This window comes from Monodon monoceros, unplaced genomic scaffold (genome assembly GCF_005190385.1).
Source record: "Monodon monoceros isolate NGI ecotype Baffin Bay Population unplaced genomic scaffold, NGI_Narwhal_1 Super_Scaffold_3, whole genome shotgun sequence".
NCBI classification, from domain to species: Eukaryota; Metazoa; Chordata; class Mammalia; order Artiodactyla; family Monodontidae; genus Monodon; species Monodon monoceros.
Genome location: NW_021703780.1, coordinates 31145479 through 31215908, shown reverse-complemented (window position 1 = coordinate 31215908; position 70430 = coordinate 31145479). Strand labels below are relative to the sequence as shown.

Sequence of the window (70430 nt, the reverse complement as noted above, 5' to 3'; positions counted from 1 at the left end):
TACATTCGCATTTGGGAATTCACAGTTTGCAGAATCACAAATGAGGGGCACAAAAGTTTCTCTGACAGCTCTCTGGCCCACCACCCTTGGTCTCTGGCTGGTGAAACAGTCTTATCACACCCTTGGGCCAGGCCCACTTATGTCTGTTGTCTTGAGGGACTTCAGGCAGCAGGAGCTGGGAATAGGGGTCGGCCTTTATGGGAAGACTGGGGCCCGGGGGCTTGGGACTGCTTTCCCCCACGACCTATTCTTGCTCCACTTTCCCCTTTCTCCATCTCACGGACTCCCTCCCCTGACTCGCAGACCCTGGGCTTCAAATGGGGGTGGGTTGGGGGCCTCTCGTAGGTACAGACCCGTCCTTCCTCCCCACGCGAAATGTGGAGCCAAGGCTGCGGCAGCCTGCAGACTTCCGGGTGGGAAGGGTGGGAGGACGCTGGAGGGGTTCCCGCGCCCCGTGGGTGGGAGTCGGCGCAGGGAGAGCTCAGCCCGCTAGGGGAGACCGGGGTCGAGGTCGCCTCACCGCTTCCGAGGCCTGAGCGCTCACCTTCCCGCAGGGCCCTCGCGGCGCAGGTCGTTAGGGACGCCCTGCGTCGCTAGGGGCCGGGTCCTAGACGACGGGTGCGCGTGCGCACTTGTGCAAGCCGGTCTCTGCTCTCGGAAGGCTGTTGTAGCGCGCCTTGGCCCAGGGTCGACGCAAAGAAGTGTCCGTCTGAGGCGCTGTGTGGGGCCGTCAAGCGGGCAGTGGGAACCCTGGTGGTGCGGCACGCTTTGTGCGTCTTGGGGACATGTTTAGGAACGGGTGGGCTTTTGAGGGGGATGGTGGCGAGTGGGGGATGGTGGCAGGGCTCCTGGACTGCTACAGTGCTCTTCCTTCTGGGAGCCTTTTGTGTGGAAATGGAGGTGGGCACGACGAATGCAAAGAGGGTCTCGGAAAAGCATCAGCAGCCAGTCTTTTCTGGAAGCGGAGAAGGGTGGAAGGGCACCTGTAGGCGTTCCTGAACTCCCCTGAGGCCCCCGGTTGACTCCAGGCCCTGCAGGGCAGCAGTGGGCTACGGCATCCCTGCAGAGGTACCCTTGGCCTTTCTTCAGGGTGTCAGCAAGACTGAAGAGTGGCACCAGGCAGGAAGGCCCAGGCCTCCACGGTGCTCCCTCCCACAGCCCCAAGCCTGACATCAGGAATGACCAACTTCATGGGGGCTGGCTAGTTAGAAAAGGAAATTGTCCTTCAAGAGGGGAAGAGCAACCGAGAGTGGTGGGAAGTTTCACTGGAGACAGAGCTTAGCTTTCATTTCAGCTCTGCTGATTACTAGTTGGTTACCCTGGACAGGTTAGCACCTTAGAAGTTAACTCATTAATAAAATGCATACCCCCAACTCCTCACCTTGGTGTCCACATGTAAAGAGACAGGTCTTTGCTGACCACCACTGAACAGTGGCCACTGCTGCAGTTGCCACAATCCCAAGGGAAAGCTTTGCAACTCCTCAGGGCTGCAAGCAGCCAGGGTCCAAGAATTCAGGTTCCTTTCAAGCCCTCATCAGTGATTTACCAACGAATCACTGGTGCCTCACTTAGAATAAGAAATCATGCAGGAAGTGTTGTCAGGAGGGCCTGCTCTGCTCTAATAATTTTGACTAAATGGCCACAGAACTTCGCAGCCAGGGAGCCTCTGACTTGGAGATGGGTCCCCTGAGGTCCCTTCTTTCATCCAGCGACAGAGGTCTGCGAACAGACGTGGAGCCCCCGTGTCTGGCTTGGTCCTGGGTGGATTCATTTTGGTAGGGGGGGAGGGCTGCGCTCCATCCCGGCTTCCTCCTGCTCTGAGCTGCCATTTCAGCTTCAGCTTTAGCTCAGGCTCGGGGCAGGTGCTGTGCAACCTGTTCTAAGAGTAGGCTTGCTCTGGTTGCGCTCCCTTCTGGCCCCAAGGCCTGCCACCTGCCTGTTCACTACCCACTCAGGTGCCTGCGCTGGCTCTTCCCCTGGAGGTCCACGTGGCTCACACCCTCCCCCGGATGCCACCCCCACCCTTCCACTCCCTGGTTCCGCTCTCTCTGCAGACCTCACCCCGTCTGACACCCTCTTCTTTCTCTTTGTTGCTGTTTCCCCACTGGAAGCAAACTCCACACGGGCAGGAAGTCTGGTTGGTTCTTGCCACATTCTCAGCAACTGACCAGTACCTGTTAGCTCATTTTATCAACAAATCACCAGAGACTTCATTAAAATGAGAAGTTGTTGTTAATGGAATAAGTGACATCAGAGAGGATGTACCTGGCTCTCATGACTTTTATGTGACAGTGAATGGATCCTGGTGGCCAGGGAGGCCTTGGTGGGCGCCCAGAACAGGCTGGCACACAGGGCCTGTCCAAGCACTCGTGGCGACGAGGAGAGCTCTGATCTGGAGGCGGGGTGGCCTTTCTGCCCAGCGTGAGGGGTCAGACTAGTCATGGGGCACCCATTCCAGGCTGCTGGGAGGAGAAAGCCTGCTCTTTTTTAGGCAAAAGAACCTTCTGGAGCTTCCTATCCGCTGTGAAATACTTTTTAATGAACAATCACAGACGGGACAGCCATGTCTTCACATTCAACTAGCAGGGGCCTTTTGCCAGGCCCACTTCTGCCTCCCCCAGCCCACATCTTCTTGTGTCCACTCAGAGCCTAGCCCAGGGCGGTCCTCTTCGGCTCAGCTGCTTGGCTTACAGGCTCTAGTCCTCTGTTTACCTTCCGGGGAGGTTCTGCTCGCTCCTTCAGGGCTCCAGGCACTGGCCTGTCTGTTGTCTCTTTAGTCTCTGTGAGTCCCTGAGTGAGCCTGGATCAGAGCTTGTTGAGGGCATAGGCTCGGGCTGTACTGAGGGCAGCGTCCAGGTCAGCAGTGCTTCCGGTGCCCTGGGCCACCACTCGAGAGCCCCAGGCCTTGCCCCCCATGTGGCTGCACACAGCCAGCGCCCAGGCCTCTGCGGTGAAGGCTGGCGTGGCACTCTGGGGACAGAAACAGAAGGGGCAGTGATGCAGAGCAGCCCTCCCTGCCACCATCCACTCAATGTACCTTTGAGAGTGGAGTCATGGCGATGAGAACCCTCTCCCGAGCCGGACACATGGTGGGGGTAATCAGGCGAGGAGACAGGAGAGGGACAGGCTGGGAATGAGTGGAGGTTGATGAACGGCTGCTACCTGTTCGCAAGAAATGTGCAGCCTGGAGGTGGCGTGGTGGGAATTAAGGAGTCTTTTGGTGCCTTCGCGGGTGGGGTGGGGGAGGGGGTGGGTTAGGGAGAAGGAGGTGGTCCTATCCCCACCCTGGGGTATCTGCAGAGATGGCCTCTACCCAGCTGTGGCTCCCTCGTGTGGGAGGAATAAAAGGTGTGGAATCAGAGAGCTGGACCAGGAGACGGGTGGGGTGGGAGCTGCCCTCCCCCTTTCCTTACCTGGGCTACCTGACAGGCACACAGCACCTGCCCCAGAGGCTGGGGGCTGAGTAGCAGCACAGATGTGCTGGGCGCCTGCTTACACAGCTGCCGGACCACCTTCACCAGCACCTGCACAAGGGAGGGGAGATGGCGACCTCACAGCTCCCCGCACTCCCAGCTTCCTCCCTGCCAGGACTTCCCCCTCCCCAGACCCGAGGGCCGTCCCCAATCGCAACACTTACTGAGAGGGACTCAGCATGAACTGTGTCCACAATCAGGGGCCCCTCCGAGTGCTGCTGTAGCAGCTCCTGGGTTTTCTGTGCAGCCTGTGAGGCAGGAAGGACAGCACGGGGGTCGGGCTGGGAGGCAATCAGCCCCCAGTTCTGAACTGAGCCCCAGTCCAGAAATCCCCTCCCACGGCCCCCTTCCCCCAGCAAAGGTGCCAGGGGTTCTGCCTAGAATGGCCTCCTTCTTTTGGGTCCCCCCTGTGTCCTTCCTCTCCCCCCTCACCTCCTCCCTTTCATCATAGCTCCAGGCCCCTACAAATAGGCCGCTGAAGGTGAAAGGACTAAGGCTGGAGCACAGATGGGTGGGAGGGGGCGGAGGGGGGAGGATCCACAGTCAAAGAGCAATTAGGGCTGAATGGCACCATCAAGTCAGCTTCCTGGAGGGAGAGTCTGAGCCAGACTTGGGAGTTGGGGGAGATACCCAGTTTGGCAGAGAGCGAAGTGGGGAAATGGCCTGATGATGGCACTCAGCTGGCAGGAGAGGGGGGAGCTGCCACCCACCCCCACCCCCCTGCCAGGCTTTGAGGCTTCTCAGCGTGCGTGCTAGAGCATCTCTGACCCTTGCTGGGTGTGCCTGGCATCTGCCCCCCTGGGTGCAGATGGACCTCCTCTTACCTGCACCATTTCCAGTTTCCGGACAGCAGTGTTGGCACGCCGCCGTAGCGCCTTCAGTGTGGCCTGAAGCTCCCGCCGCTGCCACTGGGGCATCACGGCAGTGTCCACGGCCTATGGTCAGAAGCAGTACAACAATGTCTGCCCTCCCTGAGCCACGGTCTCTGAGGCAGGGACCACCAGCAAGGCCAGGGAAGAGACCACACCCACCACATCCCACCCTGCAGACAACCGACAAATATCTGGGCCAGCTGAAGTCTAACAGGAATGCTGGGGAGAGACGGGCAGGGTCCAGGAATGCACAGGGAAGGGAACATGGCCAGGAGAGGGAGGGGACAGCTCCATGCTGGGGGTGGCCCTCACATCAGTGAGTCGTCCCATCTCCTTGGACAGCCGCTGAGCCTCCATCACATCCCAGCTGCCCTGACTCATCCGCACCGCGGCTGCTTCTACCTCCTGGGCCAGGCTCTGGCCCACCTCTCGGGCCTGCAGGGAGGGAACCAGATGGTCAGGACTGCTTGGCTTACCTTCCCTCTCCAAGACAGGCACTCTCAACCCGTTCCTGGGCAGGACCAAGTTAGAAACACTGAACAATCAGGACCCATCAAGGTACCAAATAATCACAACAGGTGCCAGCTACCAGCAGCTGGTAGGGCCGTCCTGGTGCTCAGGTATGAACACTGGTTCTGCTGCTGGGCATCCCCCGGCCTGAGAGCATCTGCTGTGTGCTCTCTGACCCCCATCCACACCCAGAAGCCTCCCAGGCCCTGCTGGCGTGCTGACCTGCTGGGCCTGCTCCCCAGTGATGGCCAGCAGGCGGGTGGTGCCCTTGGCGAGCTGGCGCTCCCCGATGATGACCAGGTCCCCTATAGCCCCTGTGCGTAGCAGGTGTCTGTGGGCAGAGGGAGGGAGGAGGAAGCCGGGGTGACAACGGGAGAGAAAAGAGCAGCCTGAGCTCCAAACCAGGGGCTGGTGGCTCCAAAGACCAGGGAAGGGAGGAGGTCCAGGGCCCCAGGCCAGAGCAGGCAGAGAGGAGTGACTCACGTCCCACAGCACAGCTCCACAGAAGTCTGCAGTGCGGCCTGGGAGGCTGGGTTCAGCGCCTGGGCCACAGGCACACCCACAGACACCACCCGCACAGGGTCTGGGTATACCTGACAGTGAGAGGGCACAGGTCTGTTAAGGGACCTGAGGGGAGGGGAGGGTGGGGGGGCGGGCAGGCAACCTCCACCCCGTGGGCTCCCCCAGCACACCTCATCCAGAGAGCGCAGGCCAGGGACATGGGCAGTGCGTGCCAGGGCCACCTCCTCCATGTACACGGCCTCATCCTGCCCCACGGCCTTCTGCACAGTGCCCTCCACTGCCCGGAGCTGCTCTGGGGTCAATGGGGCCTGGGGGCGTTGGGGGGAAACAGACAGACCAACAGGCAGTCAGCCCCATGCCTGGGAGTGATGCATGAAGCAGCGGTCAGCGTTCACTGAACTACCCCCAGGTTCTAGAACAGGGGTTAGTGCATAACATGTGCTCAATACACATTTGTAGAGATGACAATTCTTTTCTTTAGAAAGCTACCTGGGGGTTGGGCCTATCGGAAGCTGCAGGCCTTTCACTAGGCACTGAAAGTTGATGAAGAGACAGAAAATGGAGGCTCTGGACTCAGGGAGCTTACAACAAGGGTCAGCCAGTGGAAGAGAAATACAGGATGGGGGAGACGCAGGAGCAAGGAGTAATCAGGTGGAACGAGATTTAGTCAGTGAGCACTTCCCAGAGGATTTGAGCCAGAGGTACAAGGAGACAGGATGGCAGTAAAGGGAGAGGGCAACTCAGCCTGAGCAAGAATGGCCTGGGTGACAGCAGGGACAAGGAAGCTGGGTGGCTGGAGGTGAAGGGATGGCTCCACACACTGGCTAGCCTAACCCTCACTGGTGCAGGAGGAGCCTGATGGGAAGCCCCCCGCCCAACGACCTCCAGTGACTGAACGAGAGGCAGCCCAGGCCCCCTTACTGGCCAAACTCCCACACTACCAGACTCCCTCTAAGCCCGTCGCCTCACTTGAAGGCTGCCCCTCTGTGCCCTGCTCACCTGCGTGGCCACGTCGAAGCGCAGCCACTCAGGATTGAGATGGGACCCTCGCTGCTCTGTGCCAGGGCCCAGGGCCTGCCGCAGCGCCCAGTTTAGTAGGTGGACGGCTGTGTGCTTCTCCATGCAGCTCAGACGCCAGGCCTGAAACACTTTTGTCACCCGGGGTCCTGGGTGTAGGTGGGGATGGGGAGAGAAAAGGGGCTGCAGGACATCACGAACAGCAGGGGTGGGGTCCTCACCTCATTCACGTGCAGCTGTACCTGGTCCCCCACCTTTAGGCACTCAGGGGCTGCCACCTCATGCAGGATGAAGCCTCCGCAGACCTGCGCCCGAGCCACTGGGAACAGCACGTCCTGGGGGAGGGCAGGGCCAAGGCACTGAGTGCTTGCAGCCTCTCCCTCCCCTTGGTTCCCTTCTGGCTTAGGTCTGCCTCCTGCAGGAGGCTTTGTGTGTGAGGGGGGGCTGGGGGGGCTCACCTGCAGTCCCACCCGCACCAGGTAGCCTCGGTCGGAAGCCTGACCTCCCTGTTCGGCGTAGAAGTTGGTTTTGTCCAGGAGGAGGCCACAGCGCTGGCCATCCCCCACGGAGGCCACGGCTGTTCCGTCCTCTGTATACAGCTGGAGCACCTGGGCCTCACAGGTGCCGAACTCTGCCAGGGCCAAGAATGGTTATCAGTGCTAGGCAGGGGCTTGGGATGCAGGATGTGGGTCTGTGCCTTCCCTGAAGTCAACAGGCACAGGGCTGGGGGGGCACTTCCAGCTGGGGCCCCCAGAGAACCCCAGTGGCTACCCCGGGGAAGGCACAGGCCTGGTAGCTGGTCTCTGATGTCCTTCCCAATCACGGTCAGGCAAGCCCGTGGCCACCCACCTCAGTCTAGGCTCTCACCATAACCGCCACTGGGTCGCAGGGAGTAGTTGTACTTGGGGCTGTCATCGGTTGGGGGCACCCCTTGGCGCTGTAGCTCCCCCAGCGCGTGGACGTCCAGCCGCAGTCCCTGCTCCTGGACTGGCTCAGCCTGCTGTGCCCGGTGCTGCGGGACAGGCGTGTGTGCACGGAAGGGGTGCACGGAGAGTGCAATGGGACTGGAGTCTCTGGAGAGCCCTGTCCCTGCCACACAGTTGTGTGAAAACTGCACCCCTCTGGAATAAGCCCTCAGGCTGGGCTGGCTGCTAGAGACCCTGGGCTGGCTCGTGAACCACCCTCGTGTGGGGGTCTCAGGACCAGGCCTCCCTCACCCACTGCTGCCCCTGACGCCCCTCTCTAGGACCTTGTGCTGACCTCTCCCCTTCTGCTACTCTGTGTGGCCCACTGAACTAGCGTTCCCCTCCATGGACTGTGGGCGGGGCCTGAGTGAGGGGACAGACCCTACCTCAGACTCCTGTTTCCCTCAATAGCTACAGCTCCTCCCACAAGAACTCAGGGCTGGGGAAGGGGCCAACCTGTCCCAGCAGAGCCCTGTGCGGAAGTGCCCCAGCCTGTACCTGGGCCTCCTCCTGAGCCAGCCGCTCCAGTCCAGCAGAGTCCAGCTGCACCCCTTTCTCCTCCAGCATCAGTTTCACCAGGTCCAGGGGGAGCCCCAGGTTCCCAGACAGTGACAAGGACCAGGCCACTTCGGCTATGAGAAAGGAAGACGAGGGACAGAATGGGTGTTGAGGGAGGAGGGGCAGGATGGAGGGAGGGAGAAGAAGTGAGGGAGTAGTAAGGGCCAGGGCTTTTCTGACCACACAGAAGCCACTGGGTGCCAAGCACAAGTGCCCCCTCCCCACACCGGGCAGGCCCGGGAGAGGGGTCACCTTCAGGCCCCAAAGCCAGAGCTGGGGGTAGCCCAGGTCCTCCCTTGGCATATGGGATTTCAAAGGAGGTGAGAAGCTCATTCTCGGCATGAAGCCAGCCTTGGAAAGCAGAGACCAGAAGCAGGGCCAGCTGGGCAGCACGTAATGGAGGAGAAGCAGGGGGGTGCTGGAGAGAGAGTACGGGGAGAGGGACGTGGGGGAGGAGGCGGGATGTGAGGCCTGGGCCTGGCTCGCCTAAGTGGGTCCCTCACACCTCGGCCAGGTGCCCTGCTCACCAGGGAACACATCGGAAGGCCCCAGGCGCCTCAGGGTCCGCTCGATGACCCGCCGACCCTGCTGCAGGGAGGCCAGGAAGGCCGCCTCATCCGCTGACACCAGGCTGGCTATCTGAATGGGGGCAGGGCAGGGCTGGAGCCGGGTCTCCTGAGGGGGAGCCCCTCCGTCCCCCATCCAAGTCTAGTACCTGGGCTGAGTTCCTCTGCAGTTCCGGATAAGCACCTCCCTGGGGGCGGCAGACAGGGCTGAGGAGGTGTCAAAAGCAACCAGCCCACTCTGCACCTCCACCCTGGGCCTCCCTGGGGACACCTGCCGTGGAGACTCAGAGAGGCTGATGGACGGGGGAGGGATCCAAATGGGGAACCAGTTTCTCTGGGGGGAGGGGCACTGATACGGGCAGAAGGGGGTCCCGAGGTCAAAGGCTCAGCAGCCCGGGCCGGAAGGCCTCCTGTAAGGCCCCCTGCTGTTTGTAAGCCCACTGACAGGACGCTGGGCTGGACATTTAGGGTGGGGAACCCAGGCCGGGGCACTGTATGGGCTCAGCGACAGGCTCCCTGAGACCCCAGGGAGGCCCAGGGAAGTGAGGAAGCTCTGCCCTTACCAGTGTCTCCACCACTACAGGCACCAGGCTGCCCAGGAAGCCAGGTGGTGCCCGCAACAACTCTGTAGAGAACCGCACGGCTCGACGGAGGATCCGACGAAGTACCAGCCTAGAAGGATTCAGAGCCCAGATGAGCGCCCAGCAGCCCCTGGTCAGCAGGGAGCGGAGAGGGGAGGGCAAGGTCCAGAGTGTGTGCTTGCTTCCCCCTCCTCCTGCCATCTCAACCCGACCCACCTCTCCGTCTCCTCCCTCCTCTCCCCTGCAACCCCCAGCAGCCCCTGCCCCTGCTGTAGCCCTTCCAGACTCACGGTGCACCAGACATCCCAGGAGAGACGCCATCGGCGATGCAGACGCTGAGCGTGCGGATGTGGTCAGCCACCACACGGTACGCTGTGTCTGTGTGCCCCTCGTCTGCTGCCCCGACCCGGCCCGAGTAAGGGGGTGCCCCGCAACCCTGGGAAGCAGGAGAGGAGACATGGCTGCCGGCCCTGCCTGCCCTGGCCCAGGAGGGACACTCTCCATCACTCCTGGAGCATCTGCCCTCACCCCTAAAGCTGACCGCATCTGGAATGGCCTGGGCCAGAGAAGCTTCAAAGGTGAAAGAGAGCCAGTCCCTGCCTCCTGGGGCCCACATTCAGCACAGGCAAGGAGCACAGCTGTGATCATTTACCGAATTTCTATTATCAGAACCGGGTGGGTACTTGAATGATACGGTGTCTAATCCCTAAAACTTCCTGTTCTGGAAGGTGTTAAAGTGGAAAGTGGAGAAGAAAAACAAAACAAAACAAAGACTAGACCAAAAAACAGTGGAAAAAAATAAAAACAAACAAAAAAAGAGGAAAGTGAGACTCAGAGAAGCTAAGTTCTACAAGGGCACACAATTCAAGAGCAGATCCGAGACTTGAACCAGGACCGTCCCACCCAGGTGCTCTTCATTCCCCACACCTGCCTCTACAGCCTCTATGGGCGCAGGGAAGGAGTGTGTGAGCTGTGAATACATTAAGCCGTGCCCCAAAGCAGAGTGCTTGACTCATCCAGCTCCAAACCTGTCTCTTCCCCAAGCTTCCCCCTCTCAATAAACAGTCCTGCCATTCACCACATTACTCAAGTCAAAAACTTGGGAGCCAGACTTGACTTTCTTTCCTCTCCCCATCCAATCCATCAGTGGGGCCTTTTGTGTCTACCTCCATGAGACCTCTCAAATCAATCTACTTTTCTCCACTTCCACTGCTACCAACCTAAGCCACACCCTATTATCTTTCCTCAACTATGAAATAGGCTCCCAATTGGCTTCTCAGCTTCTGCTCTGGTCTCCTTCCAGCCTATCCTTCACACGGCAACAGGAGTGGCCTTTTAAAAGTGTCAGTCAGATCGTGCCCCTCCTACCTTGGAGCCCATCTCACCACATTTAGAATAAAAGACTCACTTTGGACTTCAAGGCCCCACAAGATCTGACTCCTGCCTTCCTTTCTGTGGTAGACTGTTTGTAAAATTGGCCACAGTCCTTCCCTTTCCTGTGTGCATGCCACTTTGCAGCGTGACTTTACAGGTGCTTCCTATCAAGGAATAGAATTTATTTCTCCATCCCTTGGATCTGGGCTAGACTTGTGACTTGCTTTGGCCAACAGAATGTGGTGGAAATGACACTGATCTGAGCCCAGGCCTCAAAAGGCCTCATGTGCTTCCACTCTCCTTCTTGGAACCTTGCCAAGCTGTCATGTGAACAGGCCCGAGCTACCCTGCTGGATGACAGATATACAACCCGGTCATCGCCACAGCCCTAAACTGACAGCCAGCCAAGTCCCAGAAGTAGAGCTGCTTAGCAGCTGACCACAGATATATGAGTGAGCTCATACAGGACCAAGAGTGACCCAGCTGAGCCCAGCCTACATTGCTTGTCCACAGTCTCGTACGCTATATAAATGGTTGTTGCTTTCAGTCACAAAATGTTAGGTCGTTTATTATACAGCAAGAGCGAACCCACACACACTCCAACTGTATCCCACGTGATTCTACTTTAGCTGGCTGGCCACTTTTTGTTCCTTTCCTGCACCAGGGCCTTGGTATTTGCTGTTGCCTCTGCCTGGAATGAGTTTCCTGTGGCTGATTCTTCTTTCAGGTTTCAGCTCAGAGATATCTCCTTGGTGAGCCTTCCCCAAACATGTCATCTAAGATTCTTCTCTACCCCTTGTCCCCCGCCAATTACTATCACCCAGGTTTACTGCCTATTCACAATCTGTAAACTGCTATCTTGTTCTTTAATACATTTATTTATTACCTATTTCTTAGGCTAGAATGTAATCTCCATGATCTCTTTTCTCTTTACTGCTGTATCTCCTGAACCAAGCACAAAGATTTAACACAAAGTAGGCACTCAACACATATTTTTTGAACAAATGAAGGAAGGAAGGAGTTAGGAGGAACATCAGGTAGTAAATATGAATCGGAGCCTCACATCTGACACCTTTGTATCCTTGGCTGGTCACTGTCCCCACAGGCAAGAAAATATTCTGAGTTCTCAACAAAGATGGAAAGCAATGGCAGTGAGCACTGGTGAGAGCAGGTCAGAGGGGCTTCTGGAAGGGAAGAGGTGGGCTCACCTGGTGTATGGCATTGAGCAGTGGGGAAAAGAGGTCGGTGTCGTAGGTGGAGCGTCTGCCTTGCAACACGGCCAGCAGCCTTTCCAGGCCCATTCCCGTGTCCACGTGCCGCTGGGGCAGGGGCTGAAGGCTTCCATCTGCCTCTCTGGCCAGGAAGGGTATGCAAGGTGAGGCCCCCCACAGGATTACAGGTATGAGGCAGACGCTCAAGTGGCAGAAAGGGATGGGGGAGGGTCCTGGGGGGCTGGGAGGAACCAGAGGGCAGTATCATCCCCCCACCCCCACCCCCAAAAGCAGATGACAATGGCCTTGGGTCCTGTCCTTTCTCATAAAGAGTGATCTCCACCTTCACCCTCTGCTTGGGCCCTTGGCTGGACCCAGGCCTCCCCTTTCTGGGACACAATTTGCTTTAGAAAGAGACATGTCAAGGCTGGTAGAAAATCTTAAGAGGTCATCAAGTCCAACTCCATCATATAAGAGAGCAGAGTCTGGAGAGCAGCAGTGACTAGCTTCAGCTGTTATGGGCAGAGACGAGGATCTGAAAAGTGTTTAGAAATACGCCTGGCACATTGTAAATGCCGTTTAAGTGTTTGTTTTTATAAAAAATGGATGAAAGTTCCTGACTGCCGACTTTTTCACTTCCAGTCAGGGAATTCCCTCCTGCTCTCGCACCCCATTACCTGTTGTGCTGCATGAAGACCAGATTCCAAAGCTCCACCAGCTGGGGGGCTCCCACCCCACCAGCCAGGTCATAGTGGATCTCAGTACAGGGCCCACAAGGGCCAGTATCCCCCATCTCCCAGAAGTTCTCCTGTGGTCCAAAGGAGAGCATGCGGCTGGCAGGCACCCTGGGAAGGAAGCCAGACGGGTGGTGGGGAGACAAAGGCAGAACCTGGGACCCCCTCTGCCAGGAGAACCCTTCCATTAAGCTCAGCAGGAGGAGGAACAGGGCTGACCCTACACCATCCCGGGATATGCCTAGACTCTCTGGTAGTCTCTATTTTCCAGTCCTCTTGTGCTCCAGGAGTGGACATAAGTGGGGGTGGACTCACCCTAACTTGAGCCAGATGTCCCTGCTCTCCAGGTCTGGGCCCAGCCCAGCCTTGGGGTCACCACCAAAGTAGGAGACCCAGAGCCTGTCCTCAGGGATCCCATAGACCTGAGTCAGCAGTTCCCAGGCCATGCTGCAAGCCTCCTCCTGCAGTGCAAACCCATTGGGAAGAGGAAAATGAGTGAGAAGAAGGCCCCACTGAAGTTCCAATCAAGCCACGTGAGTACAGCCCTCAGCTTAAGACAAAACCATTTCCACTGCCCACGTTGTTTCCAGAACAAGCCATGACTATTTCTCATTCTGAGTTTTTCCTGCATAGAAAGCTTCCTCCCTCTTCTGAATCCTACATTCTTTCAAGTCCCACCTTCTCCATGAAATCCTCTATCCACCCTAGCCTGGGATGATTTTCAACTCCTGCACTTTAGTATTGCTGTCTCACCATTTATTCATACAATAATTACTGACCAGCCATTAGGCAGGAGGCATAGTCCTGGCCCTCAAGGAGTTTACAACCCAATCAGGGAAACGAGACACATTCCTATTATAAGTGTTCATCTAGCACTTTGCCTCTGTGTCTGGTCTGAAGCCCTCCCTAAGCAGACTCTAAGAGTGGAGACAGGACTAACCTTGACCCCTTTCTTGGCTGACCACTGACCCTTTCCTAACTCCAGGGCTTCCTGGAGACTCACCTTAAAATATACCCCCCGAAAGGCCCAATTGCCAAGCATCTCAAAGAAGGTATGATGGGAAAGGTCTCGGCCCACATCCTCCAGGTCGCTGTGGCGTCCTCCAGCCCTCACACATTTCTGGCTGTTGGCCACACGTCGGAAGCCTGCCATCTCGCTTCGTGGATCCACAGTGCCCAGGAAGATTGGCTTGAACTGGAAACAGATGAAGGGCGAGAGAGATAGCCCAGACCCTCAGCAGAAGGGAAACGTGGAGGGCGTGGAGAGAGATGGTAGTTCAGAGTGAAGGCTCACCGTGCCCCTGAGAGGCCAGGGGGGCACATTGGGAGCGTGGGGGCACCCATCTCTGGTGTGTCTGGGCAGACAAGGGGTAAATAAATCATGAAACAGAGACTCTGCTAGTAAAATAAGCAAGGTAAAAGAAGGAGGAATGTGTTGGTGGCTGGAAATAGAGCAAGTCTAGAGAGGGTTAGTGGTGCTCAAAGTCAAAAGCTTAGAGAACCCAGTCTAGCACATAGCATGTGCTCAACATCTATTTTAATGAATGACTTATCTTTATTTAAAGAACTAATAAATGAAGCCAGACTTCCCCCACGGGACTCCACACCCGCCATTCCTGGACCTAAAACTCAACCTCAACTCAGAAGTTGCCCGGTGGAGCCCTCTCCAAGCCCTAATTTGCGCCCCAATCTCGAAGCCTAACCACACACAGCCCTCTTTCCCCCGAAAGCTAGGAGCTCCGCCCTTCGCTTCTTTTGTCCAATCCCGCAACGCCTTTCTCTTAGGAACAAGTCACAAACTCCGCCCGGATCAGCGTGGCTCAGTCCCTACCTGGTTCATGCCCGCGTTGACGAAAAGCAAGCTGGGGTCGCCGCGGGGCCTCACGGAAGCGGACGGCACCAGTCGGTGGCCATGGCGGTCCCGAAAGAAGCTCAGGAAGGCGTCCCGCACGGCCGCGGCCTGCGTTGGAGGGGCCTCGGATGAGAGCGCCCGACGGCTGGGGCCCCGCCATTGCGGCGTCCTTCGAATGGCCCGCCGAAGTCGCCCAGCTGCAACCGACGCCGCCATCTTAACTCGGGGCAATGACTTCACGGGGTCAAAGGGCAGTGCGGGATAGAAGGTAACTTGAGAAGGAGACCAGGCGTTTCCTACAGCGACCCCTGGCTACAGAAAGAGTCAAAGCAGCTTCTGCCTCCGGGTGGAGGTGATTGGGAAGGAGGCGCCTGCCAGAGTCCATCTAACACAAGCGGCCTGGAACACAGTAGGCCCTTAATTCATTTGGCATTCAACAAATATTCATTGAGAGGTAACTGTGTGCCAGGCATTATTTTAGGCGCTTAAGGTACATTAGTAACAAAACTGACAGGGAATTCCCTGATAGTCCAGTGGTTAGGATTCTGGAGCTTTCACTGCTGGGGCGGGGTTGGATCCCTGGTGGGGAAACTAAGATCCCGCAAGCCACAAGGCACAGACCAAAAAAAAAAAAATATATATATATATATTATAGCAACGATAATTATGTTTAATTTTTTCATTTCCATGTTACTTTTATTTTTCTTTATTTTTTATTGAAGTATAGTTGATTTACAGTGTTGTGTTAATTACTGCTGTACAGCAAAGTGACTCAGTTATACATATATACATTCTTTTTCATATTCTTTTCCATTATGGTTTATCACAGGATACTGAATATAGTTCCCTGTGCTATACAGTAGGACCTTGTTGTTTATACAGTTATGTTTATTAATTTTGCAAGGTTACAAATACAGTTGCAGTGAAAAGGTGTGGATTCAACTCTGTGTGGTGTATGTATACGTGTGTGTGTGTGTGTGTGTGTGTGTGTGTGTGTGTTTCCAGGCTGAGGGAAGAAGGCAGAGATGGCCAAGGGAGGTGATATCAGCATTCATTCAAGAGTCATTCAACTAATATTTATTGATAACTACTATGTGTCAGACAGTGTGCTGTGTACTTCCTGGTTATTTTTGCCCTTGGCATTGGAAATGGCCATTTTGTTCTTACGGAGTGAAGCAGGCCCTTTGGAGCAGGAGTTTAGCGAAGACAGAAGCCAAGCAGCATCTGTTCCATTATTAATTGCTTAATAACATTTGGTCTTTTAATGTGCCTGGGGATTAGAGAGACTCCAGGCCATCAGGGCAGGTCAAAGCTGTTGGATGACTGCTGAAGAGATTTCTCTCTCTCTCTCTCTCTCTCTCTCTCTCTCTCTCTCTCTCTCTCTCACTCACTCTCTCCCTCCCTCCCGCTGCCCTAGGGTTTTGTGTGTTTTGCTTTAGGGTAAGAGAGACACCTTTTCCACCTCCTTTTCTGTCCTACTCTCCATGGTAACAGCTGTGACCATGAGGCCAACACAAGCATTTGTGGGTGGAGCCAGATTCTTCACGGGCTTCTCTTGATACCCTCTGCTCTTGGTGTGGGAAATTAAGCAGGTAGAGAAGAGAATTTGATAAAGTTAAAGCCCAATAGGGGCAGCAGAGCTGAGGTCAGTGTGATCACCTCTAAGGCTTCAGCCATCCAGCTGAGCTCTTTTGGCCACCATTCTTTGTGAGTTATGTTTTTCAGGGACTTTGAAGACAGTTTCCTTGGGAAATGTGTACTCTTTTTTTGGACTTGAGTTTCTATAGTGATAATGAATTCTCGACTTTGTATTCTGACAGAACCCATGGCATCTATCCTGTGATCCTCTGTTTCTTCCCTTGCCCACGTAGATTAAAGGTGTTGTTTTGAAAGTGTTTTGCCTGTTGGTTTTTCCAGTATTTTTGGAACAGGAACCTAAAGCCAGATGGGGATTTCTGTGAGATTCATGATCTCGAGACAAGACTGTGGAATTCTTCCCCAAATTGAGATGGGAGCGTTTTGCTAGAGAAATCTAGTAAGGTCCTCTACCCAGTACTGACGTCACCTTTTTTTCTCCTTCAGATTTTGCCCAGAAAGTCTTTGCATTATAGTAGGAACTCCATGTTTTTAGACTATTGTGGATCTAGAGTGGAGCCATGGATTTTTTTTTTTCCAAACAGCTTTAATGAAATATGATTCACATACCATACAATTCACCCACTTAAAGTGCACAATTCAAATGGCTTTTAGTACATTCACAGAGTTGTTATCTAACTTTTAGAATATTGAGATCATTTTCATCACCTCCAAAAGAAACCCCATACCCTTTAGCTATTAACCCCCAATTCCTGCATCCCTCCCAGCCCTAGGCAATCACTAATTACTTTCTATCTCTAAAGATTTACCTATTCTGAACATTTCATATAAATTGAATCATACAATATATGGTCCTATGTGACTGGCTCCTTTCACTTAGCATAATGTTTTCAAGGCTTATCCATGTTGTAGTTTGTATCATGGATTTTTAGAAATGGGTATTTTGGGTTGTTTTCTGTTTGAAGAACGTTTCCCCCCCCCCATCTTGTTATTTTGTCCTTGCCACTAAAAATGATTTTTTTTTTTTTGGAATGTGGTGTCCTCTGGTGAGTCAGTCTCTTCTTTTTGATATTCCCCAGTGAAGCAAAGTGGTTCTTCTAGGATTGGGATGTGCTTATTCTGATTTGCCACTGTCATCTGATGAGGAAGTTAAATTTAAGTTCTGCAGTTTCCCAAGATAGATGAATATGGAGACAACTCACCAGAGTGGGAAGTTACTGACCTCAGAACTTCTCTTAGGAGTTCTCGTATGTCTTAATAATAATAGAAATTTCGTTTGGGGGTTTAAAATGGAAATGGGGTCTGTCTCCTGGGAGCTGCTGTACAGCAAGGTTTGGGTACTGCCTTCCCTGGGGCTGGAATTGCCCTTATGTTGTTGTCTGACTTACTTATGTTGGCAAGCCCAAGGAGCCCATTCTTTGAGCCTTCTCTTTCCACATTATTCATAAGAAGTAATGCCTTTACACTGGGAATGGAAATTGGCCTTCCTGATTTCCCCATTGACTTTGAGAGCAGGAACCTGAGGTCAGTGATGCATTCCGTCCTGGACGGATGGTCAGAGGAGACACGAGGGGATTTTCACCCTTGCTAAGCATAAGGAACTCGGCTGTGGGAACTTCTGCTTGTAAATCATAAAGGCTGTTTTTTAGGGTCTAGGTTAAAAGTTCAACCTACAAGAAGTGTTCCTATTTTTATGTATTATTAATTTTTTTTTTTGCGGTATGCGGGCCTCTCACTGTTGTGGCCTCTCCCGTTGCGGAGCACAGGCTCCGGACACACAGGCTCAGCGGCCATGGCTCACGGCCCCAGCTGCTCTGCAGCATGTGGGATCTTCCCGAACAGGGCCACAAACCCGCGTCTCCTGCATCGGCAGGCAGACTCTCAACCACTGTGCCACCAGGGAAACCCCTATTATTAATTTTTTAATAAATTTATTTTTGGCTACTTTGGGTCTTCATTGCTGTGTGTGGGCTTCTCCCTAGTTGTGGGGAGCGGGGGGTACTCTTTGTTGTGGTGCACGGGCTCTAGGCGCGCAGGTTTCGGTAGTTGTGGCACACGGGCTCAGTAGTTGTGGCACACGGGCTTAGTTGCCCCACGGCGTGTGGGATCTTCTCAGACCAGGGATCGGCTTCAGGGATGTCCCCTGAATTGGCAGGCAGGTTCTTAACCACTGTGCCACCAGGGAAGCCCCCCGATGTATTTATTTATGACTTTGCCTTAAATAAAGCAACGCTTTATTGTGAAAGCAACGCTTGTCAAACGTTAATATGCATAGGAATCTCCCGGGATCTTGTTAAAAATGCAGACACTGATTCAGTAGGTCTGGGGTGAGGTTGAAATTCTGTATTTCTACCAGGCTCCATGGTGGTGCTGTTGCTGCCTCTCCTCTACCAGGCCAAGGGTGTGGTAGAGGACTTGTGGGAAGAGTGTGGACACAGACTTTGGCTTGGGACCAGGCCCTTGGGCTTGGGTGCTCCAGTGATCTCCTCCTTCTCCCGGAGAGGGTGGGTGGAGCCGGGAGCTCCTTGGGCGCATGCGTGCTCGCTCCCCTCCTCCCCACCCGGAGTCTAGGGAGGGTGGAGGTTGCGTCGGCCTGTTGCTAAGAGACGCGAAGGTGGTAAGCACCAGCGGCGGGGGAGGGTAGCGGCGCCCGGCGCTCTCGGGAACCCAGCTAGAGCTGGGAGAGCAGATGGCGGGGTGGAAGGGTCGGAGCCTCCTGGGATCGGAAATTCAAGGATTAGTGGACCTTCGAGGGTCGCAATGCTCGGGTTTGTCCTTATGCATTTTTAAATGGTTACATTTAAATGGTTATATAAGGACCTACATAATATCCTTGATTTTGCTTCTTGGCCTGCAAAATCTAAAATACTGTCTGGCCCTTTGAAAAAAGTTTGCCAACCCCAGACATTTCTTACCCCAGACTTGGAATCAGCCATTTCCAAAAATCCTGGTTACTTTTAGTGGCAAACCATAGTTCAGAACTACAAACTGGGTGCTGGGGATGCTCATTGCTACTGGTTTAATCATTGTTTCTAGGTTTTTATAGAGGACACAGACAGGGATGTTCCATTAGAGGGTTTTAAGTAAGGGAGCAACATGATCTGATTTACGCTTTTGAAAGATCTTTCCCCTGGGAGAGAATGAACTATGGGGACAAGAGGGGAAGCAGGAACGCATATTAGGATGTTGTTTTCCAAGAAAGAAGTGATAGGACTGCAGCAGTGGAGACAAGAAGTGGTTGGATTCAGGCTATATGTGGAGATAGAGCTACCATATATATATATATATATACATACATACACACATATATGCATATATATATGTATGTAGCTGATGGATAGGATGCAGGGAAAGAGAAAAGACCAATTTCTAAGTTCTGACCTGAAACTAGGTAGGTGGTGTTTCCATTCACTGACCTCAGAAAGCCTGGGAAAGCAGGTCCATGGAAGGGAAATCTAGAGTTTGTTTTGGACACATTAAGTTTAGACATCCAAGTGGAGATGTCACTCAATGTTGGATATAAAAGTCAGGCGTGCAGAAGCAAGATCAGGGTTATAGCTATAGATTTGGGAGTCACTGGTACATTGGTGGTCCTGGATGAGAGCACCTAGTGGAAGAGCAGGATGGAGGAGAAGAGAGGAGAGTCATGTCCTGGCCTGTATTCTGGGGAGCTGGAAGAGGAGACCCCTGCAGGGAAGCCTGAGAAAGCCATGGGGGTCAGGAGGAAAACTGGAAGAGAAGATGATGTTCAGGTAGAAGGGAGTAGCTGTATCAAGTGCTGCTGAGGGCTGAACAAGATAAGAGCAGAGACCTAATGAATGGATTGGGCAAAGTGGGAGAAGTTTCAGTGAGATGGTTGGATGGAAAGCCCAACTGGAGTGAGAAGCGGGGGTGAGAAGGTGGAGACAGGAAATAGAAACAACTTTGGAGGGATTTTGCAGAAAAAGAGAAGCAGAAAAAAGAAAAGTAGAGTCTGGAAGAGGCTATGGGCTCTAGGGAGCATGTTTATTTTTTTAGGCTGTGCCGGGTCTTAGTTGCAGCATGCAAGCTTCTTAGTTGCGGCATGAGGACTTCTTAGTTGCGGCATGCGGGCTCTTAGCTGTGAACTCTTAGTTGCAGCATGCATGTGAGATCTAGTTTCCCAACGAGGGAACGAACCCGGGCCCCCTGCATTGGCAGCACAGAGTCTTACCCACTGGACCACCAGGGAAGTCCCCAGCATATTTATTTTTAAGAACTGCAACATTAAGTCTTGTTTGTATGCAGATGGGTATGTTCCAGTATGGAGAAGAAACTGACAAAGCAAGAGAATGAGAGGATCATTTCAGTAGCCAAGTTTTTAAGTACTTGAAGGGATTGAAAAATTCAGTACAAAGTGGAGGGATAGTCTGCAGCCACAAGCAAGGACACTCCTTCCATTACAATAAGAGGAGGAGATCTGGATACAAATGCAATAGGTCAGTGGATCTAGGGCTGGGAAGGCAAGGGAGGACTCACCTTCAAGCATCTGTTTCCTTAATGAATATGCAGTGAGGTGAAGAGGTGAAATTGCTGTCTTGAAAGAGAGAAGATTTACTAGGGAAGTGCGGTAGGATTACCTGGTAGCATTGGCTGCTCATTTAAGATTTGAGGTTTCGATTTACACTGAGACTGATCAGCACAATGGGATTTTCTCCATCCATGCTTAGCTGCTCAGGTGCAGGCACAGAGCAGATGGATTATTGGGTGTAATTAGGGCTGCAGTTCTGCCATCTGAGTGTGATGGAGGGAGGGGGGCAGGCATGAGTAAGGGTGTTTGCAGGGAAATGTTTGAAGTCCTGAATCTTGGCCCGTATTTGAGTGCTAAACACTATCCATACAGGCCCTCATCTCATCTAACAGCCTTAGTTAGTATCATGGCTCAAATCTTAAAACTCAAACCTTAAACAAAAGCATAATGAAAAAAATATGTATGTATATATGGCTCCTCCCACCCTCCCTCCTTCAGAAGCTTTGTTGTTTAAGGTGGAGAAAGAGATAAGAGAGTGTTAGCCTGTAACATTTTAAAATTATGTTAAAGAGATAGTCACGATAGAGGCCGGAAGACATTGGAAAGTCATCTTTAAAGTGCTGAAAGAAAAAAACTATCAACCCAGAATGCCATATGCAGCATAAATATCTTTTTGTTTTTCCTGTTGTGTTTACTTTTTAAAAAAAATTTATTTTATTTTTGACTGTGTTGGGTCTTTGTTGCTGCGCGCGGGCTTTCTCTAGTTGCAGCGAGCGGGGGATACTCTTCATTGTGATGTGCAGGCATCTCATTGCGGTGGCTTCTCTTGTTGTGGAGCACGGGCTCTAGGCACGCAGGCTTCAGTAGTTGTGGCATGCAGGCTCAGTAGTTGTGGCTCACGGGCTGTAGAGCACAGGCTCAGTAGTTGTGGTACACGGGCTTAGTTGCTCTGCGGCATGTGGGATCTTCCCGGACCAGGGCCCGAACCTGTGTCCCCTGCATTGGCAGGTGGATTATTAACCACTGTGCCACCAGGGAGGCCCTTTTGTTTTTGTTTTTTGGGGTTTTTTTGATGGAACAATGCTTTACTTCAGATGAATATCTTTTAAGGCTAAAGACAAAAATGAGAGTGTGGGAATTCCCTGGATGTCCAGTTGTTAGGACTTGACGATTTCACTGCTGGGCTTGGGTTTGATCCTTGGTCGGAGAACTAAGATCCTGCAAGCTGTGCGTCGGGGCCAAAAAAAACCCCAAACCAAACAAAAACAAAAACAAAAACAAAAAACTAAGAGAGTTTATTGTCAGCCAACTGCACCACAAGGAAATTCTTCAGGCTGAAGGGCAGTACTACCAGACAGAAAGTCGAGTCTTTAGGTGAATGGAGAACACTGGGGATGGTGACTGTGAATAAATATAAAAGGCTATCTTTTTCCCTCAGTTTATTTAAAACACATTTAACTGTTAAAAGCAAAGGAATTTTGCAATTGTATAGTTTTTTTTAATTGCTCCTGTCCTTTATGTTATGTAATATATATGACTAAGAATTATACAGTTGCAAAGTTCTTATATTTTACATGAGGTGGTATAATATTTACTCTAGGTAGACTCTGGAAAGTTAAGGATATATGTCATAATGCCTAGAGTAGTGGTTCTTAAAGTGTGGTACAAAGACTTTGGGGGTCCCCAAACACATTCAGGAGATCTTCAAGGTCCTCCTTTTCCCAACTACGTATGTTTGTAAGGTGTATTTTCTTCATATATGCCAACCCAAACAACATATCCCAGCAGATTGAATACAGAAGTAGATTTGAGCATCCATATGTCTTTTATTAAGCCAGCCGTTAAAGAGTTGCAAAAATGTAAAACATTGCCTCTCTTCTCAATATATTTTTGAAAATAAATTTTTCATAAAAACATGTTGTTTATGCAAACATGTAATGGTTTTCATGTTTATTTTAATTAAAAATAAATAAAAGTTTTAGTTTAATTTTATCTATCTATATCTCCCACATAAAAGACCCCTCTCTGGGGGGGTCTTCAATACTTTTTAGGAGTGTAAAGGGGGCCTGAAACGAAAATACTTGAAAATAGCTGCTGTAGAACAAACACTCAAAAATAATGCAATGAGAAGCACTATTCACAATAGCCAAAAAGTGAAAACAACGCAAATGTCCATCAACAGAAGAATGGATAAACAAAATGTGGTATATACATCCAGTGGAATATTACTCAGGCTTAAAAATGAATGAAGTACTGATACATGCTACAATGTGGATGAACCTCTAAAACATTCTGTTAACTGAAAGAAGCTAAACCAAAAGGCCACATGTTGTGTGATTCCATTTATATACAATGTCCAGAATAGGTACATCCATAGAGGTAGTATAGATTGGCAGTAGCCAGGCACTGAGGGAGGGGGGAATAGGTAGTGACTGCTTAATGAGTATGGAGTTTTATTTTGGGATGATGGAAAAGTTTTAGAAGTAGACAGAGTTGATGGTTGCACACCATTGTGAATGTACTAAATGCCACCAAATTGAACATTTTATTTTATTTTATTTTTTTGCGGTACGCGGGCCTCTCACTGTTGTGGCCTATCCCGTTGCGGAGCACAGGCTCCGGACGCGCAGGCTCAGCGGCCATGGCTCACGAGCCCAACCGCTTCGCGGCATGTGGGATCTTCCCGGACCGGGGCACGAACCCGTGTCCCCTGCATCGGCAGGCGGACTCTCAACCACTGAGCCACCAGGGAAGCCCCAAATTGAACATTTTAAAACAGTTAATTTTGTTATGTAAATTTTACCTAAAAAAAAAAGGACAAAGTGTAGTTAAAAAGCCAATAGAGAAGTTAAAATGGAAAAAGAAGATAGGAAAGGAGGAATAGAGGAACAAATAGAGGAATAGAGACAGAGAGAAAACAAATAGAATGGTAGACCTAAATCCAACCTTATCAAGCGTTATATCATCGAGACTTCTCTGGTGGCACAGTGGTTAAGACTCTGCGCTCCCAATGCAGGGGGCCCAGTTTTGATCCCTGGTCAGGGAACTAGATCCCACATGCGTGCTGCAACTAAGAGTTTGCATGCCACAACTAACGAGGCTGCCTGCCACAACTAAGACCCAGTGCAACCAAAAAAAAAAAAAAAAATCACATCATCCCATGACCTAGCAATTCCTCTTCTAGATATTTAACCGAAAGAAATGAAAACATGCATTTTCAAAAAGACTCGTACATGGATGTTCATAACAACTTTACTTGGATTAGCCAAGAACTTGAAACCGTCCAGGTGTCCATCAACAGGAGAATTGTGGTATGGTCACGTGATGAAATACAACTTAGCACAGTAAAAGAACAAACTACTGATATATGCAACATGGATAAATCTCAAAAACATGCTGAAGGAAAGAAGCCTTCCACAGGGCTTCCCTGGTGGAGCGGTGGTTAAGAATCCGCCTGCTTGGGCTTTCCTGGTGGCGCAGTAGTTGAGAGTCTGCCTGCCGATGCAGGGGACATGGGTTCGTGCCCTGGTCCGGGAAGATCCCACATGCCGCGGAGCGGCTGGGTCCGTGAGCCATGGCCACTGAGCCTGTGCGTCCGGAGCCTGTGCTCCGCAGCGGGAGAGGCCACAATGGTGAGAGGCCCGCATACCGCAAAAATAAATAAATAAATAAGAATCCGCCTGCTAAGGCGGGGGACACGGGTTCGAGCCCTGGTCCGGGAAGATCCCACATGCTGCGGAGCAACTAAGCCCGTGCGCCATAACTCCTGAGCCTGTGCTCTAGAGCCCGTGAGCCACAAGTACTGAGCCCTTGTGCCACAACTACTGAACCCTGCGTGCCTAGAGCCCATGCTCCGCAACAAGAGAAGCCACCGCAATGAGAAGCCCGTGCACCACAACGAAGAGTAGCCCCTGCTCGCTGCAACTAGAGAAAGCCTGCGTGCAGCAATGAAGACCCAAAGCAGCCAAAAATAAATAAAATAAATAAAAATAAAATAAATTAGATCAAGATATTTAAAAAAGAGGAAAAAAAAAGACGACTTCCACAGAATATGTACTTCATGATTCCATTTCTACAAAGTTTTAGAACAGGGAAAATAATTTTTTAACCTGATTTTTTTTTTTTTTTTTGGTGGTGCTATGAGGCTTGTGGGATCTTAGTTCCCTGACCAGGGATGGAACCCGGCCCCTGGCAGTGAACGCGCGGAGTCCTGACCACTGGGCCGCCAGGGAATTCCCTAATCTGATTTTTAAAAAAGTGGTTGCCTCTGAGGGTAGGGCAGACATAGACTTAGGAAGGACTTGAGGGAACTTTCTGGCATGATGGAAATGTTCTTTCCTCATAGGAGTTGGTTTACGCTATTGTACACATTTGTCAAAATTCATGTCAAAACATTTCCCAGTATGTAATTTTTCCAGTTTTTTTTAATGTGGTTAAAAAACACATAAAAATTACCATCTTAACCATTTTTACATGTATGGTTCAGTGGTATTAAGTACATTCATGTTGTGCAACCATCACCACCATCCATATTCAAAACTCCTCCTCTTACAAAACTGAAACTCTGTACCTGTTAAACAATAATTCCCTGTTCCCCCATTTTCTCCAGCCCCTGGCAACCACCATTCTATTTTCCATCTCTATGATTTTGGCTACTCTAAGTAGCACACATAAGTAGAATCATACAGTATTTGTCTTTTTGTGATTGGTTGATTTCACTTAACATAACGTCCTCAAGATTCATCCATACTGTAGCATAATGTCCTCAAGGTTCACCCACGTTGTAGCATATGTCAGAATTTCCTTCCTTTTAAGGGCTGAGTAATATTACGTTGTACGTATAGACCATATTTTGCTTCTCCATTCATCTGTTGATGGATGCTTGGGTTGCTTCCACATTTTAATTATTGTGAATAATGCTGCTATGAACACGGGCATACAAATATCTCTTTGTGACCCTGTTTTCACTTCTTTTGGGTATATACCCAGAAGTGGAATTGCTGGATCATAAGGTAGTTCTATTTTTAATTTTTTGAGGAATGACCATACTGTTCTCCACAGTATGGCTGTACCATTTTACATTCCCACCAAGGGTCCCCATATCCTTGTCAATACTTGTTATTTTCTGTTTTTCTGATAGTAGCCATCCTAGTGGGTGTGAGGTGTTATCACAGTATTTTTTTTAACATGGAGCATTTCACAGAATTTGCATGTTGTCCTTGTGCAGTGGCTGTGCTAATTTTCTCTGTTTCATCCCAGTTTTAGTATATGTGCCGCCAAAGATATATTTTACAAACAACAACAACTTCTAAACATGCAAGAAGAGTTGAACTATTTTTGTTAACAAGAGTAAGGGTGGAAAATGCTAGGAAAAAAAAACAAACCCTAAACAAATAGAGTCTAGTTGATGATATGCATACTGAAATATTTAGGAGTGAAATGTCCTGATATTTGTACCTTACTTAGAAATGCACCAAAAATTGGATGGATTGGATTGATGGATGGGATAGATGTGTGATAAGGTGATAAGGCAAATATAGGAAAATGTTAACAATTGTAGAATCTAAGTGGTGTGTATATGAGTGCTTACTGTAAAATTCTTTCAACTTTTATGTTTGAAATTTTTGTAATAAATCTTTTTTGGGGGATGAAATTTTCTTTGTCTTGGAGAAGTTTTGCTCTGAAGGACTGAGATTCCTTTAGTGAATGTGGGACGCGAAGGGCTGAAAGGACCCCCTTCAGTAATGCCGAGCCCTCAAGGGGAAACTGTGTATAACCAACTGGCCTGGAATTTGGACCCTTCAGGTATATATGTGTTTTGGGGTGGGAGGGGGAGAGAGTAAAAGGATCAAGGGGACCAGGTATGAAGAGTGGGAAAGAGGGAAGGTAATTAGAATCCACCTTTGAATTTCCATATGGACAAGGAGATTACAAATATTACTGGTTTTCCTATTGTTTTAGGCACTTAAAGGTATAGAGAGTCAAGATAGCAATGTGAGCTAGCGGAAGTCCGCTGGCCGATTGGGCAGGATTTCCAAATGACATGATAGCACCAGGGCTTACAGTTTGGTTCTCAGGATTGCAAATCCAGAAACTAAAATATCTGGGTAGTTCCCTGGTGGCCTAGTGGTTAGGATTCCAGGCTTTCACTGTGGAGGCCCGGGTTCAATCCCTGGTTGGGGAACTGAGATTCTGCAAGGCATGTGGCACGGCCAAAAAAAAAAAAAACAACTGAGTGTGCCCGGATCATGCTGGCCCACTTCACAGGCGATTACTACACAAGCCAGAAGGAGGAGACATGGAACTGCCAAGTGGATCAGACAATTGAGGCAGATGGCCATTGCATTCTGTCTCCTGTGGGAATGAGAGCAAATGTCTTAGAAGCGTCCTTGGTGAGCAGAACAAGGTAGCAAGGGGAGTAAGTAGGATGATGGCTTAGTGGCTGACATCACTGACCTCGGGTGGCCAGATGCATGCCTGCAAATCCAACTGGAATGTTCACCTGGGCCAAACTTAGCATATACTATCCCCTGGACAGAGCTGGAGACATGCTCTTGCATTCTTTTTTTCATTAGTTTTTTTTTTTTTTTTAATGTGGACCATATTTAAAGTCTTTATTGAATTTGTTACAATACTGCATCTTTTTTATGTTTTTGGTTTTTTGGCTGCGAGGCATGTGGGATCTTAGCTCCCTGACCAGAGGTCAAGCCCACACTCCCTGCATTGGAAGGTGAAGTCTTAACCACTGGACCACCAGGGAGGTCCCAACTCTTGTGTTCTTGACCCTTGGTCTTCTCCTTTCTAGACCTTATGCTTCTAGACGTCATGCATCTTCTATTAACAGATCTTTTCTTCATATGACACAATGGATTAGGTTGTGACATCTCAAGTCAATTATCCCATGACTATTTTCCATGACTTTTTAAAAAATTTATATTTATTTATTTATTTATTTTTGGCTGCGTTGGGTCTTTGTTGCTGCGTGCAGGCTTTCTCTAGTTGCAGCGAGCTGGGACTACTTTTCGTTGCGGTGCGCAGGCTTCTCATTGTGATGGCTTTTCTTGTTGCGGAGCACAGGCTCTAGGCATGCAGGCTTCAGTAGTTGTGGCACACGGGCTCAGTAGTTGTGGTGCACAGGCTTAGTTGCTCCGTGGCATGTGGGATCTTCCCGGACCAGGGCTCGAACCCGTGTCCCCTGCATTGGCAGGCGGATTCTTAACCACTGCGCCACCAGGGAAGTCCTTCCATGACTTCTTAACCACACCTTTGCATGCCACCTGTAGCAATAGTCAGATGTACATAAAATAACCTGTGGTTGGGGGGCAGGAGGTGCTAAGAAAGTAGAAAAGGTGATGGTAGAGATAAATAACCTGTTAAGTACCCCAGACTATTTAAGTCATACCCTTTTCAGGGTTTCTGATCTCTATGGGTTCTGTTTGGATTTTAATCCTATGAGTTTTTCATGCCTCTCACTTACCCTTCCCAGCTGATACATGGAACCGTTTTTTTTTTAAAGAATGATTCCTCCTCCTTCCCCTTCATTTTATTTTTTAATTTTTAAAATAAATTTATTTATTGATTTGGCTGCATTGGGTCTTTGTTGCTGCGCGCAGGCTTTTCTCTAGTTGCGTCAAGCGGGGGCTCCTCTTTGTTGCAGTGCGCGTGCTTCTCATTGCGGTGGCTTCTCTTCTTGCAGGCATATGGGCTTCAGGAGTTGTGGCACGTGGGCTCAACAGTTGTGACTCACGGGCTCTAGAGCGCAGGCTCAGTAGTTGTGGTGCACGGGCTTAGTTGCTCTGCGGCATGTGGGATCTTCCCGGACCAGGGCTCGAACCCGTGTCTCCTGCATTGGCAGGCAGATTCTTAACCACTGTGCCACCAGCGAAGTCCTGGAACCATTTTTGATACCTTGGAGAGTGGCATTTTTCTGTGCACTCTGTTCCTACAAATGCATTTTTGGTTTCAGCTAAAGCAAGACTCTACTTACCACTAATGTTGAATCTGATGGGATCTTCTCTCATGATCTCAGCTGCAGCCCCTAGCAGAGCATCCTTTACCTGATTGGCAGATAGAAAAGTGTACAACATCCCTACCTTGGCTAACCGAAGTATTGTAGGTGTTTGTCAAAACTCATGTCAAAACATTTCATGGTGAACAGAAACAGACTCACAGACGTAGAAAACAGACTTGTGGTTGCCAAGGGGGAGAGGAGTGGGGGAGGGATAGATTGGGAGTTTGGGATTAGCAGATGCAAACTAGTATACGTAGAATGGATAAACAACAAGGTCCTATTGTATAGCACAGGGAACTATATTCAGTATCCTGTAATAAACCATAATGGAAAAGAATATGAAAAAGCGTATATATATGTATAATTGAATCACCTTGCTGTATAGCAGAAATTAACACAACATTGTAAATCAACTATACTTCAATTAAAAACATTTTATGGTGTATAATTTAAAAAAAAACTAAAGCAATATTGAATCTAGTTGATGATACGCATGCTGAACTGGTTAGGGCTAAAGCGTTCTGATATTTGCAACTGGCTGTGAAATGCATCAGAAATAGGATGAATTTAGAGGTATTCATTTTAGACAGTGGGGAAAAGGACTCAAAACTTGCAGGCCATGTATAACAGAGCACCATCATTTAGATACTGATTTTTTTAAAAAAGTAGTATTTATTAACATTTTTCTAATTTCAGAAGAAGAGCATGTGTATTGTAAAAAGGCTGAAGATTAAGTAGTTTCATTTAAGCGTGGTTGTGAGTGATGGGGTTGTGTCATGGGCCTGAGATGATTTGGTGCTGTGAGGGGAGGGAAGGGCAGGTAAGGCATATGGGGAGTGTGTCAAGGAGCCCAGCCCTGTGGCTCGGCAGTGCGCTTGACTAGCCAACAGTGCTCACTGGGGGAAGTGTCTGGGTAGCTTTCCCAGGGGCTGCACAATTAAGAATCCATTCTCAAGCCAGTCATCTGTTGATGGGCACTTGGGTGGCGTCCATGTCTCGGCTACTGTAAATACTGCTGCTATGAACATTGGGGTGCATGTATCTTTTTGAATTAGAGTTTTTGTCTTTTAGAAGATGTGGTATGTGGACAATGGAATATTACTCAGCCATAAAAAAGAATGAAACATTGCCATTTGCAGCAACATGAGTGGACCTAGAGAATATACTTGGTGAAGTAAGTCAGATAGAGAAAGACAAGTATTATATGATACCACTTATACGTGGAATCCAAAAAATAATACAAATTAGTCTATATACAAAACAGAAACAGATTCACAGATATAGAAAGCAAACTTATGGTTACCAAAGGGGAAAGGGGGGGAGGGATAAATTAGGAGTATGGGATTAACAAACTTATACCTAAAATATCTAAAAGCAACAAGGATTTACTGTATAGCACAGGGAACTCTATTCAATATCTTATAATAATCTATAATGGAAAATAATCTGAAAAAATATATGTATAACTGAAGCACTTTGCTGTATACTTGAAACTAACACAATATTGTAAGTCAATTATACTTCAATTAAAAAGAGAAAGAATCCATTCTTCTATCAGAGTTGACCAAGGGCAGTGGTTCCTGTGGAGTGTTTTTTCCTTCCTTGAGAGTGTCTGGACTAAAGAAATTCTGTATGTAATGCTATGAAAACATCTCCAAAAGTGAAAAGAATAGTGTGATTGTATGCTACTACTGTGTACAAAGGATGGAAAAAACCCACACATCCATATTTGCTTGTAGTGCTCTGGAAGGGATATACGTAAGGAAGAACAGTGGTTTCTGCCAGGAGTGGATGGAGGTGGGGTCTGTCCCAACCAGGGATGCAGTGGGAGGGAGGCTTTCCTTGTATACTTTTTTAGAGTTTTTGATTTTGCAAGCTATATAAATGCATTTCCTATTGAAAAATGAGTAAATAAAATGTAAAAAGAGAGGATATAGGATAACATGAGACAATGCTCTCCAGTGCCTTGGAACACATCAAAATGGGAAATGTTAAGGCTTTGGCATTCCCTGATTAATCAGAATTTCAGTTACAAAGACCAGCACTACACCGTGAGCTGCACCGTGAGCATCAGGGACTCTGTGTCTTACTAAGTATTGTGCACATGGCTCTGCCATCAAGGTGCATTATTTTGATATTGGTTTTACTTCTCTTTGCTTTTTTATTTATTTTTATTTTTTTATTTCGGCCACGCCACATGGCTTGCAGCATCTCAGTTCCCCGACCAGGGATTGAACAGAGGCCTTGGCAGTGAAAGCACTGAGTCCTAGGCACTAGATCACCAGGAAACTCCCCTCTTTGCTTTGTTTTGTATTTTGTGCGTGTATTCTACAGGTAAGTTTGTCATCACCCCCTTACCCTTTCGCAAAGGTATACGGGCAGACCCCTGCCTATATGTGCGATTTGGAGATGCAGAAGTGTGTTGGCTTCTAGAACACATGCTGCAAAGGCCGGCATCGTGTGATGGCTGTGCCTCCTGGGAATCAAATCAGCTCACTCGCGAGAGCATCAGAATTCCCTGCGGCTTCCTTCTTTCTTGTCATTTGGGCTTTTAGGGATGGAGATAGTCACTCTGGCTTTGGTCTAGAGACATATGAGAAGCCCTTTCCGCAATAAGTATTTAATAAATTAACACAGATTTCCATTATCCCTTCCTGAAATGGGGCCACTGTCTGTCTGTAAGGATGTCTGGAGAGTGGAAAAGTAAACACAGAATTAGGAATCCCAACATTAATGCAATTTGCACTTGCTGTCAGCTTACTGCCCTCGTCTTTGAGATGCCATTAAAAATGTATGCAGGATGTGAGTGAGATAAAACATATCAAAATTCAAGCTGATTCTAATTCACACTGACACTCCATTTCTCTGGTCCTCTGGCTTCCAGCGGCTTTAGCCATCTGGGACACAGGCCGGAGCCTGGGAGTGAGGGAAGAGAGCCTCTGAGCAGTGAAGGTGCTGCCATAAAGCTCAAAAGGCTCAATTCAAAGGAGGGTCTTTGCCACACTCCCTTGGTCTGTGGAATCAGTAACTTATTTTATATTAACAATGGTAGCTCTCCCTTACTGGGCATTTACTGTATGCCAGGTAACATGCTTTCTGTGTAGTAACTTATTTAATCCTCATAACAACCCAGCGAAATAAGTAACTATTAGTATTCCCATTTTACAGATGAAGAAACTGAGAAAGGTTAAGTGACTTGGTTAAGGTCACACAGACAGTGAGTGGTAGAGCAGGAATTTGAACCCACGCAACCAGGCTCCAGGGCCTAGCTTATTAACCACCTCTACTCACCTCCCATCTGAGTGTGTGTGTGTGTTTAGCACATATAATTCTACAAAGCTCTGATGTTTGGATTTGGTTTTCTAATTCTCTGCAGACTAGGGAGTGGGGCCACTAGAAGCAAGCACATGCATAACCTCAGGAGGCAGACTCGTGGGCTGGTGGTGACTGAGGAACAGAGAACCAGTAACCTCAAGCGGTCTGGTCCTTACTAGCAGTCAGTCCTGCACATTTCAGCTGTCCTTGCAGGAACCACCAGACACAATGGAGTAGCATGATTCAGTTTATAAAGATGACTGTGGCAGACACTCTAAGCTGTCCCTGCTATTCAACTTCCCCTTCTCTGTCTTAGTAATAGAACCCTCAGCTTTTCCATGGACCATGCTGCTGGGTCTTATACTGCTAGGTGTGGCCGTGTAGCCCTTGGGCCAGGAGCAGAAGTGAGATGTACCAGGTCATAGAAGCTCTGCCCTTCTGCCTTTCCTCTCCATGGGCTGGGATGCGGTCTCAGGGGACAGGGAAACACCCAGGGATTATAGCAAAAGATGTAAAGAGCTTGGGTCTCCAACTCTGTGGAGTCACCACGGGCACCCTGGACTGCTCATTGCTGCATTGTTACATGCGAGAGAAACTAGCTCTCTTGTTGAAGCTGTTTTAAATCTCTCTTAGAGCAGCCAAACTCACAAGCCGATGGATACACCCAGGGCATCAGGGAAAGGTTACGTTAACGTTTGCTGTATTTTGTTAACAATCAAGGAAATATTCAAAGCATTTTAGAAAGTGTTACGATAACAAGTTTTGAGGCCTAATGGGAGCAACTTTAATTATTTGGAAACATCCCCAGAAACTTTCGAAATGCTGGCAAAAAAAGAGCATACTCTACTTGGTTGATGTGATAAGCAGAATATGTAAATTCAGTTCAGTTCCACAGATGTTTATGGAACAGCTACTTCGTGCCAGGCAAGGCCAATAGAGTCCTTGTCTTCAGGGAGCTGACAGTCAGGGTTGGGGGTTGGGGGGTGCAGGAACACAGACAGATGAGCACATGGATATAAAAAGTGATCAACGCTGGTGGGCACACACCCCGTCCTGAGTTGGGACATCAAGGAAGACTCTTATTCGGAAGCTTTGCTGGCCGCTGTTCCACCTCTTGGCAGGGTTAGGTTTTCCTTAAAGAGACAAGTACTTGTGTTTTATGGAAGTTAGGGCTGAAAAGCTCATCCAGAGGCCTTGAGAAATGTGACGCATGAAACTGACACCTTGAGTTTCCCCCTTTCTTCTTTCCTTCTTCCAAGCTCCCCTCATCCATGGGACAGATTCCAGCAAACTTTTTAATTCTACTTTATTATTATTTATTAAAGTATAGTTGATTTACAGTGTTTCAGGTGTGCAACAGAGTGATTCAGTTATATATGTACATATATCTATCCTTTTTCAGATTCTTTTCCATTATAGGTTATCACAAGATATTGAATATAGTTCCCTGTGCTATATGGTAGGTCCTTGTTTATTTTATATATGGTAGTGTGTATCTGTTAATCCCAAATTCCTAATTTATCCCTCCCAGATTCTAGCAAACTTTAGGGTGTTATGGTGCCCTCTTGGGATGTGGGTTAAAAGATACTCCCTAGGATATACCTTCCAGGAATCAGAAGGGTTTTCAGCTGAGTATCTTTTCTTTCATCTTTAAATAGTGGTAAAAGTGGAAGGAGCAGCCAGGAGCCTGAGGAATTAAAACAGTGTCCACGGAAGCATGGTCAGCGCTCGTTCTCTCTCTCTCTGTCTCTCCTTCTTGTCCTCAATGACAGGCTGATAGGCTGATAGACGATGGACCAATTATCTCAGTCTGGCTGTCAGTTCGGTGGGTGATGATATTACCCCTCCCCGAGCAGGGGACTTTGGGGATGATAAATTAAAGGTATTGGAAGGCACTTGGCAGACTGAAAGTCAGTAATTAATGACTTCAGAGCAGTCTTGCAGAAATATTGATGCCTGAGAGACACTTGATGTTTTCTTTTCCCCAGACAGTATTAACTCCGGAAAAGAGTCCAGATTATGATAATTAGGGCAGAGGGGTGAGTTGCAGAACACAGAGGAGAAGCAAGGAAACTTGGAGTAGGGCGGTCATGAGAACTGTCTTTCCCTGAATGGTGGTTCAAGGCTGGCTTCCTTGGGGTCTCACTCCAAACTTTTTGTTGACCTTTCCAGTCCCCAAAGTTAAGACCTGGGCCTGATTTTAGCTGAGCCCTAAGTCAAAGCCAAAATCCAGCAGTTTACTCTCATGAACTTAAAAAAAATTACCTATAATTTTATTTTAAGGAAAATTGTTTTCTTTCACACACACACGTACATACACATACATAGACATGTATAAATGTATATACACACATCTGTAGACACATATATATATGTCAGTATTTTAATTTAACTTTTAACAAAGATTGATCACATTTGTTTTTCACGCAAAACTTTGTGACCAGATTTTTTAGGGAATTCCCTCCCTGGCAGACCAGTGGTTAGGACTCAGCACTTTCACTGCCAAGGGCCTGGATTTGATCCCTGGTCGGGGAACTAGGATCCCGCAAGCCAAGTGGCGTGGCCAAACCGTCCCCCGCAAAAAACAAACAAAACCAGATTTTTAAAAAAGCTACTAAAAGTGGAATAAGTAAAATACCTAAGCAAAAAGCCCTTGAATTTTGCTGAAATGGAATTTCAATTATAAATGAGAAGGCTTTGATTTCTCCTGGATGAGTTAATATTGTCCTCTTTGATATAATAGATAAATATATGGAGCGGTAACTGTTTGGCATGCTGCACTAAGTACTTGAATTTCAATCTAATTTCTCCCAGAAAAAAAAAAAAGAAAGGATAAAATTGCTTCCTGATGTTCTTAGGAGAGAGAATGAAATCCATTGCATAGCCTTAGCAAGCCCTGTGTCCTGAGCCCTGCCTCTCTCTGCTTCATTCTCTGTTGTTTTACCTGATTTCATTGTCTTCACTGCACTTATTTCTCTCTCTCATTCTCGTATTGCTCTGCTGTTTAAAACAGTCATGGGAGGGAATTCCCTGGTGGTCCGGTGGTTAGGACTTGGCGTTTTCACTGCCGTGGTCAGGGAACTAAGATTCCACAAGCCAGGCGGTGCGGCCAAAATTTAAAAACAAACAAACCAACAACAAAAAATATGTATATATATAATATATATAGACATATACACACACACACACAAACACATATATACATATATATAAAAGTCATTGACGATATAGACCATAAACTAGTGGTTAGCAGTGGGGAGGTGGGGGGGCAATATAGGGGTGGGGCAGTGGAAGGTACAAACTATTGGGTATAAGATAGGCTCAAGGATGCACTGTACAACACAGAGAATATAGCCAATATTTTGTAGTAACTATAAAGTAATCTTTAAAAATTGTGTAGAAAATTAAAAAAAATTTAAAAGTCACTGAAGTATAACATAGGTGCAGAAAGGTGTACTTAGGTGAACTGCTAGATGGATTTTCCAGTGGTCATGGACTTTAAAAACATTTATTTTTATTGTAAAATATACATTACATAACATCTACCATTTTAACCATTCTCAAGTACAGTTACATTGTTGTGCAACCATCACCACCATCTGTCTCCAGAACTTTTTCACCATCCCATGCTGAAACTCTATACCCATTAAAGAACAGCACCCCATCCCCCGACCCCCAGCCCCCATTACCACCATTCTACTTTCTTTCTCTATAAATTTGACCATTCCAGGGACCTCCTATATGTCCGTGGACTTTCAATATGAAGTGGACTGGCTGTGGCCTTGAGACCAGACACCATCTGTCTCCCATTTCTTTTCATTTGGTGTAAGTTTATTAATGTCCACCTGTGTGATGACGGTCCCCAGCCAGCAACGGTGCCTCGAAGACTGTTCTCATGGATTTTTCTCTGATTTTCTGTCGTCACCATGAGAAACTGCTATGCAGCTGATGTCTCAGTGTCAGATCACGGCCTCCGTGTAATAGGAGCTGCCAACTTCACAGTTAATTTCCCTTGCCCGCCTCAGTAATAAGTGGATTTCGTTACGTGCTCATCGGTGATACGAACGCCATCTTTTAGAATAAATCTAAGTCATGTTTGAAGGATGCTGCCTTCCAATAATGATGATTTCTGAATGTTTCTTCCTCTGCTCTGAAAGACTTGCTTTCTGAATCTGAGGGCTTTGTATCCAAGAGTGTCTGTTTAAAAGAAAAATGTGTTAAGTATGCAGCTCTACCTCTTTCCTGCCCTGACCCCTTCCCTAAATCTGAATCCTGTTTAGCTGAGGAAGGAACATCTGGAACTCTTCAAGGCCTGTTGCATCCGGGAGAAAGGCACATCTGGTTTAGAACGTTTCTGGAAAACAAAAAAGCAGGATAGGAATTTGAAAAGATGGAAGTGTGATGAGAGGACATGTCCATTCCTTACTTCAGAGCATGAGCATCACGAGCATGTTGGTTTGGAGGAAGTGGGCAGTCCTGCAGCCAAGGCCTTGCTCTTTCCAAAGCCCCATAGAGTGAACCAGTGAGCAATACAGGTATCAGAAAAGTGGACCACAGTTTGTTATAGGCGTTGGAGATGACTGGAGAGGAAGATGTTTTTCCCTTCACTTGTACGGTAACAAGGACCAGCAGCCTTCTAACCCCATGGCTGTTTTGGTGGAACTCTTGAGGATGGACGTGAAATTCACTGGATGAAATGACCATTCTCAATTCATCAGACCCTCCCTGTGCTTGAATTATACATCCACACCCTGTACCATGGGACTTTGTATTATCCCCCGCTGGTGTGGATGGAGTACATGTCCCCACTTCAATGGTTTTGAGTTTTCCCATGTATTATAATTTGCTTTGGCCAACAGAATATGGGTGGAAGGGACGGTGTGCCAATTCACTCAACCCCTCTTGTGCTTATGCCATTTGACATGAGAAGAACATGCCTTGGGGATGTTCAGCAGGATGCTTCCTGCTGATTTCAGGAGAATGAGACAAATCCTGAAGACAAATCAGTGAAGCTGAATCTAAGGGACACCCTGGAGCCAGGCTGACCTGAACCTGAAGTAGATTGATCTTAGCTGACTTCTAGACCCATGAGTGATAAGAATGTATGCTTGTTGTAGGTCACTGAGTTTGGGGGAAGTTTGTTACGGAGCGTTATTGGGGCAATAGCTGACTCATACAAAGACCAAAATGCAGAAGCAGAGAGAAAAAGGGTAAGTGAAGTAGGTGGCTGACGTATGAGTAAGGAAGGAAGTGGTGGTGGGATCTGAGGATAGAGCAAGTGGGGAAAGGCCTCCAAGAAGAAGAATGAGGTGGACGAGAGGAAAGGAATACTGCAGCTGCAGCTCCCTCAGACGGGTGGTGGGAAAGGAGCAGTGCGTGCATGTGCGCTCACACACACACACACACACACACACACACACACACACACACACCCTATGCCTCTGGTGAGCACTGGGCCTTTCTGCTGTCTTTGTTCAGTGTTGCCAATGTCTGAGAGGTTTCCAGGGAGTATAAGTTTGATTCCTAACAGGGTCTAGATGTCCAGTTTTGGAGTCTACCTGGGCTTATGGTCACATTGTGTCAATGGAGCAATAAAAGAATCTAAAAAATATGACAATAGTGAATACAACAAAAAAGCAGACTCACAGATACAGAGAACAAACTAGTGGTTATCAGTGTGCGGGGGCAATATAGGGATAGGGAGTGAGAGGTACAAACTATTGGGTGTAAGATAGGCTACAAGGACATATTGTACAACACGGGGAATATAGCCAATATTTTGTAATAACTGTAAGTGGAGTGTAACCTTTAAAAATTGTATAAAAAATAAAACCAGCAAAAAAAAAAAAAAAAGAATAAGAAAAAAATGAGTGCTCTAAGGACAGAACTCTGCTGAGTGTGTCTTGGCTCCATTAGCTGGGATGTTCCCTAACTCTAACCAGTTATTAACACAGGGAACCAGCCCTCCAAAACGCAGATGCCTGGTGTGAGCTGGGTTCTGTAAGGTCTTTTGACCTTGAGGAAGTTAATTAACTTCTCTGGGCTGAGATTTGGAGATAATGGAAAGAAGAATATTACCCATCCCACAGGACTGTCATGTGAGTAAGCGAGAGTGAAAATCTGACACAATGCCTGGCGCAGGGTAAGCCCTCCATAAATCAATACCAGTAACCGTACTGCCATTTTGAAAGGAGAACGGATATCTGGTGTTGAGTAAGAAATGGACATATGTTGTTTTCCTTGAGCCCAGATATTTAGTAAAGGTAGGAGTCGCACCAAATGGACTATGATACCTGACCAAGCCCTGGACTCTCCCTGGCAATCCTCTAAGCAGAAAGCAACCCTCCCACCTTTGGTTACCTTGGTCCTCATACCACATCAGCCCATCTCCCAGCTTTTGTTTTCATTTTTTCTCTTTTTCTCGGGGAAGTCTGTTTATTCTTACGCTTGTAGGGAAAAAAAGCATGGAGGTGGACCTGAAGGGGAAGAGGGCAAAGCTGAGCAGGACACCCCATCTCACCACCAGCTTGGGCTGTGGCTGTACCATTTTCTAGTTGGCTTTTCCACCATGAGCTAGGTGACCTCTCTGTCACACCTAATGTTTTATAAAATGGATCACATGACCTTTATCACAACATCAGCTGGGGTATTTTTCCTCACACTGGTCTCTGAACACTAACTTTTTTTTTTTTTTTAAGATTTTTCTCTTCTAAATTCTTTTTAAAAAATATTTATTTTCTTTATTTTCATCTTTATTTTGTTTTTGGCTGTGTCGGGTCTTAGTTGCGGCATGCGGTCTCTTTGTTACCGCGCGCGGGCTTCTCTCTAGTTGTGGCGTGCAGGTTTTCTCTCTCTACTTGTGGCACGTGGGCTCTGTAGTTTGCGGCACGCGGGCTGTCTCGTTGAGGTGTGCAAGCTCAGTAGTTGTGGTACGCGGGCTTAGTTGCCCCGCAGCACGTGGGATCGTAGTTCCCCAACCAGGGATCGAACCTGCGTCCCCTGCCTTGGAAGGTGGATTCTTTACCACTGGACCACCAGGGAAGTCCCTCTGAACACTAACTCGAATTTATTTTCCGAGTTTACTGTGTACATTTGCTCCATTTCTGTTTTGCACCCTCCTTTTCCTGGGGAGAATTTCCTAGATTTGCCTGGCTTCCCTAACCCAGGCATTTTTACATTTTTCTTTGAGTCTGTGTGGCGGAGCCCATCCACCCCAGGAGGAAGTCTTTCCCATTTGCTTCCTAAAGCTGGTGCTTCAGAAGGCTCTTTGTCCCTGGTCCTGGTTCAACACCTGAGTGGGAGTGGGACATGACGGGGTTTAGCAGCCCTCCTCACAGAGTGCAGTGTGAGCAGGGTAGGGGGGATGACCTGACCCCTTCCCAAGGGCCTCTGGCTCTAAAACAACTTGCAGAAGTGAAAATTGCATCTACTGTTTTCTCTCCTCACCCCTTCCCCAACAGAACAGGCCGGATGCTGTTCAGCTCCTCTTGCATCAGATTTGAGCTGGTACTTCATAGTTAGAGAAATCAGTTATAGAAGGAAATGCTCTTAACAAAAGTGCATACTTACTGGCTTCTTAACGTGTGCATGTCATGCTAAGCGCTTTACGTGTGTTTATTCATTAATCCTCTCAATAACCTTATAAGAGCACATACTAAGAATGCTCACAGGGCTTCCCTGGTGGCGCAGTGGTTGAGAGTCCGCCTGACGAGGCAGGGGACGTGGGTTCGTGACCCGGGCTGGGAAGATCCCACATGCCGCGGAGCGGCTGGGCCCGTGAGCCATGGCCGCTGAGCCTGCGCGTCCGGAGGCTGTGCTCCGCAACGGGAGAGGCCACAGCAGTGAGAGGCCCGCGTACTGTAAAAAAAAAAAAAAAAGAATGCTCACAGTAGTGAGGGCCCTGCCTCTGAATCTAGAGAGAGCTGGTTTAAACTCCATCTTTGCCAGTTACTAACGGGACTAGTACTTTACCCCTCTGAATCTAGAGAGAGCTGGTTTAAACTCCATCTTTGCCAGTTACTAACGGGACTAGTACTTTACCCGAGTCTGTTTTTCATCATCTGTAAAATGGGGATGATTCTTACAACACTTTACCATTGTAAGAGTTACGTGGGATAATGAATGTAAAGAGGTTAGCACGTCATAGGCGCTCAACTGCGGAAGGGACTGGGTTTTACTCACCTTTGAATCCCTGCCCTTAGCACAGTGCCTGGCACATAGGAGGTGCTTGGTAACTGTTTCCTGACCTGAACTGGTGGTGCGGCCCTTTGAGCATTTGGGAGCTGGTGGTGGTAACAGGTTCTGAGGTACTAATGCTCCCTCTCGTCCATCTTTGCCAGGCCCCCTCTGCCTACCACGGAAGGTTTTCAAAGACGATGGTGCATCAGTAATCCGCTCAACACGGCATTTCCCCAGCGCCCGCTTTGTAGGAGGCTTGTTATGCCTCCGCCTGAAGGCATCAGTAGCGAATCTCCCATCACATTTTATTTCCCATGTCCTGGATTACACTGCCCTCTGGTGTGTGTTTATGGGACACCATGTCAAATGAGGGTTTGTGGTGACTCTTCACCTTGGGGAAGAGAGGCTCCCGTACTTGAGCTGTTTGCAGTGCAGCTGGGGGGGAGAGGTGATGTTTAAGACCCCCCCTTCCACAATTTAGGTTGAAACTCTTGAGGTTTACCGGACACAAGAGGCTTTTTACCGGTGTCCCTGACTGCCGGCTATCAAACAATGCCATCCTTCTAGGCTCAAAGTTTCTCGCCGCTGTTCCGCTAAGACCCCAAAGGAACAGGAGTAGAGTTTATTTGATATCACTCCCCCTCTGCTGCCTGGTTTCCTCTAATCCCCGGACACCTAGTTCTTACAGCTACCTCACCCTGTGCTCTAAAGGGTCTGGAATCGCAGCAGGCCAAGCAAGAACGACAACGTCCGGACCCTCCCGATTCGGTGCCTGCAACACCCGCGGGGGTCCACCGGCTTCCACCACCTGCCTCACTCTGCTGTCCCTTCTCAGAGCTGAGCCCCCAATCAGTAAACAAGAAGGGGGGTTCCGCAGGGCAGAGGGGTCGGTGGGGCTAAGGTCCAGCTCACCTTGCTCTCACCTTGCCATGGAACCTGCTAGAAGCGTTTGCCTTTTACGATTAGGTTGGATCCTGAAACTGCCGATATGCAACCACCTGTGACCCTCAAAAACAGCAATTTCAAAACAAATACAAGAACAGAAGAACATCGTACTTAGACACGTAAACCTTACTTGTGCTAGTGGTGGCCGCAGAGTCCCAAGTTCCCCCGGCTCATTCAGACCCAGCTCACGGCACGGAAGTATCCCAGATTGCAGAGCAGCAAGGAGGGCCCTACAGCCCGAAAGAAGGTCGAGTTGATTTCGGGGGCCCGGGATCGGCCCCACTTCCTGCGTCAACCCTCTGTACCCACGCGGGTCCCGCGGTGACCTCCACGCCGTGCTTGGTTTGGGGGGCGCAGCCAAAAGAGGAGACGCCAGTGGGAGACCCTGGAGAAGCCCGTCTTGCCGGATGGCGCTCGCCCTCCAGGCTGTACCAGCAGGCTTTTCCGGGAGCTTCAGGAGGTCTCAGGCTTCTGGACGCATCGAGCACCCCAAACCCTCACCTCTGCTGCCGAACCCGGGCAGTCCAGCTGCGCACGTGGGAGGCTTCCGGGGCTCCGCCGCCCGGAGAACCCCTTAGGTGACTCCCGTGCCCTGCCAGACCTCGACCAGGCGCAGGAAGCATCTAAAACTTGCCCAAGGGGTGAATGCATAGTGTCCCGGGAGGCTTTAAATCTGCAGAGTAACGGAAGGTTTACGAGCCCGCAGTACGCAGGACACTTAGGATGAGAGAGAGTTTCGGCCCTGCAATCTACCCGGCTGCCCCACAATCCCCGGACCAACAGGTCTTGATGTTTTGAAACCTGGTGATGCAGGTTAGAGGCCTGGTCTCTTTCTTTCCAGGAGGATGCAAATAGGAGAGGGGTTCAGCTCAGGCCATTTAAATCAACAATCCATCCACCCATTTATACATTCATTAAACAAATGGTTATTGAGTGTCTGTATGTGCTAGGCACTGTGCTAGGTGCTTGGTATGTAGCAGGGAACAAAACAAAAATCTCTGCCTTCTTGGCATTACAGCATTTTAATAACTACGCTGTTGCCCAGCTAACACTTCTATTAGAAATGTTACCTCTTCTACCATGGGATAATTAAACAGATAAAATGTGGTTTTAAAAAAAACTTTAACAAGAGCAAATCATCAGGATATAATGTGATATTTTAAAAAGCATTCTAGAAAGTTGTATATGTAGTTAAATTCCACTTATGTTAACATATATGTTGGGAATTCCCTGGCGGTCCAGTAGGACTCTGAGCTTTCACTGCCCCAGCCCGGGTTCCAACCCAGGTTGGGGGATTAAGATCCTGCAAGCCGCGCGTCTTAGCCAAAAACAAACAAACAAAAAACCCCAACAAAACCAAAACCAAAAACAGAAACACTTATGTGCATAGAAAAAAGGACAGGGAGAAAATAACTCCTAAATATTAGTAGTGGTGTGGTAAGTTGTATTTTCTAAGATGGTTACAACAAGGTCCCCCACCCCCTAGGCTCTTCATACAGTGTGACCTGGATTCTCCCAGTGAGAGGTGTAGTCAAAGTTCCCTCTCCTTACATCCATGGCTATGGATGCTTCTGCCTGATTCTCCTGGGATGCTCCTATTTGGGACCCAGATGCCATGCTGTGAACAAGTACATGGAAAAGCCATGTGTAGGTGATATGGCTAAAGCCCCAGCTGAGGTCCCAGTTTATGGTCAACACAAGTCACCAGACATATGAGTGAGAAAGGTCCGGCCACCTTCTGACTGCAACCACATGACCCCAAATGGAAATAGCCTAGCTTAGCCTAGCCAACCCCCAGAATCAGGAGATAATAATGATTGTTGTTGTTTAAAGCAATTTTGGGGCAATTTGTTATACAGAAATAGATATCCAGAAAAAAGTGTTTTATCTAGATTGTGGGATTTTGAGTATTAACAATATTTTTTAATAAATATTTTTCAAGATTTCTACAATGACCACTTTTTTGTAATAATCAGTAAAAAAAATTTTCTTATAGTCACTAAAAAGATTATTAAAAATAAAAACACAGTCTGATTTTTTTTTTTTTTTCACTTCACCAGGGGAGAAATTAGGCCAGAATTTGAATTGAGGGACTTAAACCAGACTTGGAGAAAAGCTTTCCCTGCACGATTGATTACATGCTGGTAAGTATTAGTAAGATAAGTTTAAATTGGTATGATGGAGAGAGTGGTAGATTTGGAATAAGAAAACTTGGAAATGAATCTCAGTTTTCTGGGTGACCTTGAGCAAGCCCTTGCTCAAATTCAGCTTTCTATTTTGAAAAATGCAGCTGGCTGCTTAAGGAAGATAACATCCACCAGGGAGCCTGGCCCAGAAAAGGCGCTCTGAAGTGGCGGGTGATCTTGTCTAATCCAAGCCAATTATAAGCGGGCATCTGCAAGCTCTGTGGAGGGCTTATCCTTCACTGCCACCAGGGGCTACAGTCCCGATAATGAAAATTGCCTGGAGAAGAACCACAACTCTTAAAAAGAAAAGAAAAAAAATCCAGAAACACCAAGCCGCTTTTCCAGCGGTCCTTGCCCACGACGCCCCACCAAGGCTGGAGACTCTAGTTCTAACCCCTTCAAATGACTCCATCACGTGCGGAGGCCCAAAGAGCCCCGGGATACAGAGGGAGGAGGACCGGGAAGCCCAGCCTGGCCGGAGGCGGCGGCCTCGCGTTGCTGGGCAGGTGTCCTGGCAACTCCAGAACGCGCCGCCGCTGGAGGAGCAGGTGGCGGCGGCGTCCCTCTTGCCCTTGGCTCTTGGTTCCTCGGCCTGGCGTTCGACAGTTCGGCTGCCGGTTGGGGTTGGTGCGTTGATGTCGGCTGCATCGTCCTTGGAGGTCTCCGAGCGTAGAGCCAGGCCTCCCCTGGGGGAAGGGGTGGAAGGCCCATCTCGGTGGGCGGGGCGAGAGCCCAGGGGAGCTCGGCGGGCATCCAAACCGGGAAACGCCCAATCAGGGAAGCTGAGGGAGGGAAGCTCTTATTAAGAGGCCAACCCTGCCCGCCTGACTTTCAATGGCCCGTGGAGTTTCTGTTTGTTTTGACTGATGCCTTCCTTACAAAGGTCTTTTCGTTGTCTCCAGGTTGCTTTTAATATTTAAAACCGACACATGCATAGCTCCGTCCATGGACACTGGAAACTGTCCACGGGGCTGTCAACTCCCCCCCATCTACACAGCGATCTGCAGCAGTGAGCTGGAGAAGGTTCAAGAGAAAGGAGACTCTGGCATGACCATAGGAGAGTGGAGATACAGTTGAGTTTAAGAAATCAGGAGGGCTGGGTGGGATTTGGTTGCCCTATCCAAGTACACTAGAGTGAGAAGGCATTTTTTAAAAATTAATTAATTTATTTTACTTATTGATTTTTGGCTGCGTTGGGTCTTCGTTGCTGCGTGGGCTTTCTCTAGCTGTGGTGAGTGGGGCCTCCTCTTCATTGCAGTGCGCGGGCTTCTCATTGCGGTGGTATCTCTTGTTGCGGAGCACAGGCTCTAGGCCCGCGGGCTTCAGTAGTTGTGGCACACAGGCTTAGTTGCTCCACGGCATGTGGGATCTTCCCGGACCAGGGCTTGAACCCATGTCCCCTGCATTGGCAGGTGGATTCTTAACCACTGCGCCACCAGGGAAGCCCAAGAAGGCATTGTTGAAGTTTAAAAGGAGGCTAGTTTGGGAGCATGTAGAAAGAACTTCTTGTATTAATACTGTCTGTATTAACCGAAGATCTGATAAGGCAGAGAGCAGCATCAAAGCAGAGCTTTCATAAATGACCTCCCCGGATCTCCTAACAGCCAAGAGGTATATTACAAAGAGTAATGGGGGCCAGAGGTTTGACCTGCCCAGTGCTTCAGTCAATAAACGGTGAAACTGGGATTTGACATGAGTCTTACGGTCTACAAAGCCCAGGCCCTTTCTTCTTCTTCTTCTTCTTTTTTTTTTTTTTCTTTGCTCATATATTAGATTTGTGGCATTGTGTATTGGATGGGACAGCTCAGGTGGAAATTATGAACACTTTAATGAAAGGTTTAAATTAAATAATGGATGGCATGATTGGTTCTTAAGGCTGAGGAGGATGTTTGGGAGCGCATCTGCTTTCAGAGAACAGTGCCATGGAGCAGAGCAGCCACAGTCTCTCAGAAAACCTCTGAGTGAGTACAGATAGGTGGGTGGCCTTCATGCTGCAAAAAGGGATTGTAGGATGCTCTGTGTCTGCCCCATCAGATCTGAGCTTGGTCTCTGGTCTCCTGTATTCCAGGTCTGTAATCTCTTAATTTGTAAGTGCTGGGAGAGGATGGAGGTATGATTTACTGCCCACCTACAAGCGGGCGCCAGTAGAGCGGTAGGAGTTTGAGCCATTCATTGCCCAACGTGGCTAGTTCAGCAAGGAGAAAAAGGTTCTGGGATTCTAGCTTTAAGCTCCAGACCTTTCTGCAGTTTTCAGGTTGACCGGGGGATAAAGGAGGGACCTGCTGTTTTAAGGGTGGGTGGAGGGGCTTCAGGTTTCTGAGTTAGGGGTACTGGAAGAGCACCAGCGTCTGAGGTCTCCAGACCACATTAACCAAAGATCCATGGCTTCTTTTTCTGCTGGGTAGGTGTGTCTACTGGGGAGACCACATCGGAGCTCAGCTTCACATGGAGCCCACGGGCTTCAGGAAGGAAAGGGGCTCCATGAACCAGCTGAGGCTGAATGCATAACTGTGGGGATAGATGCATTTTTCCAGCAGAGAGGGCCCACTGCTTTCATTAATTCTTGGGGGAGTCTGTGATCCAAAAAAGGGTTAAAAACCGCCATCCTAGATCTTTAGTTTGTTTGTTGAGCAGATAAGCAGGGATGGGAAACTGAGTGTTTGGTTAAAGAGTACCCACATTAAGCTAACTTGGCTTGCTGTATTATTTTCTCCCCACCAGACAGTGCTATGGTGTAAATCTGCTGAGATGACAATTGTGTGAAAGAGCCTTGGTTATGTAAGGTGTTATTCCTGCCTAAAGAAATGGAAATACTTATCGTGAATTCCACAGATGTTACCGAAGAAACAGACTTTCTATCTTTTTCTAAAAAATTAATTAATTAATTTTTGGCTGTGTTTGGTCTTCCTTGCTGCGCGTGGGCTTTCTCTAGTTGCCGTGAGCGGGGGCTATTCTTCGTTGCGATGTGCGGGCTTCTCATTGCAGTGGCTTCCCTTGTTGCGGAGCACGGGCTCTAGGCACGCGGGCTTCAGTAGATATGGCACACAGGCTTAGATGCTCCACGGCATGTGGGATCTCCCCGGAGCGGGGCTTGAACCTGTGTCCCCTGCATTGGCAGGCGGATTCTTAACCACTGCACCACCAGGGAAGTCCCAGAAACAGACTTTCTTCTAAACTTCTTTTTCTTTTCTGATTCCTTTCTAGTCATCAGAACCTTCTCTTGGTCCTTAAGGTTGGACCATCTTTTCGTATTTCATAGAGTTTTAGCGACTTGTTAGGATTTTCTATCTTATGACTCACTGGATTTTAATTGCATTTGAGTAACAATTATCAAGATGAATGGTGACCCTTTCGAGAAGGACGTTCCTTAGGTTACAGTGCCTCACCCCAGCCTACAGTGCTAGATAGAGAGGTGGGATACGCAATGGGAGCTGGGCACGACAGGTCATTGACTTGCTGAAAGTAACTCGATGTTACTCTACACAGTGGGAACATCAGTTTCAGAATGGGTGGGTTCAGACTTGCATTTCCAGTCCTCTTCTCCTACCTGAGGAGATGTGGAGGGGCAGCCTGAGGTCATGCTTAAGTGTCTCTAGGTCATGTTTGAGGCTGAATTCCTACTAGGAAGACCCAGAAGTCAGCTGGGTCTAGAGAATGTGTCTTTTGAGCAGAGCCACTGCTCTTCCCGCCCTGGTCGGTCAGACAAGTCTGCTCTTATAGCAAGCACAGGCCACTTTCTAGAGTGTTGCCAGCACGAAACTTCTAAGCAAACAAAGAAATAGGCTACATTTGTAGATGTGATTTCAATGCATGCTACTCAAGGTCGCATAATACATTTACATTTTGCCCCTCAAATTAAAAAAACAAAACCAAAAATCTTGTGAGGGGCCCCCTCTGATACCATCCCTAGCAGCCAATCCCTGCTTTGATAAGCTCTCCTGTCCTCTAGTGGCGGATACAATATACAATGTAAAATGTTTCCGGGCTGTGAAAAGGCAGCCCCTGTTAAAACCTCTGGGCAAATACTATCGTAAGTAAATGCTATGATAAGTAACTCAGAACTGACATACAGGTCTCAACCTAGAAGACATCTCTGCTCTTGATCTTATTTTTTCTCCACATGTGTGGGTCCCTTCTGCATCCTTATACATACATTTCACACCTTTTTTCATAGATGTGTTTCTAGAAGTAGAACCTTGGATGAAAAGGGCACTTCTCATAGGCTTTGGAGGACGTAAATGGCCAAATTGCTCTTCAGTGAGATGGAGATATTTTCAGCAGCAATGTACAAGAATGCCATTTCTCCAAGCTGTGCCAGCTGTGGGTATTTGCAAAATGATAGTGAATAATAGTATCTCATTTTAAATTCAGCTCTTTTACTAATGTAAGGATGAACTTTTTTTTCCAAGTGTACATAGGCTATTTGGGTGTGTGTGTTTAATGAATTACCTAATAATGTCTTTTGCCCACTTTTTTCTCTTGGGTATTTATTTTCATCTTACAAATGTTAAAAAACTCATACTTTGTCATGATTATTAACTCTTTTTCTTATCGTGTATGTTATAAATTTCCTCCCAGTTTAGAGTTTGCTATGGAAGTTTTAAATGTATATGTATTTAATCTATGCATCTTTCTTTTATTTTGCCTGTATTTGATATCTTTCTTAGAAATAACTTCCCCACTCTGACATTATGTAAACATTCGCTTATCATTTTTCAGGTATATCTTTTAATTTTTACATTCAAATTTATAATTCATTTGGAATTTATTTTGAGATAAGAGAGATTTAATTTTATTTTCATGCCAAATGATTAATTAGTTGTTCCAGCAATCTTTTTTGAATGATCTATCCTTTCTTCACTGAGATAAGATGCCACTGTTATCACATAAAATTTTATTCTATCTACATTTGCTATTCTATTGATTTATCTGTCAGGGTGTGTGTCACTAACATTAAACTACATTTTATAAATTATACTCCATTGCTCTGTAACCTTGAGCAAGTTATTTGATATTTCTCGTACTCAATTTCTTTATGGGTAAAGTTATTTCTATTTTATTTGTAATTGTGGCTTCTCTTTCATTTCTTATACTGTTTACTTGTATTAAGATTTTTTTCTTGAACTTTATCTACATTATTAGTTTTTCCATGAAGCCATAATTCTGATAATCTTCTCTATTTCATTCATTTCTGCTTTTATTTTATGATTTCTTTCCTTATCATTTTGAGATGTTTGCCTTTTTTCCCCTTATTCCTTGAATTGAAAGCTTAGGTCATTAATTTTGGAATCTTTGTTTTTTAACACTATAACCTGTTACTTGTAAGATAGAAATTTTTCACAGTTTGTGTCTCTGAAATTGGATTGGTCTTACCAGTGCTGTGGGCCCAGTAGCCCATGTGAAGTAATTGTCATAAACTTTGCTGGATGAGCACTGAATAATGCAGGCGTGAGGTCAATTTAGGTGGAAAATGTGACCTTTAGGGGTTGAGTTGAAAAGTGATTCAGTAATCAGACTTTTGAATGTAAGGTTTAAGAACGCCTTAACCAATTTATTTATTTATTTATTTATTTATTTATTTTGTGGTACGCGGGCCTCTCACTGCCGTGGCCTCTCCCGCTGCGGAGCACAGGGTCCGGATGCGCAGGCCCAGCGGCCACAGCCCACGGGCCCAGCTGCTCCGCGGCACGCGGGATCCTCCCGGACCGGGGCACGAACCCGCGTCCCCTGCATCGGCAGGCGGACTCCCAACCACCGCGCCACCAGGGAAGCCCCTTAACCAATTGATTTTGCTTATATTTTCCTTCTTTAAATATGCACACGAGTGGTATGTGATTAAAATCTATAAGTAAGTCTGAAATGGTGCTTCAATACGTATTAAGTAAAAGTCCTAAGTGATAAAGCATGTGTCATAATTTAATTGGCAGCCTCTGTTCTTTGTGGTACATAGAATAGTAATATTATTACAATGTCTTACATTCAGTAAAATACAGTTTATGCATTCAAGGTTCTAGGTTCTAATTAGTGCTTTAGTTGAATCCCACAGTTTTGATATATTGTACATATGTCATTGATCATTAAGTACCTCATGAGTTCCGTTATGTTTTCTTCTATCATATGAAATATTTAGAGGTGTGGTTTGAGTTTCCAAGCTTATGGATGTTTTTTGGCTGTCTTTTTATTATGGATTTCTAATAGTATTGCATTGTGGTCAGAGAGTGTGGTCTGTGTTGTATTCGTTGACACCACATTTGTGGTTCCGTGTCCGGGGCTGCTGCGGACCTGTGCTCTCTCTTCACAGCTTTGCCCTCCACTGGGCTCCACTGCGTCCCAGCTACTCACCCCTCAAGCAACCAGTTGGCCCTCATGTACTGAGGGCTGCTCTAGGCTCTGTGCCATGTTCCAGAGCAGCTCTTCCCACACTTGGCTGGCTCTGAGAATCACCTGAGGTGCTTCTTTTTATTTTTTAAAATATTTATTTATTTATTTGGTTGCACCGGGTCTTGGTTGGGCCACGCAGGCTCCTTAGTTGTGGCATGCGAACTCTTAGCTGCGGGACGCATGTGGGATCTAGTTCCCTGACCAGGGATTGAACCTGGACCCCCTGCATTGGGAGCGCAGAGTCTTATCCACTGTGCCACCAGGGAAGTCCCCTGAGGTGCTTCTTAAACATACCGATTCTCGGGTTGTCCCCTGTAGGTCTGGGTCAGAGCCCTGGAATCTGCATGTTGAACAAGTGCCTCAAGGTGATTTTCATGACTGGACACATATAGGGAGTCAGGAAGAGGGACAGGATAGAATGCAGGGCAGTGATGGAACTGGGCTTGAAGAGGAGGAAGTTCACTGCCAAGCATGAGCCTAAGAGGTAGAGGGAGACATTAAAAATGTGGGTTCCCAGGCTTCACCACACGAGATTCCAGTTTGATGGGTCTGTAATGGGATTTGGGAATCTGTATTTTTAAATTATTTATTATATATTTTGTTATTTTCTTTTTGTTTTTATCTTCCTTCCCCCACCCGCGTCTTTTTTTTTGTTAACTCTGTATGCAACAGTCCTTACCCTGAGAAACCCCAGGATGGGGGTATTGTGAGGGGAGGAAGTAGCTCAGCTGGGCTTTAAACTTTGTAGAGTCACAGGCGAAGTCCTCTTAAGAGTAAAGGGTTTGTTGGTAGGGTTGGGACTTGACAAAGGTGGAAAAAATATGATTCACTTGATAGATGAATTTGAGAGGGCGTTGATAGGAAACGAATAAAGAATTGGCTAAGGGTCAGTTCCTCTGACAGATGGTGGGAATTTGCCCAGGTGCCTGGCATATGCCACATACATGTGAATCATGATACTGTGTAGGTGGAACAGCAGTCAGTCTAAAAATGTACTCCAGAGTCAGAGAAGTCCGACTCTTGTTTCTTAAAATTCTCCTGTAACCGAGAACTTACATTTTATCTATGGAGCATCTGTGCTCACTGAAGGTGTGCATAAAGAAGTGCAATATCCAGTCATCTGATTTTTTTTAAGTGACTGGACAACGCACACACCTATATAAAATGATGAGAGAACAGATTGACTTTCGCATAGGAGTCATTGTACAGCAGAGTGAAGACAGTGGGTGTGCTTCTCTATCTGACTGTCCTTGGGTTTCAGGACTTGTAATTGTGGGTGGTTGGGGAGTTATAATGCTTTGCCACTTATTCACTCAAACATTTATTGAGTATCTATTTGTGCCAAGCACTGCTCCGAGTGCTACTAAGATGAATAAGACACAGTCTGGTGGGGAAGATGTGATATAAAAGAATGATGACACTGCGGTGGGAGGGGAACCCATAGATGTTCTGAAGACAGTTCTTTGGATTGTGATCACCAGCTATACTCGCTAGTCTTTCTATGAATAAATCCTTTGGAGAATTTTCTTGAGATGCTCAATACAATGTACAGTGATATATAGCTCAATTCAGACCTTCTTTCTTCCACTTAGTTTAGTTAGAGTAGGTGAACTATGTGGCCGGGGGACAAGCAATCTAACACAGAAGTTAGCCTTTTTAGACTTTAGTGTTATAGGAGCTGTGATCCAACCTGGGCCAACATGTTTATTTTCTATGTGGTCTTGGTTGCTCAACATTCTGAGCCTCAGTTTTCTCATCTGTAAAATGGAAGGATAAGTAATACTTCTGTCTGTGCGTTGTTATGAGAATTAAATGAGATAATGTGTGAAGATGTTAACACAATCTCAGGTATACAGTAAATGCTCAAACTTTTTTTTTTTGGCTACGCCATGCAGCCTGTGGGATCTTAGTTCCCTGACCAGGGATTGACCCTGGGCCATGGTGGTAAAAGTGCTGAGTCCTAACCACTGGACTGCCAGGGAACTCCCACAAATGTTATTTTTTAAAAAGAAATTATTTATCATCTAGGAAACAAGATAAAGTGGGAGCTTTTTCATGAATGTAATCAAATGGTGATATCTATGTGTTGCAGGTACTAAACTCAATGATTTTCTGGAATCTAAGGGATGCTTTGCCAACATAATGTCCTCTGGCAGAAGTGTCAGCCCCTCACCTTCTATTGAAACAGGTCTAAGCGTCAGTGGGCCTTTCAGCCCCGGCAGAGGGTCTGTTCACCCAGAGTAAGTAAGGGTCCAGGAAAGAGCTGTAAATGCTGGGGTCAATTCTGACCAGGGGCCAACAGTCTGAGGGGTAGTGTGACATATTTGGCAAGAGCATGGATTCTGGAGCCAGACTGGGTTCAAATCTTACTCTGTCACTTGGCATCTGAGTGAATTTGGGCAAATTACTTCACCTCCCTGGTGAAGCTTTCTTATCTGCAAAATGGGGGTAATACTTCACAGTTGTGAGGATTAAATGAGGTAATACATACACTGTAAAGAGATTAGAAGACTCCCTGTCATACAATACAGGCTGTGCAAGTGCTGGCTATTATGAAGGTGAAATTAAACTACATATTTTTTGGGAATACATACATACATACACAGGTGGTAAATCTTAAAGAAAATCAAAGAAATGATTACCATAACAGTCAGAGTCAGGATAGTGGTTACCTCTCGGGGAAAGGGACACACAGATGGTTTTTGGGGAGTGGGAGGAAAGGGCTGGCCATACTTTATTTCTTCTCGTGGATGTTGGCCTTAAAATTATTTGTAAAACTGTATTTAGAAAAAAAGTATTCTGTACTTTGCTGTGTTTATATTTCTTTTATGGTCAAATGTTTTGAAAACCTTTTTCTAACAAGTTTTGTTATAAAGAAAGTAATATAAGTTCGTTGTAGAAATTTTGAAATATAAAAAACAGTATTAAAAATAGCAGTAACAATAATCTTATCTCTTAGAGAATCAATGTTAACATTTTATTTTTTTATATGCATGAGAAAAAATTGATTTCTTTCTTATGCATAGAAATATGTATTTATTTTTTACATTAATATCATATTATACTTACTTTTTTGCAAAACCTGCTTTCTCCAACTCTGCATTTACCCACTCTTCCACAATCATCTGTTTATCCGTCCATGTCCTCTTCCCCTTGAGCCTAAGCTCCCGAGAGCAGGGACTGTTTGGATCCCCAGTGTCTAGAGCAATGCCTGCCACAAAATGTACTCAGATAAATGTTTGTTGAGTAAAACAAAGTAGGTGGATATTTCTAAAGTTCTTTCGGAAAGTTTCCTTTATCCTTGCAATCTTTTCTACACAGTTTGTTTGGCAAACACAAATACATAAAAAATATTTAGAAGAGACATATTTCACCCCAGTGTCAAAATTATGATACGCTTTGAACTGGGAGGGGGACTCTGAGTTGTTGCACTTTTGCTCTATCTGCACACTTCAAAAGTTCAAAGTTATTAGTGTAGATATGTTTATTAAAAACTAGAGATCGAGGACTTCCCTGGTGGCGCAGTGGTTAAGAATCCGCCTGCATGGACTTATATATACTACCAAATGTAAAATAGATAGCTAGTGGAAAGCAGCCCTGCATAGCACAGGGAGATCAGCTCAGGGCTTTGTGACCACCTAGAGGGGTGGGATAGGGAGGGTGGGAGGGAGACGCAAGAGGGAAGAGATATGGGGATATATGTATATGTATAACTGATTCACTTTGTTATACAGCAGAAACTAACACACCATTGTAAAGCAATTATACTCCAATAAAGATGTTTAAAAAAAAAAAGAATCTGCCTGCCAATGCAGGAGACACAGGTTCGAGTCCTGGTTCGGGAAGATCCCACATGCCGCGGAGCAGCTAAGCCCGTGTGCCACAACTACTGAGCCTGCGCTCTAGAGCCGGCAAGCTGCAACTACTGAGGCCGCGCGCCACAACTACCGAAGCCGGTGTGCCTAGAGCCCGTGCTTCGCAACAAGAGAAGCTACCGCAATGAGAAGCCCGTGCACCGCAACGAAGAGTAGCCCCTGCTCGCCGCAACTAGAGAAAGCCCGTGCACAGCAACGAAGACCCAACGCAGCCAAAAATAAATTAAAAATAATAATGAGAATAATAAAATAGATTAAAAAAAACCGAAGTAGAGATCGAGCTATACAAGACTTGTGAGTTATGGAACTCGAGTTCTTTATGACTTTCAGGCAACATAGTCTAGACTTAACCTGGAGATCCAGCTCTGCCTCTGTCTGGGGTGTGTTTTATCGTTAGCTGCCTTGAGGGCCCATTTCCCTTGCAAATGGAAATGATTCTATTGGCCCCACCTATATCACAGGATGTTTGTAGGGAGCAAACAAGACTATCAGTATGAAGTTGGTTTGAAACGATTCAAATATCAGGGTGATGTAATATTATGAAAAAAGATCCTATGACTTGATAACAGTTAACTACATCTGAAAGCATTGTCCAAGGCCATCTATCAAATGCAAGGCCACTTAGACCAGAAGTGATTGCTTTTTCTGTTGACAGTCACAATAGTTTGCTGTAGGCCTTTTTAACTGCCAAGAAGTTAGGCACTAAACATAATGCTCTGTTATTACAGCCATTTCAGTCTAGGTTTGTTTTTGATTATTTCTGCCTCTTCTCTTTATACTGACTGATGTTTTTCTTTCCAGTCAATGGTTTAATTGAAAACGTATCTTTTTTGGTAACAGTTTTATTTGAAGCATAATTCACATACCATATAATTTACCGGTTTAAAGTGTACAAGTCAATGGTTTTTAGTGTATTCAGAGTTGTGCAATCATTACCGCAGTCAATTTTAGAACATTTTTTGTCACCACCCAAAAGAATCCTGTACCCTTTAGCAGTCACCCCCATGTCCCCTATCCCCCCAGCCCTGGAAACCACTAATCTATATTTTATCTCTATGGATGTACCTGTTCTGGATGTTTCATATAAATGGAATCACCGGTATCTGGTCTTTGGTGTCTGGCTTCTTTTATTCAGGTTTTCAAGGTTCATTCATGTTGTAACATGTATCAGTATATAACGCATTTTTAATTTTTATATTTATTTATTTGGCCACACCGCATGGCTTGTGGGATCTTAGTTCCCTGACCAGAGATCGAACCCGGGCCCTCGGCAGTGAGAGCACAGAGTCCGAACCACTGGACTGCCAGGGAATTCGCATCATTCATTTTTTAAAAAATTGTGGTAAAAATTATGTAACAGGACGTTTGCCACTTTATCCACTTTAAGTGTACAATTCAGTAGCATTAAGTTATACTCACACTGTTGTGCAACTATCACTACTATTTTCAAAACATTTTCATCACCCCAAACAGAAAACTCTGTGCCCATTAAGCAATGATTCTCCATTCTCCCCTCTCCCCATTTCCTGGTACTCTAATCTAATCTACTTTCTGTCTCTATGAATTTACCTATTCTAGATATTTCATATAAGTGGAATAATACAATATTTGTCCTTTTGTGTTTGGCTTATTTCACTTAGCATAATGTTTTCAAGATTCTTCCATGTCGTAGAATATATCAGAACTTCATTCCTTTTTATGTCTGAATAATATTCCATTGCATGTATATGCTACATTTTATTTATCCATTCATCTATCAATGGACATTTGGGTTATTTCCACCTTTGGGCTATTATGAGTAATGGTGCAATGGACATTCTTGTATAAGTATCTGTTTGAGGGTCTGTTTTCAGTTCTTTTGGGTATATGCCAGGAGTGGAATTGCTGGGTTATATGATAATTTTTAAAATATATTTATTTATTTGGCTGCGTTGGGTCTTAATTGCATCATGTGGGATCTTTGTTGCAGCATGCAGGATCTTTTTTTTCGTTGCAGTGCATGGGCTTTTTGTTGCGGCGCATGCGCTTCTCTAGTTGCGTCGCGTGGGCTTAGTTGCCCCACAGCATGTGGGATCTTAGTTCCCTCATCAGGGATCGAACCCACGTCCTCTGCATTGGAAGGTGGATTTTTAACCACTGGACCACCAGGGAAGTTCCCCAATAATTCTATATTTAACTTTTGGACACTAAACTGTTTAAGCATGCACCTTTTGAATATATTTCAGTCCCCTCAAATTGTGAATATATAAATTATATGCTCATGGACTTTTATCGAGGAGTAGTCTTAGTTCTCATAGATGAGGGGAATTCTAGTGTAAGATCAGCTTCTAACTTCCAATTTAAGCACATTGAAGAATCTAATCCTTCTGCTTCCTTTCCAGCCCTGCTGCAGATTTGGATCTGAAATCCTCCTCCTCACATTCTGATCACTCCTCTGAAACCTCACTGCCTGAAGCCCGAAAGGATAAATATCCCCAGGAATTCAGCCTGCTTAAGTTGCAGACAAGTGAGTAAGTCATAGGTCGTCCTCCACTCCCAGGGTCTTTGCAGAAGGCTGCCATACTGTTGGGTGCCGTTCACTGAAGGCCCATTAGGTGCCAGGCATTCAACACTTCATCTCTAATTCTCACAACAACTCTTCTGGGCAACTATTTTTATGTGTTTTGCAAAAATAAAATGCTTTTATGTAAAAACCATAAATGTACTGTAGCAAAATACTAAAACAATAAATAAGTATGTAGAGTATAAAAACCCATACCCCAATATTCTCCAATAATCTTCCCATTCTACCCCATAGCTGTGAAGAGTTTGATATATATTCTTTGAGAATTTTGAAATGTATATATGTATGTATACGTTTATATATATGTATGTTTACGTTTATATATATGTATGTTTGTATATATATATTTATTGCTTGTAATATACCACCATATTTTCACTAGTAGAAAATAATACACAAATTATTTTCACTAGTAGAAAATAGTACACAAATTATTTTCACTCAAAGTAAATAGCTCATGGACCTCTTTCTTTGTCAATACATATAGACCGGGGCTTCCCTGGTGACGCAGTGGTTGAGAGTCCGCCTGCCGATGCAGGGGACACGGGTTCGTGCCCTGGTCCAGGAAGATCCCACAGGTCGCGGAGTGGCTAGGCCCATGAGCCATGGCCACTGGGCCTGCGCGTCCGGAGGCTGTGCTCCGCAACGGGAGAGACCACAACAGTGAGAGGCCCGCGTACTGCAAAAAAAACCACAAAAAACAAAAAACATATAGACCTATGTGGCTAACACAGACCTACCCATTTTACACAGAAGGAAACTGGGGCTTGGAGAGATTCAGTCACCCATACGAGTACACGAACCTAGGAAATGAAGGGATGGGATTAGAACCCAAACTTGCTTGCCTCCAAAGCCTGTGTTCCTTCTCGGCCACCAAAGAGCACAAGAGTTTCTTAAGCACCCCTAGAGCTGTCAGGAGATCTTTTATTGTTTAAAATCACTTTAGCCATTTTACAGGAAAAGGGTCAAATGAGGAAACAGAGACACTGAGAGGTCCAGTAACTAGCCTAAGGTCTCACAGCAGCCTTTCTCCTTGGTCAAAATCATATGTACACATTTCCCCGTGTCACTGTAGTGCATGCATGTGCCACTGTTGCTGCCGACACCATGTATCATCCGGTTAAGATGCCATGGGTGTTCCAGCCCTTCCCTGGTTGATGGGCATTCTGTTCTTCCTACACACTTATTAGAGAAAGGTTGGATTGTAGGTGGTTGTAAAACTGTCTCTGAGCTTCCTAACCCATACATCACTTCCAACCATAAAACTGGCTTTATTTTTGAAGGGGAGGGTAAAAAGGGAAAAAAAGAGAGCCCTCTTAGATAGCTTTCTTCCTGCTTCCTTGCCTTTTGTGCCTAGTTGCACAGAGTCTGACACTGCCCTCGATGTAGAACCAAGGAATTATACACGTTATACACATTATAGCCAGATAGTGCCTGGGGGGCGGTTCACAGTGTTTTGTCATCCAACTACATTGTGACGCTGGGAGCAGTGCTGATGGAAGGATTTCTGATGTTTTGCAGGAGATGGGCAGCGTCCTGAGTGGACATTTTACCCAAGGCTTAGCAGCAACATCCACACCTACCATGTTGGAAAGCAGTGTTTCTTTAACGGGGTCTTCCTCGGCAACAGGAGGTCTCTATCAGAGAGGACGATGGACAAGTGCTTTGGGAGGAAGAAATATGGTAATGTTTTCCTCCTGGACCTTAACTGTGCAATGTTCAGAAATACTCCTGAGTCATGATTCTGCAGGCCCAGCATCACGTGGCTGGGGGCAGCCCTGTGGGGTCACCAGGTCACCCAAGTGCAGCCAGGAAGATAGGAAAGTGAAGGGGATGGTTGGCAGATTGCACTTTTTGGCATAGAACTCACAACATATGCTGATCTACATTTTTGTTTTTCTCTGGATTTCATAAAATGCTAATGTGACATTTAAGTCATCAGATAAGTTCTCTCAGATACTTATTAATAGAAACCTCCACTGAAGTCCGAGGAAAATAATTCATGTTTTAATTAAATGCTGCCTGTCATATGCATTTAAATTGTACTTTAGATTCTCTTTTTTTTAAAGTGCATTCTTTTTTAAAAAAATTAATTAGTTAATTTATATTTCAGCTGCGTTGGGTCTTCGTTGTGGTGCGCGGGCTTCTCATTGTGGTGGTATCTCTTGTTGCGGAGCATGAGCACCGGGCACCCAGGCTTCAGTAGTTGCAGCACGTGGGCTCAGTAGTTGTGGCACATGGGCTCAGTAGTTGTGGCATGTGGGCTCAGTAGTTGTGGCTCACAGGCTTTAGAGCTCAGGCTCAGTAGTTGTGGCACACGGGCTTCGTTGCTCCGTGGCATGTGGGATCTTCCCGGACCAGGGCTGACTTCCCACTCCTAATTGAGATGCAGCCATAGGGTAGAACAGGAAGGATTTATTTTTAAATTTTAATTAATTTATTTATTTTGGCCACGCTGCGCGGCTTGTGGGATCGTAGTTCCCCAGCTAGGGATTGAACCCGGGCCACAGCAGTGAAAGCACGGAGTCCTAACTACCGGACCGCCAGGGAATTCCCAGGAAGGATTTATTTAACTGGTTTATGTATGAAAACAACTGAGAAAAATCAAGAAGGGATTACGTTTAGCTTTCTATTGCTTAGGCATGCTCTTGGCTACAAGTAAGAGAAAAATCAAATTATCACAAACTTAAATCATAAGATATTTATTATGTAATTAACAAGAAACTTTGACATCTAGGTGACCTATATAGTCTGGTTGCCCAGTGATGTCATCAAAGATGTAGGCTCGTTTTGTTTCTTTTTGTGTGTGTGTTACCATTCTTCGTAGTGTTGGATTTTCTTGTCTTGATGCTTGTCACCTTATGGTCACAAGATAACTGTTGCAGTTCCAAGAATCATTTCTATATTCAAGACATGAAAAAGAAGAAAATCTCTTGTTGCCTTCCCCTTTTAGAAGGAAGGAAAAGTTTTCCCATATGGTCCTTGGGAGACTTCCTTCCACTCGTGTCTCACTGGCCAGAACTGGGCCAACTGCAAGTACGTATCAAAAGTAAATGAGATTATCATGATGATCCAAATCCTAACCCTAACCCATCACTTCCCTCCTAACTCGAAAGTAAACATTGTCCTGAATTTTGTGTTTATTATTCCTTTTCCTTCCTCCCTCCCTCCCTCCCTTCCTTCCTTCCTTCCCTTTACTGTTTTTATTGTCTTTTCTCCCCAACTAGATAAGATTCCCTATTCTCTAACCTTGAATTTTCCAGATTAAAAAAAAAAAAATTGGGATGCGGGTGGTATTAGCCTAGTCCTGGTTTCAAATAATAATAACAACTGCTACCATTTCTTTTTTTTTTTTTTTTTTGGCCACGCCGTGTGGCATGTGGGATCTTAGTTACCTGACCAGGGATCGAACCCGAGCCCCCTGCAGTGGAAACGCAGAGTCTTAACTAACCACTGGACCGCCAGGGAAGTCCCCATTTCTTTTTTTTAAGCATTACATGGGTATACTATTTTTATTTATTGACGTTTAAATTTCACCATTAAACATGGAACAGAAGTATATGCCGGCCCTATGTTCAGATTTTTGAAATAAAGATAAATGGACAGATAGCTTTAAGGGTGCAACATACTAAACATTGCACAATATATATTAAACAACTTAGATTATACCTTTATACATTTAGTAGCACAAGTATAGGGATAAGCCATGCAATTGAAGGAAAAACCTGTTCAGGACTGAACAGAGAGGTCCTTGGTTGCTGACAGAATCTCCCCTTGACTTCAGACTTGAGACAAACCAAGGAGTCTGTCAATATACAAAAACCACTGAATTCAGGACAAACAGTAGCCACTGGGTAGATACTAAGGAATTGGCTCTTGCTAATTCGGTTTGCGGGGACCAGTCTGAAGGGTTGGCTGGATGCTGGAAATGCTGCAGCTCAAGTCCGGGATCTGTAGATTAGAAGAGCAGTCTAGAGACAGAATGGTTAGTGCATTCTTCAAAAAGCTCTGGTTTTCCAAACAAGTTCCTAGGATACTTTCCCCAAACAGGGTGCTACCATTTCTTGAGTGCTGATTATGTATACAGATTATTCTCATTCAGTACTCATGATAGCTATGCAAAGTAGACATTTGAAATAAACAGTTTATAAATGAGGATTTTAAGCCTTAGGGAAGTTAAACTGCTCAAGGGCATAGAACTAGAAATTGCAGAATTGAATTTGGACTCAGGCGTGACTGATTTCACAGTTCAAGCCCTTCTCACCACTTCCTGTTGTCACCTGACCTTTACTTGTCAGTACCCTGGTTTGGGTTTCAAAAGATAGGGGTCACTCCACTCTCCTTGCTTTGAATCCTCAGCATTTCATCCTCAGGAAGCACTCAAGGTACAGATGTAGTTGATGTTATTTCCCTGCACTTAAGAGCTAATGAAAAGTTTAGCTGAAGAGTCTTAGCTATTGAAAAGGGTTTTGAAAGAGTAAAAAATAGAAAATTAAAAAATCAAGTACTCCAGTAACTCAAGTACTTCCACCAATTGTGCAGATGGCTTTTCTGAGTTAGCTAGAGAAATTTGGGCAGGTAGGAAACAGCTTATTAAAAATCTTCCCCAGCTCTCCCTTTGACTTGTATCTTGTGGGTACAGGTGAATGGAACAATATCAAAACAAGCATTTAAAAATTGAAAAGAGGGTCCTGTTCATTGGGTGTGTGAGCAGAGAAGGAGGTTGTGCTTCCAGCCATGCATCCTTGCTTCTGATCCCAAGGTGGTTAGTCTTGCAGTCCAGGATTATTCCCTTAGGAGATGCATCTGGTGTAAGAGGTGCAGGTTTAAACGACCATCCTGTACCAGGCTGACTCCATGTGGTTAGTTACTTATTCCTGGGGCATTGGAAGCGGCTGGGTTGGGTGTCAGAGCATGGGCTGAGGAAGCAGTGTTTGCTCAGCATCAGTAGACTTTTTCGTGACTCCTCTTCACCAGGAAGGCCACCTCCTACTGCTACACTACCCTAGTCTTTGAGTCAGAAGGAGTAGCAGAGCCCTTATTAGTTGATTTCCTCCTGAGACCCAGTCGGAGAGGCAGAGCCCCAATTAGAGCTGCTAATCCCGGAGGGATTCAGGGATTCAAAGTGCACTAATGTTCAGGAATGAAAAGATTTCAAGCCAGAGTTCATGCTAATCATTTCAGATACTTTTGATTCACCATTCATTTTAAACCAAAACATCCCATCCAAACCTAAGCTATTCTTCTTTCCCAGGGTGAGGTAATCATAACAACACCTTTTATTAATTAATTAATTTATTTTTGCTGTGTTGGGTCTTCGTTTCTGTGCGAGGGCTTTCTCTAGTTGTGGCAAGTGGGGGCCACTCTTCATCGCGGTGCACGGGCCTCTCACTATCATGGCCTCTCTTGTTGCGGAGCACAGGCTCCAGACGCGCAGGCTCAGTAGTTGTGGCTCACGGGCCTAGTTGCTCTGCGGCATGTGGGATCCTCCCAGACCAGGGCTCGAACCCGTGTCCCCTGCCTTGGCAGGCAGATTCTCAACCATTGCGCCACCAGGGAAGCCCAACAACACCTTTTAAAAAACGTTTCAAACATAGGGTCGCACTTTATTTGTTTTTTTAAATCTCTTTTATTAAAATTTATTTTTAATTTTAATTTAATTTAATTTTAGGCTCACACTTTTCATCTCCTCAAGGCGAGACAATCACAAACAGAACATTAAGATACCTATATGTACCTCATAATAAAACACTAAATTATCCTGTTTCCATTGTCATGTCAATTCTTACAGCAAATCTGTGGATCATCTTCAGCCCTTTTTATGATTTTGTTTTCAAACACCATTCACAGTTATTGATCCCAGGAATGGAATCCCAAAGGTAACTCCAGGAGATAATCCATATACGTATCCAGAACAGAGTAAAGGCTTCCACAAAGCAGGATCAACTCTCCCACCAGGGAATTTTTCAATGTAAGTGTATGTTAATACTAGGGTTATTTTGTTAACTTTAAAGGGATTGTATTTCTTTCCACTACATATAAATTATATTTTACAAGGGGTGAATCTCAACAAGACATATTTGGTGAGAATTTCTAAAAAAATCTGTACCTAGTTCCTTAGTGTATGCACAAGTACATATGTGTAATTGAAATCATACACAGGATCTTGACTACAAAAAGGTCGTTGTTAATTTTGTTCCTGTTATTATCAACAAATATGAAGGCTTCAGTTTTCATACTGAATCAGATTGTTGGTTAGTGACTACTGTTTGGATTGACTTGTACTTGCAACTAAGCATTGAGGAGAAATAGAGGGTCATTAAATTAAAAGAGAAAACAGTTGGTATAGTACATTAAAAATATTTTAAAAAATCAATCATGTTCCAAAGAAAACAAAACCACTAATTTGAAAAGATATGTGCACCCCAATGTTCATAGCAGCATTATTTACAATAGCCAAGATATGGAAGCAACCTAAGTGTCCGTCAGCAGATGAATGGATAAAGAAGATGTGGTGTATGTATACAATGGAATATTACTCGGCTGTAAAAAAGAACGAAACTTTTGCCATTTGCAACAACATGGATGAACTTGGAGGGTATTATGCTTAGTGAAATAAGTCAGACAGAGAAAGACAAATACTGTATGATATCACTTATATGTGGAATCTAAAAAGTAAAACAAACTAGTAAATATAACAAAACAGAAACAGACTCACAGATAACTAGTAGTTACTAGTGGGAGGGGGAGGGGCAAGACAGAGGTGGGGATTAAGAGGTACAAACTACTATGTATAAAATAGATAAGCTACAAGGACATATTGTACAGTACAGGGAATATAACTGACATTTAATAAGAACTATAAATGGAGTATAACCCTTAAAAATTGTGAATCACTATGTATACACCTTAAACATATTGTAAATCAACTATACCTCAACAAAAATTAATCATGTTTGTTTTAATGATGTTTACTAAAAATGGTAAAAAAATAATAAGAATTATGGCCCTTAACAGTTTTGAAGCCCATATGTAACAATTAAAACCAGAAAATAAGACATTTTATTGAACACAATGATGCATTGATCTCTTTGCCATAGAAACCATACCAATCTTATGGTTGCCTTTTCTGTTTTTCAGAATGCCTTATGAAAAGAAATTTGATACATTTATTCCACTTGAGCCTCTTCCACAAATTCCCAAGTGAGTTCTCTCAGCATGTTTCATATTATCCTATCTTTATGAAAATATCAATTGTTTATTTTCTCTTATGGAGGAGCTCATAGACACCTAACACGTAGGGACCTTTTGAATCCCAGCAGGTGGGTGAGGCAGTTTGAATGGAGGGTTTTTGGTTTCGAAGGTCAAGTGTCTGTGGAGTCTGGCAGCTGGGCTGCTCACATCTTCAACAGGTATGATTGACAAATACCAGATGCCATGTGTAGTCCTAGGTGTGCACTGTGAGGGGTTTGATGTGGAGCAAAAAGTCAGGGTCCCTGCTTTCCAAAACATAAGAGTTTGTTAGAAAAGACAGGGCTTTCCCTGGTGGGGCAGTGGTTGAGAGTCCGCCTGCCCATGCAGGGGACACGGGTTCGAGCTCTGGTCCAGGAAGATCCCATATGCCACAGAGCAACTAAGCCCGTGTGCCACAACTACTGAGCCTGCGCTCTAGAGCCTCAGAGCCACAACTACTGAAGTTCCACGCATCTAGAGGCCGTGCTCTACAACAAGAGAAGCCACCGCAATGAGAAGCCCGCGCACCGCGACGAAGAGTAGCCCCTTCTCACCACAATTAGAGAAAGCTTGTGCACAGCAATGAAGACCTAATGTAGCCAAAAATAAATAAATAAATAAATTTATTAAAAAAAAAAAAAAGAAGAAAAGAAAGGCATATGCTTAAATGAGTGCAGCCAGGGAGGACGGTTAGAGTTTGAAGAGGTAGAGAGCAAGCTATTGGAGTATTTCTGTATTTGAGGGAAGTATCATTCCTCTGATCTTATATGTTAGCTCAGCTCCATTCTGAACCTTATACATTTTGATATGCAGGTTATCCTTATTTTTTGAAGAATTCTGCAGTTCGCATTGGTACTTTCCTTTTGGTTAAAGAATTCCTTAATAGAGAGATTTTGAATTTCCAGGTAGGAGAGCTTTTTGGTTTTTATTTTGTAATTCATTTTTACTTTTATCACCTTGTGATCAGAAAATATTGTTTTTATTATTTTTACTTTATGGAACTTATCAAAATTTTCCCTGTGATCTAATATACGTTCGATTTTGGGACTCTCTCAGCATGCATTTGAAAGTACATTCTATTTCATCAGTATGCGAAGTTAGATACATACCCAGAAGATTTATCTTATTGATTATTCTGTTTAGTCCCTATATTTTCTTACTCATTTTTGTCCACTCATTTTGTCCACTTGGACCAAGAGTTGTTGTGTTATAATGTCCCAATATTAGTGTGTTTCTATCTTTACTGTTTTTTTTATAGATTTCTTTTTTTTTAAATAAATAAATTTATTTATTTATTTATTTTTGGCTGCGGTGGGTCTTCGCTGATGCATGTGGGCTTTCTCTAGTTGCAGAGAGCGGGGGCTAATCTTCGTTGCAGTGCGCAGGCTTCTTGTTGCGGAGCACGGGCTCTAGGCACGCGGGCTTCAGTAGTTGTGGCTCACGGGCTCGAGAGCGCAGACTCACTAGTTGTGGTGCACCGGCTTAGCTGCTCCACGGCACGTTGGATCTTCCCAGAACAGGGCTCGAACCTGTGTCCCCTGCATTGGCAAGCGGACTCCCAAACACTGTGCCACCAAGGAAGCCCTATCTTTATTGTTAATTGTAGCCATTAGCATTATAAAAATATCTTTCCTTTTCTCATTTAATGCATTTGTCCTATGTTATACCTAGCCAGATATTAAGATTACAACTCTTACTTTGTTTTGTTTGCATTTGACTAATATTTCTTTGCCCATTCTTAGACTTTCGAATCACTTTGTTTTAGGTCTTTCTCTCAGACAAAGAATTGGATTTTGCTTTGTGAGCCAATTTGAAAATTTCTTTTCTTTAAGAGGTGAATTAGGGCCATTTGCATTTATTGATTTGACAGATTTGATTTCAATTCTATCATAATAGTTTATGTTATATGTATTATGTGTATTATATTTACCCTGAGTCTTTCACTGTTTTCTTTGATATTTCAACAAAAGTTAAAAAATCGTTTCTTCTGATGTTTAGGAATGCTTGTGTTCTTATCCTGCTGGTTCTTTATGCTAATATCTTTCTATATTGCTGTTCGTCCTGCTTTTCTTTTTGGCCACTGCCTCACGGCATGCGGGATCCTTAGTTCCCTGACCAGGGATTGAACCTGTGCCCCCTGCAGTAAAAGCACAGAGTCTCTTTTTTTTATATACTTTATTATTATTTTTTTTAATTTTAATTTTATTTATTTATTTTTGGCTGTGTTGAGTCTTCATTGCTGTGCATGGACTTTTCTCTAGTTGCGGTTAGCGGGGACGACTACTCGTTGCAATGCGCGGGCTTCTCATTGCGGTGGCCTCTCTTGTTGCGGAGCACGGGCTCTAGGCGCGCGGGCTTCAGTAGTTGTGGCTCGCGGGCTCCAGAGTGCCGGCTCAGCAGTTGTGGCGCATGAGCTTGGATGCTCTGTGGCATGTGGGATCCTCCCGGACCAGGGTTCGAACCCATGTCCCCTGCATCGGCAGGCGGATTCTTAACCACTGCGCACAGAGTCTTAATCACTAGACCGCCAGGGAAGTCTGTCGTCCTGCTTTTCTTACTTGGGCTTCTACTATTGGGTTGTCAGCTTTAAATGATAACCATTACTCCCACCTATTGCTATGTGTGGTAATACTCCAGCAGGTTTATCAGGGTATTTTCTCAATCATGATGCACTTCTCCCTAAAAACATGAAAATTTTAGCTGCCAAAAGATGAAAACATTCTTCGTCTTCCTGCTCTGACTCATCCCAGGAACCTCACTTCCTGGTACCTCTCGGAACCCACACACTGCAGCCCAGCATATGCCCTTTCAAATCTCAACAGACCTGGGAGGACACTGGGTGTCTGTATTAGCTGAGGTCCCAGCAGAAAGCAGAAGGCACACTCAGGTGGGATTCTGAAGACAGTTTAATGAAAGGACTGTTTACCAGTGTGTGGGCAGGTTGAGGAAACTCACATGGGAGGGCGGAGCACCCAGGGGCTCCCACCAGTGGGAAGCTCTTACTGCTCCTAGATCTGAACAGCAGGAGGAGGGCCCATGGTTCATAGAGCAGCAGGAGATGGAGAAGGGCTGTCTGAAAGGACCTGCGGCAGAGGAGAATACAGCGGCTCCAGAACTGGGGTACCTCAGGAGATAGGGCGGGAGCTCAATAAGACATACCCCAACCTCTGTCTTTCCACCTTCTGATCTCCTGTTGGTGCCTCCCATTAGCCAAGCCCAGCTCAAAGGTGGGGTCAGGGAGGAGTCAAGGTGATGCAGGCTACTGGGGTCAACTTCTTGGGTAGAGAGGGATACAAAAGAGATCTGGGTTTGGGGCAGGGGCAAATGGTGAAGACTAACACGGTGTTTGATTTTGATTCTTTGCAGCATGGGAGGCCTTCTTACTTTTGGAGGATGTAGTGCCTTGTCTGCTGAAGGTGTTTGTAAATTTTGCATCAGACAAACTCAACTCAGGGTGTTGTTTTCTTCCCACAGCTTGCCTTTCTGGGTGAAGGAGAAGGCCAACAAGCTGAAGAATGAGATAAGAGAAGTTGAAGAGCTTGACAGTTGGCAGCCAGCGGTCCCCTTGCTACAGAGTTTGCTACCTGTTGGTGGGTCAAAGAACCTTCAAAAAGTAGCATAGGGCTTCCCTGGTGGCGCAGTGTTTTGAGAGTCCGCCTGCCGATGCAGGGGACACCGGTTCGTGCCCCGGTCTGGGAGGATCCCACATGCCGCGGAGCGGCTGGGCCCGTGAGCCATGGCCGCTGGGCCTGCGCGTCCGGAGGCTGTGCTCCACAACGGGAGAGGCCACAACAGTGAGAGGCCCATGTACCGCCAAAAAAAAAAAAAAAGTAGCATAAAAACTGGAGGCAAGCCCAGAAGAGCAGGCTTTTGAGAGGCTTCACAATGGAGACGAGAGAGACAGAGAGCCTCTCCCAGAGTGGATGGTGCCCTTTGCCCCGAGATGGCCCTTGGGCAGATGTCATGGCCGTGTGTCACCTTGTGTGGTTGAGAACTGTTAGTCTTGTAATGGAGCACAGCCTTTAACTCCGTGCCTCTATCCACAGGTTCTTTGGACTTTCCAAGACAATCTTGAACAGGAACAGGCCCAGGAAGCAGGCACTGACTGTCCTCTGGAGAGCCTTTTCCTGTTAATTGCTTCTGTTGGTGCGACTGTTCTAAATCAAATGTTTGACTTGGATGCAGAATCACTGTGTTTTGCCTCTTTTAACTTTTTTGTTTTGGCGGCGCTGCCTGGCTCGTGGGATCTTAGTTCCCCGACCAGGGATTGAACCCGGGCCCTCCGCAGTGAAAGTGCAGACTCCTAACCACTGGACCGCCAGGGAATTCCCTTAAGTTTATATTTTGAAAACTTTCAAACTGATAGAAAAGTTGCGAGAATCGTACAACAAACAGACACCTACATAGTCTTCACCTAGAGTCTACAATTAACATTTGTCCAGAGTTGTACACATTCTCTTTTTCTCATATTATTACTATTATTATTTTGCTCAATTATTACTATCATTTTTGATAAATATATTTATTTATTTTTGGCTGCGTTGGGTCTTCGTTGCTGTGCATGGGCTTTCTCTAGTTGTGGCGAGCAGGGGCTACTCCTCGTTGCGGTGCACGGGCTTCTCGTTGCGGCGGCTTCTTTTGTTGCGGAGCATGGGCTCTAGGCGCGCGGGCTTCAGTAGTTGTGGCACGCGGGCTCAGTAGTTGTGGCTCATGGGCTCTAGAGTGCAGGCTCAGTGGTTGTGGCGCACGGGCTTAGTTGCTCCGCGGCATGTGGGATCTTCCCAGACCAGGGCTCAAACCCGTGTCCCCTGCATTGGCAGGCGGATTCTTAACCACTGCGCCACCAGGGAAGTCCCTTCTCAATTATTTGAGAGTGAGCGGCAGACATCATAACCCTTTACTCCTACATACCTATATACTTCAGTAGGTATCTCCTAAGGTCAAGGGTAATCTTGTGGTTCACTGAGAACCTGATAGCTGTGCGGGGCTGACATCTGGGACATCTAGGAGTGCCCATCTGAGTGCAGGGCACCACTTGGTCCTGCCCAGCCCCTGATGAGACCAGGGCTGCCGCCTCCACTGGGTCTTTGGACTCATTCCCTCTCCCTTGACCAGCCTTGACCTTGGCTGGTTTGGCCACACATTGCCCCCTGCCTTGGCCCCTCTCACATCTTTATGCCCTGCGACTTTTCTTCCTGTCTGGGCCTGAAACGCACTGAACAGCCCCCATCCCTTGCAGTAAGGAGCTCTGACCCTGATTTAGCACATCTACTGGCCAAGTTCCCAGTGGACTCTGGGGAAGGACTGGGAGCCCATTTGAGATGCCTTCTTTTCTTCCAACACTGGGGAACTCCAGGAGGGGTTGTGGCCTGAGCCTCCCTGGGGGATGGGGCGGCCACTACTGACTTGAAGAGTCAACACTGAGGCTCCCAAACCTGGACTTTGTAAGAAATACATACAAATTAAACATTTCTTGGTGCACATGGAGGGACCCTGCCTCATATCAAAAAAGAAGTCAAAAATCCCAATGGCTTGTTTTCCGAGGAAATGTGTATGTTTCTACCAAGTACGGAGAGGGTGTGAGGGCACCTTCCAGTGGTGATGGTGTGAGCATGGGAGTTATCATCTGGCTAGAAATGTGTTCTATTGGCTGAGCGCAGTGTGGGCTGGAGGAAAAACCAGGGTTCTCTAGGAAAGGGAGGACAAAAGGAATGCATGAGTCACAATTATACTAAAATTCACTTGCTGTTTATTTGAAATTCAAATTTAACTGGGATTTAACTGGTATTTTAATTTGCTCGATCTGGAAACTTACAGCAGAGGTGGACAAAGGAGATGGATTGGAGGGCTACCTAGGAGATAAAATTGGCAAGACTCTGGAATGACTTGGATGTGGGTGGGAGGAAGTTATGGGGGAAGGCAAAGTGGCAATAGGTGGATGGTGGTGCTGTTGCCAGGGCAACATATAGTGTCTAGCCCATGTGGTGGCTTCGTACACCTAGAGAAAGATGCTCTCTTGGTGGACACAGTCCCGTGGACGCATTGCCTGGTGAGCAATGTGCAAGCTAGATTTCAGCCCCCACTTTTCCCTTATGCAATGAACCCTTTACACAACCATACACGCCAGTCCTGTGCTATCCCTTGAAATAAGGAATGCTGGAGAAGTATAGGTTTTCTAGGGGGAGCTCTTTTTTTTTTTTTTTTTTGGCAGCACTGCGAGGCTTGTGGAATCTTAGTTCCCCAACCAGGGATTGAACCTGGGCCCTGGGCAGTGAAAGCGTGGAGTCCTAACCACTGGACAGCCAGGGAATTCCTGAGGGCTCAATTTTTGGAAGATGAATTTGAGAAACCTGTGACACACCCAAGCGGAACTGTCCAGTATGCAACTGGGCTTATGAGTCTGGGGTCTGGTATATGAGTGTGGAAAAAAAAAGTCTCCTGTGAGAAATGTAAATCCCAAGCCTGTGCCCTGTGGATGCAGGGTTAGTTGTAAATGACTTGATTGGAATATTGATCCTAAACTGAGAAATGAGCTCACAAACACTCTTGAATCTCTGGGGCCTGACAATAAGCATAGTCTCTTTGGGAACACTTCCCCACCCCAGGGCACAGGGGACTCCCCAGAAATAACAACCATGAAGATGAGTACCTGAGAAAAAAAATTACAAGCTACAACTGGACTCACCACAAGGGAGTATCAGTAGGTGAGACTCAAGCCAATTTAGATGATTAACCATGGTTAGCATTATGGTATGAATTACCAGCATTTAGGGTGCATGGAATTCCATTTTGTAGTAACTGGACACCAAGATATTAGTTTTTCCTAACACTAGCTGAGGAGTTTCTAAATGGGAGAGGGCCTTATGGGTGGCAATCTGGTGGATGCGGGCAGGGCTGGAGGACCTGTCTTGAAATTGTATTTGCAAAGCAGCGCAATATTTCTACTTACATTCCATGTCCTTATTTGGGGAGATGATGAAGATGAGGGTGGCTAGCCCCAGCTCCTCGCCATCCCTTGGTGTTGTCACAGGCTTTTGACTCTAATTTTAGCCCTTTCTTGCACAGTTTCTTTTTATTTATTTATTTATTTGGCCATGTCAGGTCTTAGTTGCAGCACAAGGGCTTCTCTCTAGTTGTGGCACACGGGCTTTAGAGTGCGCGGGCTCAGTAGTTGCAGTGCGTGGGCTTAGTTGCCCCATGGCATGTGGGATCTTAGTTCCCCGACTAGGGATCGAACCCGCATTCCCTGCATTGGAAGGCGGATTCTTAACCACTGGACCATCAGGGAAGTCCCCTGCACAGTTTCTTGTTGGTAAAAAACTGGACAAGATGGAAACTAGAATTTCGATTAGACATGCAGTCTGCGTGTTCAAGGGTGCCTTTGGGGGACTTTTGACAGGGCTGCTCTGTCCTAATGGGCAGG

At 46.5% G+C, this 70430-nt stretch overlaps 2 protein-coding genes and 1 non-coding gene across 4 annotated transcripts; 1 reads left to right on the top strand and 2 right to left on the bottom strand.

Annotated features, from left to right (window-relative positions):
* Positions 1-2270: 2270 nt before the first annotated feature.
* Positions 2271-14490, bottom strand: AARS2 (alanyl-tRNA synthetase 2, mitochondrial). Its single transcript, XM_029243953.1, has 22 exons — positions 14215-14490; positions 13387-13578; positions 12699-12844; positions 12327-12494; positions 11647-11791; positions 9355-9500; positions 9047-9155; positions 8633-8671; positions 8445-8556; positions 7858-7991; positions 7262-7406; positions 6853-7025; positions 6616-6729; positions 6377-6517; positions 5548-5685; positions 5339-5448; positions 5078-5186; positions 4658-4780; positions 4298-4408; positions 3638-3721; positions 3414-3524; positions 2271-2970 (listed from the first exon to the last, which is right to left on the bottom strand). The coding sequence occupies exons 1-22, from the start codon at positions 14449-14451 to the stop codon at positions 2806-2808; spliced, it is 2952 nt and encodes a 983-aa protein (XP_029099786.1). The 5' UTR covers positions 14452-14490; the 3' UTR covers positions 2271-2805.
* Positions 14491-25501: 11011 nt separating this feature from the next.
* LOC114908169 lies at positions 25502-25606 on the bottom strand. The gene has a single exon (XR_003796866.1). It is a non-coding gene; the product is annotated as a U6 spliceosomal RNA (small nuclear RNA).
* A 17297-nt stretch (positions 25607-42903) lies between these two features.
* SPATS1 (spermatogenesis associated serine rich 1) lies at positions 42904-67313 on the top strand. Of its 2 annotated transcripts, XM_029243956.1 has the most exons (9): positions 42904-42913; positions 43858-44027; positions 51429-51576; positions 55593-55717; positions 57296-57457; positions 61625-61745; positions 62915-62977; positions 66482-66597; positions 67054-67313. In XM_029243956.1, the coding sequence occupies exons 2-9, from the start codon at positions 43901-43903 to the stop codon at positions 67080-67082; spliced, it is 891 nt and encodes a 296-aa protein (XP_029099789.1). In that variant the 5' UTR covers positions 42904-42913; positions 43858-43900; the 3' UTR covers positions 67083-67313. The 2 variants fall into 2 exon arrangements, with proteins under 2 accessions (XP_029099789.1, XP_029099788.1); XM_029243955.1 differs by lacking the exon at positions 42904-42913 and having other exon boundaries at positions 43856-44027; positions 66482-67313.
* Positions 67314-70430: the final 3117 nt, after the last annotated feature.

Excerpts from the sequence above, each read along its gene's own strand:
- AARS2 (XM_029243953.1), bottom strand. The coding sequence starts at position 14,451 with ATGGCGGCGTCGGTTGCAGCTGGGCGACTTCGGCGGGCCATTCGAAGG. Across the intron at positions 11,792-12,326 it reads GTCTTCATGCAGCACAACAG|AGAGGCAGATGGAAGCCTTC; the intron begins GTAATGGGGTGC and ends CTTCCTGGCCAG. Across the intron at positions 4,409-4,657 it reads AGATGGGACGACTCACTGAT|GCCGTGGACACTGCCGTGAT; the intron begins GTGAGGGCCACC and ends TTCTGACCATAG.
- SPATS1 (XM_029243955.1), top strand. The coding sequence starts at position 43,901 with ATGGACACTGGAAACTGTCCACGGGGCTGTCAACTCCCCCCCATCTAC. Across the intron at positions 61,746-62,914 it reads CCACCAGGGAATTTTTCAAT|AATGCCTTATGAAAAGAAAT; the intron begins GTAAGTGTATGT and ends TCTGTTTTTCAG. Across the intron at positions 62,978-66,481 it reads CCTCTTCCACAAATTCCCAA|CTTGCCTTTCTGGGTGAAGG; the intron begins GTGAGTTCTCTC and ends TTCTTCCCACAG.